The following is a 68,689-nucleotide window of genomic DNA, read 5'->3' on the forward strand; positions in this document are numbered from 1 at the left end:
CCAGTGCACTGTATAACCCATGAATTCTGTGTGTCCACCATCACATATTTCTTCCCTGCCCCCGAAGGAGTCCAATAGGGACAGACATCTTGTCTGTCTTTGGTGGGTCCCTAGCACTTGCAAACGCTTGAGAATTTAGTTGCTTATGAGTTGGCTGGCTGTAGTTGTGTACAAGTGAATAACTACCTCAAATGTTTGAAGGTGGATGAAAATGGTACCTGTGTGCAACCCCAGACCCCAAGTCCAGAGGACCACTCCAAGTTTGAGAACTGCAGGACTTGGAAGCTCCCACTCATGTGTCTTGGCCCAAGGTGGTGAGCATGAGATAGGATTCTTATAGAAATTTTTATTGAGTAATATAAGGCTCTAAATACAATTTGGGAGGAGGAAAAAAGAGTTTTGAAAGATGCTGAAGTTTCCAGTCATCAGCTTGGACGCTCCAGCAAGCTCGCTGAAGATGATGGCCAGCAGAGGGCAGCAAACACCATCAGTTGGTCTGCCAGAAGCTTGGGGCTGAGCAGAGAAAGCCTGAAGGTGTCTTGGGATGCCCAGGATGCCAGCCCTTTAGGAACTGGAAGCTGTGCACGGATGCCTGTGCCTACCTAGGATGAGATCGCAGCGGTGGATCTGCTGTCCCTAGCTGTCCCTCACTAACCATAATAATGCAGACACATTCACTATCAAAACAACTCAAGGGTTTCTTGTGCAGCACCTACGGTGTGCCAGACTGCAGGCTAGCTAAGAGCTTCAGGTAAACCGGGGCATAAATGTGAGCTCCACAGACATTTTGAGGCTGAAAAATAGGTGTCCATTTTACCCACGAGACAAGTGGTTCATTAAGGTTCAGGGACAGGCAAGCACATGTCCCTGTGTGGAGTTTAACCTCTTGGGCCTTGGGTTTGCCTCTGTCAACCGGAAGCACAGAGGAGAGTTTGCACCCCTGGCTCTGCAACTGGACCCTGTGTGTCCAACCAGTTATTGACGTGGGTCTGTTGAAGCCTATGGCTATTAGTTGTTTTCTCTTTGGTCTTTCTGATATTAGCTTCTATTAATATTCCATTAACTATTCCTCGAATATTTAAAAATAATCCCTTAGAGGGTGGTGAGATGGCCCAGTGGCTTGCTGTACAGGCCTGGTGACCTGAGTCTGATCTCCAGAACCCGAGTCCATGTAAAGGTAGAGGGAGAGAATAGACTCCACAAGACTGTCCTCTGACCTCCACAGGTCCAGCCCACCGTGCACACATACCATTAATAAATAAAAATTCAGAAATTATCCAAACTTATCTAGCACTGTAACATATATAATAAAATATTTCCCAACCAACTTAGAGCTAAACACACACACACACACACACACACACACACACACACACACACACACACACAGTCTTGTAGGTAGCCTAGGTTGGTCTGGAAGTGTCTATACAGCTTGGTCTAGCCTCAGACTTATTTCCTGGTGCAGCTCTGTGGCAGAGGCTTGCCTAGCTCCCAGCTCAGCACCCACTCCTCCAGAGAAACAGCCAAACGAAGGAGCACTTGACGCTCTTTTCCTACTCAGTCCTGAGCACTTGGAATGTGCTGCTCCACCGTCGTCTGCGCTTCTGATGAGAAAGCCAGTGGTTTGGATTATTATCCCCATGTGCAATGTGCCACCCTTTTCTGCTTAATATTTTCCAGTTCTTTTCTCTTTGTTCTCACTAGTAGATAATGACAATTACCCTGTTTCCAGAGCACTGGCTCCTTCCTCCAGCCTCTCTGTTTGCTGTGAAGTTCATCACCATTTTTTACTTTCTAAGCACCCTACTTTCAGTTGTAAATGCCACTGTTTTGTCTCTTATCATCTGTTCTCTGTTTCTGAGAACTCCCTGTTTTTCTCTGACTTTCTCTACCTCCCCCTCCCCTCTCCTCCCCTCCCCTCCCTTCCCCTTCTTACTTCAGTGAGGATTGAACCTAGCAAACATTTGAACATTCAGGGCAAACACTCTTCCCTGATCTCTAGCCCAGGCACTTCTAAACTTTCTATTGTGAGGTAAGTTGCTTGGGCTGTCCTTGAACTCACTCTAACCCAGGGAGGCCTTGTATTGAATTTGCAATTTCCTTGCCTCAGCCTTCTGAGTGCTGAGATTGCAGGCCTGAACGCCAAGACCTAATTTCCCCTTTTATTCATTTCAGACGTGCCTCTCTCTCCCTACCATACAGAGCGTGGTGACAGTAGGGCTCCATCGTCTCTGTGTGCTGGTGTGCTAATCCCTACAGCTGTATCAACAGTGACGGGGGTCTGTTGACTCTCCCTCCCCATGAGAATTACTCAAGTTTTCTTGACTTCTTTAACATCAAAATAACTTTAGTTTACACACACACACACACACACACACACACACACACACACACACACACACACGAGTTGGTGCTTTATCCACTCAGGGTCCTGAAACAATCCTTATGTTCAAATTTGGTTTTATTGTGGGGACCACCCCAGTCAGTTTCAGGCTGCCTGCTCCAGCTGACCCAGGAGAGGTGGTGGTGACAAAGCCTCTCCTTTTTTCATGTCTATGCTGGATGCTCTGAGGCTGTTCTAAAGAGCAGACAAAGACTATTGGCTGAGGGAGCGGAAGGCGCGCCCACCGCACCGTATCTTAAAGGCTATTGGCTGAGGGGGCAGAAGGAGCTCCCACAGCAGGCTATGTCACTCGGGGATTTGCTCGAAATGTGGGTGGAGTCGGTAGTCTAACCGCAAATCTTCAAGCTCTTGGAATGTTGCTTTGGGTTTTCCATACCAGTGACACTCAAGGCTGTGGGAGCCCACAAGTGACGCAGTTTCTATGTGGAGCCCATTCTGACTTAGAAGTCATTTAAGTTCAAGCTTGCTTGTTCCGTTCTCCTTAAGAGCTGGGAAAATGTTCTGGTGAAGCCCATGGGAAAGAACACATTATTTGCTAAGCCGCAGGCTGTTGAATGCCAGCCGAAGGCACGTCCAGATAGTAAATGGAACTGCTTGCTGCTTGCAGGAGGCACGTGGTAGGTCGCGAGCCTGCCTGCTCCTTGTCTCAAGGACAGTGCATGAAGTGGTTAACTCACTGCGCTCTCTGTTCTGGTTTTTGCTGTTAGTCTGTGTATAAGAAGGCTCTGAAGTAACTCGATGCTGCTTGGCATTGACCTGCAAAACTCCCGACTCTGTCCTGTCTCTTTTGTTTTCTCAGTCCTTGCATCTCCCTTTGGGTGTCCTAGCTGACTCTTGGCTCTGACACAAGGCAAGCCTAGGATGTGGTAGACACACACACAGGCATTTCCTTCTCCAGTTGTTCAACTTGACCCCACCAGCCCTTCTCTGGAACCTCTTTTCCTGGTTCCTCATGCCAGAGCCACCAAACCTCTCAGGCTTTAAAACCACAATCCTGCTACAAAGTCCTGCCAAGCCCGGCGGGGCCCAGCCCTCAAGCAAAGCCATAAAAGAGAACAGAGTGTGGACTTTGCTTCTGTATTTTCCAAAGCATAAGGCCCCCTTCTTTTCCCTTCATGTGGAAAGGTGGGATTTTCATGGGGATCTCAGCTGTCCAAGCTGATGCTTTCTTGCTCCACCCTCAGCTCAAGCAAGGCCTTGAGTGTGTGTGTGTGTGTGTGTGTGTGTGTGTGTGTGTGCGTGTGTAGGGGAATAAAATAAACATTTGGCCACTTTCTGAAGCCTTGCCTTCGGCCACAATCGGCCTCTTTTTGTTTACTTTTCAGAATACTCAAATGGATATTTTTTAATTCATCAAGAGTGCTATATTTTATTCTCTTTTAAAATTTCCTAAACATCGAGGATTGGACACCAGGCCTTTCTTGTTCAAAGAACACACTTTGCCCCAGTTCTGTCCTCAGCCCTGGGGCTTGCTTTCAGTAGGATTCCTCTGGCGGCTCTTGGCGCACAGACTGAAGGAAAGCAGAAGTAAGGACCAGTTAGAAGTTGACTGCAGTTGCCCGGGGAGGACAAAGCAGTTTGAGTGTCAGTACCATGCAGGGAAGTGGTGACGGCTGAGCACTAAGCTAAGATTTTCTGATGGAGTGACTATGGGACTGGGAGAGAGAGAAAGAAGCTAAAGATGTCTGTGAAGATTTGGGCACAGCCAGCCGAACAGTGCTGCCGGCCACTAGTGCCGCATTGCCTGGTGCTGCAGGCACCTGATGCTGTAGATCCTGTGTCTCCCCCGCAGGAACCGGGCCCTGGAGAAACTGGACAAGAGCCTTTGAGGGAGCAAAGGCAAGGGACGCGCCACATTCCTGCGGTCCAGTAGTGTTCATGACATGCCCATCACAAAGTAATGTCATGTCAGGCAGTGCAAATGAAAAGGGCCAACATGAAGTTTTGAAGAGAAGCTAGTTCGAGGTCAGTTTGGAGCTGAGGTAATGAATTGGTCACTGATGGTGGGTGGTTATTGGTCTGGCTGAGAGAGGCACCAGGGCCTTAAGGGGGCAGTGTCCATGCTGCTTCAACTGAGGACTGTGACTCAGTAGGGATGAGGTGGATATGCATGGGCCCTGGAGCAGAGGGCAGGGGACTGGTAAGATTGTCTGAGCAGGGTGACAGGCAGGTGTCCAGGCTGCTGGCTGGGTCAGGGAAGACGGGATGTGTGAAGAAACTAGGTGTATGCCTGCCTTAGAAGAAGACGGTGCTGAGTGTGGCCGTTGCCTGGGCCCTGGCCGCTGTGCCAGGTGCTGTCTTTGCCCTGGCCGCTGTGCCAGGTGCTGTCTTTGCCCTGACCGCTGTGCCAGGTGCTGTCTTTGCCCTGACCGCTGTGCCAGGTTCTGTCTTTGCCCTGACCGCTGTGCCAGGTGCTGCCTGGGCCCCTTCTCGTGGACTCCTGCCCTCCACTTGCTGCTGTATCTTGACTTCTAGTAACATTCTACCTGGCTCCGGGCAGGCCCCCCTACCTGCCACGCTATCCACAGTCTCTAGGCTTTTGCACATACTGTGGCCTAGATTGGCACCCGTTGCCCCATTTAGATGGTTCATTCACCATCCTTTGCATCTCTGCTGGGTACCACATCCTTTAGGAGACCTGCACTGCCCATGTCTGCGCTGGTCCTCTCCTCTATGTGCTGTGGCGTCTGTTTTGGTGTCAGCTCAGCTTCCAGCCTCCCAAGGCCCAGTTACGTGTCTACCCTTCTCTGAAGACTAGACCGGAAGCTCCTTGAGAGCAAGGTCAACATTCTATTATCAGGCGTCACAGCAGGCGCCACGGCAGGCGCCACGGCAGGCGTCACGGCAGGTCGGAAGTGGGTGCTGTTGAGGGAAGGGCTGGGAGTGGGGGTATGTGGATAGATTCTGTGGAACCAGAATGTCATGTTAAGGAGCTTCAGCTACTTCCAGAAGGCAGTGGAAGGCCACTGAAGGCTTGAAACAATGGGTTTATGACCAGTTTTCTGTGTGAGAAAGACTTCTCTGGTAGTCCTATGCTGAGTAAGTTGGATGGAGACACGAGTGAGGACAGAGAGACAAGGCTACCACTGCGGTGATCTCAGAGGGCTTGGTGATGGGCTGGGAGCTGCAGAAAAGGGGAGGAGTCAGCATGGTCAGGAAGAGGTCATGCTGACCCACAGAAGAGTGGATGGGCTGGCATTTGTTTTCAGAACCTCGAAACCTCGTCACCTCTGCCTTCCAGAACTGTGAGACCCTCCCTGGGAGGCTTAGACCCTTACTTTCCATGGGTCTAGGACACCAGCCCTTTCTGTGGTCACACTCTCCTTAGAGTGAACTAGCGGGTTCCCGTAGGCCACCTCCTCAGTGTGATCCGGATGAACAGGCAGAATCCTCATGAAGTTAGCTTGGCAAGTTTATTGAAAACCCAAGAACACAGAGAGTAGTACAAACAGGCACCCAGCCACCCCCGGCCACCCCTTCTGGGGTTTGCAGGGCAGAATTGGGCCTCATATCACCACAGGACAAGGCACCCACAGCTGAGAAGCCCCCTCTCCTTATGCATCCCACCTACTCGGCAGACTCACGTATCACAGATAAACCGGCAGCCGTGAGACGGCCGGTGCAGATGAGCCACTGGGAGGAGAACCACCGTGGAGACTTAGGGATCCCTGTGGTCTCCAAGGACTGTGTCCTTTGGGGCCAGGGAAGGGAAAGAGAAGCCTCTTCTGCCGAGGAAGAGGAAATGAGGGAACAAGAAGTGGCTTAGGACTCCTGTAGGCCCCAGGGCTTTGTGCTCATGCTTCTCTGGATGTTCCCTTTCTCCTGCATGTACCGCTTCCTGGAATAGTGCTGAAAATACATTTACTGTGACTGAAGCCTGAAAGTGATCCGAAGAAAAGACACTGGGAGTTAGGGAGAAGCTAGCGCCACTGGGGCTGTGGATGTGTGTCTACACAATAAAAAGTCCTTCAAGAGAACGTGGGTAGGGCTGTGTACTGGCAGGAAGAGCGGCTGGGGATTCCTCAGGACCAGAGTCTATGCACCTCAGGGGACAGAAGCAAGGACGCCTCGGCTGGTTCTTCTCCAGGCTGTGGTCATCTTAGTACCTGGTCCTGCGAGAGCTAGTGGTGGATGAGAAGCGGACACTAGAGCTGCGGTTGCCGTGGCCACCACTGCAGCTGCTGAAGCCACCTTCAGTGGGTAGTGGGCAGGGGATGCTGGGGGCACAGGCATCGCCCACCAGCACTGAGCCTCCTCTGATCCCAGAGCTCCGCAGGTCCCCACCAGCTCTCAGGCTTGAGGAAGTCAGAACCCCTCCAGTGGTACGGATGCTACTGCTGCTGGAGAAGGTGACCCCACTGTTGCGGGAGAAGCTGGATCCAGAGACCAAGGACTCGGGGCCACACAGCACACCTCCTCGAGAGCTGCTCACAGCTGTGGAGAAGGAAGGGAAGCGATGCAATACAGGACTCAGCAGCCGCTTGTCTAGTGGCTCAGAGACTAAGTCTACATGCAGATGGAAGGGAGAGGATGCTTCTCGAACCCTGGGCATTTGCCTCTGCCCACAAATAGACTGCCATTAATGTCTACAAACTACTACTTGTCTGTGTCCCATGTCAGGTGGATTTGAGAGGCCAAGTGAGATGTGTCACCCAGGGATCAGTGGCCTTCGTAGAACCACAGGGTGGCTTCTCTTTGGTTATATTGCAACTCTTGCTTGTTTCCATGTATCGAACAGACAAGAAATGCTGCCAGCGCACCTTGTCCTAGCCAGCCATCTCTGCCCCACTGATGACTCTGCTCTGCAGCCCCTCTGGGCTCCACTGGACACAGCCCATACCTCAGGACTGGAATCCAGCTAAGCCTTGCTTAAAGCAGCCCTGAGTGTAAGCTTGACATTCTCTTCTCTGCTTTTGCACCAGAGTCCTTGCCGTCCCTGTGACCTCTGGGTTTGACCTTCTGCAGAAGAGCATTGCTGCCCCTTTGCCTCCCAACAAATCAGGGCTCTTCTCTGAGAGTAAATCTGGTGTACTCTGCCTGCCCCACCCCCATGGGTGTCCTTCCAAGATTAGCGTGGCACTGGCTAGTACTACCCTTCTCAAGAAGACTGGAGTTCCACAGCACGGGGCCTCTCCCTATTCTGCAGTGCCAGCGCATAGCACGCTAGCTGTGGGACCAACCCGTGCTCTGTTTAGAAGCAGCAGGGGGCCGGGGGGGACCACTTCCATTTATCATTGCCCCATCCCTGCAATCCAAATGTGAGTTTCTTCTTTGACACAGCCTTCCCATCCCGTTTAGGTCTCTGTGATGGCTGCAAACACAGCCTCTGAAAGCCACAAGTCTCTTTCCAGGAACCTTCTCCCACTTTGAAGGCCCATAAACCACTCTTATTCTTTGTTCTAGAGCCTCTGCGGAGGACAGGGACCCCATGGTCTGCGCCCCTGACTGTCTTGGTCAGACAAGCTATCTCAGGAGCTCCCTTAAGAAATGGTCTGAGAAAAGGCTAGATACTTACATATGTTTACTGGTCCAACACCTTCACAGATCCTGGAGAGAGAAAGAAATGAATGAAATCCCATGTTTTCTGGCAGAGGGCTTCTTGTTTGGGTAGACAGGGACAGGTAAGTCTCACCAGCAACCCTTAGCGCAATTTTGGGACATACCATGTTTCTAGAGATTGCCTCTAAATTATTGAACTAAACTACTCGGCGACTTATTATTATATTTTAACCAATTAATCAGTCAGATAAAATGCCTATGGCCTGGTGCAGCTCGCTTGTAAACGTGCATTTGTAAGCACGGCCCCTTCGGATCCTGTGTCAGAGGCAACCGGCTAACATTTTTGGAAAATGTATTGTTCTATCTAGAGACTGCTCATTCCAGGTTTCTTCACCTGGCTCCCTCCCTTTATTTTGATAACCTTTCTGTACAGATGACTTCACTCCTTCCTGCTCTCACCGGATCTCCTCGCCCTCCAGCAGCTGCCTGTAGGTGGCGATCTCGATGTCCAGGCCCAGCTTGGCGTTCATGAGCTCCTGGTATTCCCGCAGCTGCCGCGCCATGTCCTGCTTTGCCTGCTGCAGGGCGCCCTCCAGATCTGCCAGCTTGCACTTGGCGTCATTGAGGGCCGCTTCGCCCTGCTGCTCTGCCTCGGCCACGGCGGCCTCCAGCTTGGTACACTGCAGGGAAGGGAGTCTGCATGTGGGCTTTGCTAGGGACGCAGGGTGCTCCCAGTGGGCTTGGCAATGCTGTCCTTACTGATAGGGGTGAAACCTACAGCCAGGCCTGGGTTGAAGCTCTAGGTGGCTGCTTTTCCAGAGATGGTGACTGTGGTCAGAAATGGGTGGAGTATTGCTTTTCTCCGCTCTCCATCCCCACTGGGTTTCTGCTGCCTTGAGACAGACCTGAGGATTCCAGTCTTCTGTTCTTTCTACCTCCCCTACCCAGGCCTTCCTTCTGGTCCATGTTTCTCTTTTCTTGGAAGTTTTTCTGGACAGCCCTCTAGTTTTGTGTCTAGGTCTTGATGGATCCTTTACCTACCAGACTTGAGGCTTCTCAAAGCCAAGGACCCCGACTTTTCTCTCTCTGTAGCTTTCTCTCCTCTCCTTTCTCACCTGAGCCTTGGAATGTTCAATCTCTGCTTTCAGCCTCTGGATCAGCCTGGTCAGCTCATTGATCTCATCCCGTGTGTTTCGTAGATTGTCACAGTGTTGGCCAGCTGTCGCCCGCATCTCCTCAAACTAGGAGCAGAATGCAGTGTTTAGACCACATGAAGTCTGGGTTGAAGACCTCAGACTAAAGTCATCACCCCAGGGCACCTGTCCCCCTTCCCCAGTCTCCTGTCGCCTTGGTCTGGTACCTTGGTCTGGTACCAGGCCTCAGCATCAGCGCGGCTGCGCCTTGCCACCTCCTCATACTGGGCCTTGACTTCCGCTATGATCCCGTCCAGGTTCAGGTCCCGACTGTTATCCATCTTCACGATGACAGATGTCTCTGAGATGTGTGACTGCAGCAGCTGGATTTCCTGTATTGGAGAAGCAGCAAGGCAGAGGGACTCAGTGATCCATTAGCAGATGGGACTCTGTCACAGTGTCCCCTGTGAATCGGAAACAGGAGCTTTGCTTCTTGCTTTCTGACATTGCAAGGCCTACCCCCATCCAGCCTGAGACTCAGAAAAAAAAAGGCATGCTTGAGAAGCAATTGAGTCTGATTTTAGAACCCTTGTCATATGCTTAGAGCATACCTCTGGGTACTTGCTCTGGCTTAGGTGACTATCAAAACCAGGGGTACCTCAGGTGACCAGTGACGGCTGCTTAAATTCACGTTATCTACCCACATGGTGGCTGGGCTGGTCAGGGTCCATTGAGAGGGAGCAACATTTTAAAACACAGTGGAACCTAGATTCTTAGATCCAGAATCTTTAGAGAACCAGAGTCTCCACCCTGCTGAGACCTTCCCCAGCAGCTCTGGCTGATTCCTCTTCAGCCTACACAGGCCGCGTGGAGACAAATGGCATTGGTTTGGCTAGTCAAATCAGATTCATGTTTCTCCTTCTGGCAACTCATTTTGCCAGACTTTCCAAAACCCATCCTTTAGCTTGGCCTATGAAGATCTAGATGACAGGTGACAGGAGGCCATAGGTCTAACATGGCCGTGGAGATGCCTTGTGAAGTCCCTGACCTCCTCATCCCCCAGACAAGGTGACAGAGAGCACACAGGTCTGCGTAGGAGTGGAGCTAGATGTAGAAAACCAGCACCCAGAGACCCAAAGGCCTGTCTTAGCCTCCAGGGCGTGCAGCCTGAGCAGTCTCATGCTTGAGTGCCTAGAGAAGACGACTCTCACCTCCAGGTACAGAGCCTTCAGGAATTCAAGTTCCTGGGCCAGGGCATCTGCATTGGCTTCCAGATTCGATTTATTCAGGAAAGCTGTGTCTACATCCTGCGTAAAAAGGAAGGATGAGATCATTGCCTCTGTTATTCACCCTTCCCACCTAGAGGTCCGGAGCTCGGCAGGAGGAGCCATCCGTTCCTACTGTGATGGTCCCTCTTCCCCTATAGCCATGTGGAAAGCCACTTAAAAGCAAAGAAAGGGGCCGTAGAGATGACTCAGGAGGTGACTGAGAGCTTGCCGTGGAGCCTGAAGACCTGAGTTCAATCCTTGGGTCCCACATGGTAGAAGGAGAGAATCAACCCTCCCAAGCTGTCCACACATGCACCATGGAGTACACTTGCCCTTCCTGTGCACACCAAATAAACACATTTTTTTAATTACCAAGAAAGCCTTGGTAATTCAAGAAACTTAAGAGTCCATCTTTTTCAAACTCACAGCACCTAAACTCAAATAATCTGTGGTCCAATCAAAACTTTGAAGGGAACTGGATTTGATCTTTGGGGTTCTGTTGTTAGATGAGCAGTTTCAGTCACTGTAGGGCTGTATGAGAAGTTGCTGGGGCTGGGGCTGGGATTCTGGAGAATACATGACTCCACACAGAACTTCCCTTGGACTCTTTGCTGGGCCTTACCTTCTTCAGAGCTACAAACTCGTTCTCAGCGTTGGCTCGGCATCCCACCTCCTCTTCATACCTGGGAGCATGGAGAAGAGGGTAAGCCCTCACTCTCATTACCCCTAAGCCCTCACTAATCCCTCAACATGATCCTGGTTTATTGAGGAACATGGTTCTCCATTGCTACTCACAGTGTAGTATCTGTCAGTCCTCTCTTTAGAACTTTCTCTAAGCTAGTGGTCCTCCAAATCCTTTACTTTCTTAACTTGGATTTAGGGTCTGAAAATCTGGACCTTCCTACACTTCTCTGTGAGAAACAACTCAGGCATTGCAGCTGAACACAAAGGAGGTAGGACCTGACACAGTGCTGAGTGTGGGGGCTTCTTTAAAAGCGAAAGACCTTCTTTCCAGAGTTGATTTAGTCACTCCTACAGACAGTGCTAAGAACGTCCCCCACCGCATGCCGTTCCAAATCTGTTTCTTCCGCACAGAGGACCTCCTTGTCTCATTTCTCACACCACCGTCCTCCTTGCATCCTGAAGCTTGGTTTTCTAGCCAATAACCATCATATCTCATCTGCACTGGGATTCTGCTTCTGGAAATACAGTGCCCAGGTGTGGGCAGCCCAGATATACTCACTTCTTCTTGAAACCATCAAGGATGTCCTGTATGTGGTTCCTCTCAGCCTGCAGCCGAGCCTGGTCACTGACTAGTACATCCAGCTGCCTCCTCAGGCTGGTGATATAGTTATCGAAGAGAGGTTCCAGGTTGCTGCGGGCACATTTCTGGTCTTGGAGGAAGCTCCATTTTGTCTCTAGGAGTTTATTCTGTTGCTCCAGGAACCTCACCTACATCCAAGAAGCAAAGGCAACACATTAAAGGGCTTGATAGTGCACCTGTGTAGGCCAGTTCTCCAGATGGCCAGTGAAGACTGTCCTGTATTATCAGTGTTCCTCCTTCTGCTGGCTTTCCTTGTGCCTCTAACTCATCAGAAGCCAGGAGGACAGGTCTATGACCCTCTCCTCACACACAGCTACAAAGACATTTCAGTACCACTTCTCCCCTCCCCTCCACACCAAAGCAAAGTGTCAGGCAGTCACGAGGAAGCTCGAAAAATGAGCTTCGGCTGGGCTTGCCTGTATCTGAGACCAGATGTCGGCCAACCCCAGCAGAGTACACGGAACAGCGACTACATTGGGGGTCATTGTGCTAGAGAAATTGGCTACCTGGGACCGTACACCTTGACCAGCATCTCCAATATTCTATCGCCGAGCTCTTTGGCTCCAAGGCAAAATGAGCTCACAGAGGTTCTTTCCTGCCTCTAGAGACCAAGCCTCGTCTCCATGCACACACGGTCAACTGGGTCTCTGCTTTTGTAAAATTCACATCATTATTTCTGTATATCAGCTATTGATGGCCATCTGTATTTTCCTCAATCTCAACCAGATTGTGGTAGCCTATGTTGGGTGCATGAATTCTTTGTCTTTTACATGAAGATCACTCCAGTCCATTCTCCACTCTCCCGAGGCTAAATGGATGAGACCATATGCCTTAGGAACTATAAAAACTCCCTTCAGAACACCGTGATCTTAAAGGATGAAATATTTCACACAGGAGCCAATCGAACACCTGACTGAAGCCTCCACCTTTGTAGGAGACATTTTCAAGTAACCAAGAAATAGGGCTTGGTTTGCCCATATCCCCGTGGGTTTGGCTGGACCATCTTCCTTTTCTCCAGAATCTGTGGCCAGTGTCTTAGTCTGTCTCATCATGCAGCAGTTCTTCTGGTTTGTCTATTCTCAGTGAAAAACAATCTAAAGCCACCAATCCCTCAATGCCTTTGGCAGATGCCTTAGGTACAAAGCAATGGCTCAGACCAGGGCCAGCTCTTTTGAAGGGGAAGAGCACCCTGGCACCCTTAACTCTCAGTGCCTATCCCAGGGGTCATCCAGCAAGGTACCTTGTCAATGAAGGAGGCAAACTTGTTGTTGAGGGTTTTGATCTGTTCCTTCTCATCTCTCTTCACCCTCTGGGCGTTGGGGTCGATCTCCAGATTGAGGGGAGTCAGCAGGCTCTGGTTAACAGTCACAGCTGTGATAGAGGGGGCCGATGGGCCTCCAATTCCTCCAATTCTGTAGCCAAAGCCAGGGCCTCCGAAACCATAGCCAAGGCTACTGCCAGCTCCAAACCCCAGGCCAACACCACTGCTGGCCCTGAAGCCCAGACCAACTCCACAGCGGATAGGACGAGAGCACCCAACTGCGATCCGAGGTGAGGACGATCCAAAGTGGATGGCACTCCGACTACCAAAGCCACCGAAACCACGGAAGCCGGACCCGCTCCTGCAGGAGACGGAGCTAGTCCGGAAGCAGTTCAGATTCGGAGGGGCCATTGCTGAGCAAGAACTGAAACTGCCCACCCGATGACCAGAGCTGACTCGGTAGGAGCGGCAAGACATGGCGGGCGGCTTAGTGGGTGAGAGCTGAGGAGCGATATGCAGTGGGGTGAGCTGGAGCTGAGAGTCTCTGTGAGGCTAGTGGATCCCTCTCACCCCTTTTATGTGTGTGTGGACATGAGGATTGGCCTCATAAAAACAAAAAAAGCCATTTAAAAGCATTTATGAGCTTGGGTAGTTAGCAGAAACTCTTGTCTATAACATCTTTCACAGTGAACTAATTCAGGCACACCTAGTCTCATCAGGATGCGGGCTGGAGCAGGTAACCTATAAATATTAAAAACATATAAACACATAAACATTATAGTCTTATTTTCCCTATAAGTCCACCACAATTGCCATTATGGGGATATTAATTTGCCTTGCTCGTAAATACAAAGGCCCCCCCACCCAAGTGTGGCTAACCACCAGAGAGTCAGAATGTCAACAGTTCCAGGCAGAGGTTCTGGAGGAATGTGGGTATCCAGTGCGAATTCTCCAAGGCAGGAGGGGTGTGCACAGGAGACATGGTATCAGTATGTACAGCTCAAGGAGGAGATCCTACAGAGAGAAGAGAGTTCCTGCACCTGTGCGGAGAGACGCAGTGCTCAGAAGGCCCTGTCAGGGTTCTCCCTTCACGGTCTGGCTGTTTTAGAACAGACCTCGCTGAGGCCGGTGTGGACACATTCCTGATTTAAGACTCTCAAAGGGCATTTCTTCTTCTTCTTCAGTATCTGCTCTGTCCCAGGCAGCATGTGTAGAGTTATCCACATGGCTTGGAGCCTCCACCTTTAAGCTCCAGGCATATTCTGGAGCTGAGTTACAGACCTATCCTCACAGGTTCCTTGAATCATTCATAATTTTTTTGGTTGGGTTACAGAAACAAAGCAGAAAGGACCTGGATAAGCCAGTGGAGTTGATCACAGCTGGCAATATTATAGATATTCAGGATAAGCCAGTGGAGTTGATCACAGCTAGCAATATTACAGATATTCAGGACTCCAAGCTCCAGCTCACTTTTTACATTGCAGTGCCTGGCCTTGCTTTATGCTTGGGGGAAACATGTGCTTGAATGATTGGGATAGCTATATATCTATCTACATATATGTATATATATAGTATATATATGTATGTATATGTGTTTGTGTTTCTGTGTGTGTTTGTGTGTGTGTGTATACACAAAGTTATATCAGTCTTTTTCTGTCAGCTGTTAGACTAAAGGAGGAGAAGGAAAATAAAGAACAGGAAAATATTTCTAGTAAGGCTCACCAGCAGCTTCTATTGCGGCCTCCATGGTCTCCCTCACTCCCCTTTATCTTCCAAACACGGCCTTCTCTCTATTCCAGACACTGTATTCTCCAACTCCTTTTGAGTCTTCTTAGCCAGTCACATGTCCAAGCTTTACATACCCAGTGTCCCCGGGTCAGCCTCTGACTGTTTCTCCTCTTCGCCCGTGATCACCCCTTGGTGACATCACACAGACTCAGGGCTTTAAATACTCTGCCTGTCAGTGAGCACCAATGCATGCCTGCACCTCACACTGCCCTACACGCTGTGTCCTCTTGAAGATTTATTTTATTTTTAGTATGTGCCTGTGTGTGTGTGTGCCTGTGTGTGTGTGTGCGTGCCTGTGTGTGTGTGTGTGTGTGTAAGGTATGTGCACGAGAGTTCAGGTGCCCATGAAGGCCAGAAGAGGATGTTGGATCGCTTGGAGCTGGAGTTAGAGTGGGTTGTGAGCTCAGTATAGGAGCTAGGAATGGAGCATGAGTCCTCTGGAAGAACCACTGGGCCATCCTCCCAGATCCACAAGCATATATATTAATCAATAGCTCCATTTAGATATCAAACAGACACCTCAAGCAATGCATCCCAAGCTTCCCCTAGTTCTTTCTACTTCATATTTCTTATTCTCCAGTCTCACTGTCTACAGAGCCCATGTGATAAGCTTGGGACCACATCCTGTTTCATCCTCCATCCACACCTACCGTCAGCAGACCTGTACCCCATGTGCTACAGCCCATGGGGCTGTGCCGGCCGGGGTCCATTGCTTGCTCCTCAGTGGGTCCCCTGACTCACATTCCTGGGATGTCTCTGGCTTTTGACCCTGTTCCTTCAGACCATTCTTAATACCATAGTGTAGGAGTCCTTCAAAGACCCTACTTAACATGCCATAGCTTTGCTGAGGGCCTTCAGAGCCAGTGCCTCTCTGGAGAAACTCTGAGGTCCCCTTGTCAACACTTTTGCCCCTGCCGCCTCATTGCTTTTTGCCCAGCCCCCTGCTTTCCCACCGCTCAGGAGAGACTTCCCTGCTGCAGACATTTATCCCTTCCTGTTTCTCTTTGTTCGTTTTCAAGACAGGGTTTCTCTATGTATCTCTGGCCATTCTGGAACTCACTTTGTAGACCAGGCTGGCCTTGAACTCAGAGATCTGCCTGCCTCGGCCTCCTCCAGAGTTTGGGGACTAAAAACGTGAGCTACCACATTTAAGCTCTCGTGCGCTCCTTTCCCCTGGGGCTGTTTGTCCTGGAAGAGCTCCGTGCACTCTTCCAGGTCTTTATCCATAGGCCACTTTCTCATCTGCTGTTGGAGTCCCCTCCCCTCCCCCCCTGCTTCCTCCTTCCTAAGAACTCCTTACCACCTGAAGTACTCTCTGCATCAGCTTGGCTGCCATCATCTGTCTGCTGTATGCCCTGTCAGGAGAGCTAGCTCTAGGAAGCAACACTACCATGTGTTTCCTGCACTGGATGCTGGGGGGAGGGGGGGATGGGTAGACATGCTGCTGGGTTTTGTTGAATCAATGAATGCATCTCAAGAGTTAAACGTAGAAAGACAAAGCAGACAGAGAAAGGATAGAGGGGCATTTGGGCATTTGGCTCTGTGGTTATTTTTAGGCAGAGGAGCCTCCCGGCATTAACATGGGAAGATACGGCCCTGGAGACGGTGGGGGTACAGAAATGTGGGGGTTCACAGATACGGTCCTGGAGATGGTGGGGGTACAGAAATGTGGGGGTTCACAGATACGGCCCTGGAGACGGTGGGGGTACAGAAGTGTGGGGGCTCACAGGATGGAGCCAGATCTTTCTCCAGCTTTCATTCTTGGAGTTTGTGTCCACCTGCTTGGAGGAAAGGGTGTCTCGAAGACTAGCAGTCACAGGAGAATGGGAAGAAGACAAGAGAACCCCACTGGAGCTGGACAGGTAGCAGGAAGGACAGAGGAAGGAAGGCTTGAGTCAGCTGGTGGAGTCTGGTGGACTGGCTCTCCAGACTCACAGCAATGTGGCTGTGCACAGGGTGCTCTGGACAGGTAGGTATGGTAACAGCAGTGCTATACACGGAGAGCTTAGGAACAAGGACATTACCGATTAGAAACCCCGGCCTCAACACTAACACACCCTAGCCATTCTAAATAGTGTAGCAGTCAAATATTACCCTGGTACGTGGTGTGCCTGTGACTTTCAGGGGCCTGGTTAGCCTGTCCGAGTCCAGTTTCCTCATACTTGTTCTTGGTGTCGGCCCTCTGACCCAATCCTCCCTCTACTTCTGATGAGCCCCCACCCCGGCTTCTGTACTGTACCCCACATTCCCATGGCAAGATGCTCATCACCCCATTAGGCATTCCTGGGGTTCCTGAGCGGGAAAGGTGGGAGTGAGTGACTGGGGCCAGTCAAGCACAACCCTGTCACCATCAGCACTTTAGAGTTCTGAGACATCATTTCGCCACATGATGCGTAACACAGTCCTGAGTGGTGTTCTCGGGAGAGGTGGGTGGAGGCAGGAGGAGAAGTCGCCCTGACAGCTCTCTCCAGGCTGGAGGTTTTGCTGCTGCGACAGTTTCCTTTGTCAGGAAGCCTGGGTGTAATCCCAGAGACCTGCCTCTGCTCAGCAGTGTGACCGAGCTTTGATTGCTGGGTCATCATGATACTATCTGTGGCATGGGAGGAGAGGGGAATCCCCTCCTAGCTAGCCAGGCAAGGTCCAGGAACCCTGGGTAGGCCTGCCTTGGTCTGCGGGTGTGTGTGGGAAGGGCAGGAGGGGAAAGCCCAGATGCTGAGGAGGCTTTGCTCAACTCCACCTTCTTCAAAGTGCTTCCTCTTTGCCTGGGCATGAGTTTGTGCTAGCATCAGGTTCTGGCCGAGAGATTCTCATGTTGAGACCTGCTCCAGCCCGGAAAGCCAGCTCCAGAGTCATGCCCCCTCCCCCAACCCCCGAAAGTGGCTGGGTGGGTGGAGGTGGAAGCCCATTGTCCAGCACCTTCTTGTCTATGCCCTCTCAGACTGAGGACCCAAAGTTTCCCTAGAGGAGGAAAAGTGACCCCTTTTAATTGGGTGACACCCCTACCCACCAGAGGGATATGTTTTTCAGGTTGGATTCAAATTTCTTGCCTACTCAATGTAAGCTCCCCAGAGTGGAAATGTTGCTCCTCTCAGGTGTGACACTCAGATGGTGTCCACATTTTCAGTGTGTGCGCTGACACCTGCTCGCTCCGTTCTGGTGACCCAGCTTCCCTTCCTCTGCTCAGTGTCTGTGCCTCTCCTCTCCTCTCCTCTCCTCTCCTCTCCTCTCCTCTCCTCTCCTCTCCTCTCCTCTCCTCTCCTCTCCCCTCCTCTCCCCTCCCCTCCCCTCCCCTCCCTTCCCCTCCCTTCCCTTCCCCTCTCTTCCACTCTTTTTTCTCCTCTCCCCTACTCTCCTTTCCAACCTCCCCTTCTCTCCCCTCTCTTCCCCTTTCCTCTCTTCTCTTCTCCTCTTCCCTTCCCATTCTCTTCCCTCCCTTTCTTTCCCTTCCTCATCCTTTCACTTTACTTCCCCTCCCCTATTTTTCTCCCCCTCTCTTTGCCTCCCCTCTCCGCCCTTCTCTTCTATCCCTCTCCCTCCCCCATTCTTTACTGGGGATTGAACACAGGGCCTTGCCTACGTTAGGCAAGTACTCTATCACTGCGCTCTGTTCCCACTCCCCATTCCATTCTGGTACCCAGGCTGGCCTAGAACGACCTGTACTCCATGTGAACCCTGACTCTGCGATCCTCCTGACACAGTCTCCAGGGTCATATTGCCATTCCTGAAGCCATTGTCTCAACCCAAGCTCCTGGGATTCCTTCTGTATTCTCGGTAACCCCAAGCTGAAGAGAGGCAGCAGCAAGAGAGCCTGGGGCCACAGAGGTGATGGCATGAGGAAGAGCCATTGGGTTAGGAGCAGAGTATTCTGGGAACAAGCTCATGGAGCAGGACAGGGAGAGGAACACAGTCTTATGAGACACTCAGGAAGACAGACACAAGGGTATCTCCCATCCTCCTCACGGGTCTGCCTTTACTGGGACCTTCAATGAGGAACTAGGATTCCTGCCACCCAGCAGGACTGGCGATCCCTCTTGTTTCCCAGCACCCAGGGGTGCTGCACAGATGGGAGGTGTCCCCAGTAGTGTGGAATGAGAACTACCAGGTCACCACCAGGGGGCACTTTATGCCTGCTCTGAGTCACCTCCCACCGTGGAAGGGAGAATGGGTTCCTGTAAGACAACAGGAAGTGCCTGATTGCTGAAATCAGGAGATGTGCTGAGTCTCTGAGATGGGACCAGGTCTGAGTCAGGTGCGCACAGCGGGTTGTGCTTGCTGGGGAGCTCCTTCCCCAGCAGGCAGGTCTGAGTGAGGTGTCCACAGCGGGCTGTGCTTGCTGGGGAGCCCTTTCTCCAGCAAGCAGGTCTGATTCAGGTGTCCACAGAGGGTTGTGCTTGCTGGGGAGCCCCTAGGAACCCCATTGACCTAGAACTGGAGTCTCAAAGGGGCTGGTTGCTGACCCTAGGCCAGCCCTTTTCCCAGAGTCCTGCCTTAGTAGACAGCAGGGAGCTCGGCAGGCACAGGGACAGGGGCACAGATGGAGGTTCCGCCTCAGTATGTGAAGGGCGAGCCCCAGACCCACCTTCTGAGTCTCCCACCAGGGTTGTCTCCCATCACAATCCTGCAGGGCTCTGAGGCTCGGGGTTGCCTGCCACCTGCTCCTCTCCCCGGAGAGCTTTGAGTCCTGTTGACTAAAGTCAGACCCTCAGTTCCGTGCCCCCCACCATCCTCGCTCAGCCACCCCAGCTGTATTCAGTGCTCCAAGTCTGTGAGCTCATGAAACTGCCCAAATTGCACCAGCGGTCAACACGCAGCACAACGCACACAGCGCCATGCTTGTTTAAGGGGATTTGATAGAGTTTCTGTCTAGTCACAGGCGTTTGCAGTTGTCCTCACTGATACGGAACACTTTCATCACACCAGAAACAACCTTTTAGCTACTTCTCTGGTTCCTAGCGTCCTCTCTGGCCGGCTGTGTTTAGCAACTGCCCTCCGCCTTTTATCTCCGTGGATTTCTCTATTCCATTGCATGCTTCAAGATTTGCCCATGTTGTAGCATGCATTAGCACCATATTCCTTTTCAAGGATAAAGTTGTATTACACCGGCTGGCTGGGTCACTGCATTTTGCTTATTTGTTGATGGATGTTTGAGTTGTTTCCAAATGTTGGTTATTCTGAACATTGCAACAATTGTGTGTGCGTGTTTTGTGTAGATATAGGCATTCATTTTTCTTGGTATGTACCTAGAAGTGGACTGACTTTCAGCACAGCCGCTAGCTCGTCTTGAGCCTTATTTAGGGCTCTATAGTTTGGCCCAGAGTTCTTGGAGACTAACAGGGCCTCTTCATCACCCCAGTAACATGATCCTCTAGCTTACAGCTCTGCACAGGACAGGTGTGGCTGTGGGAAGGAGGCAAGAGTGACACAGGAACAGAAAGCTCCTGAGGAGGGGGTGAACTCGGATCAACATGGCCAGCAGGGAAGAGTACTAGGGACTCATGGAGCATGGAACTGCTAGCATCCAGTCATCCAGTCTGCTTTCCAGGTCCTGAGCCTCTCTAAAGGAGGAGAAGTGAGGAAGAGCCCTGATCCTCTTCCAGTGCAGCCGTCACTCATTGCCAAAGCTTTTCCCCGGTGGGAGCTGCCAAGATAGTGGAAAGGTGCAGAGGGAGAAGAACCAAGGGCTTGGGAGATGCTAAGCTTGACTGATGGGCCCCTGAGGGTCTCCCCTAGATTCTGTTGTGGATCCATGAAATGGGGGGGGTCTGTGTGCATTGTGTGTATGCTCGTAACATGGAGAGGGTCTTGCAAGTGTGTGATGTACAGGTTTTAGGTATGAATTGCATGGTGTCTTATTTATTCTGCAGGGCACCTGCATATCTTGTATATGGGGTATTCCTATGAGTGCAATACATTTGTTTCTGTTCCTAAACTGAAATTCTTGAAGGCTGCTCATGAGTCCCCTCAGCCGTATCATAACCCGTACCAAGCAGGAGACATTTTGATTCCTAGAGTGTGAACAGAGTCAGTTTATTGGGAACAGTCAGCTCAGAGAGTCCTCAAAGATTGAACTCCAGGTGGGCAGGCTTTGTAGGTCAGCCTGGCACCTCCTCTCTCTCAGACCCTGAACAAGTCACCAAATGACTGGGGCAGCTACATGGCACCGTATGGGTGAACCAGATTCCTATTTGACTCAAGGCTCAATGCTAGAGGTACTAAATGAGAAGGAGCAGGAAGCAGTGGCTATGTACAGAGGTGGACAGGGCTGGGGCTTGGGTCCTTAGCCAAGGCTAGGTCTTCACTGTCTGAGAAGCATCTATGCACACACTGTCAGCCTTGTTCTGAGGACGTCTTGCCATCAACTGCCAATGAGAGCTACATAGATTTTTCAGTTTAAGTCTAACATACTACCCAAAGTTCATTCTTGAGCCTCAGGACTGGGAAGACACCAGCAGCGTCCAGTGGTCCAGGAACTCTAATTCTGGACCTTGGTTTTGGAATTCAGAATAGGATTTGGGGAAATCTCCTTTTGAATTTCTTTTACAATAGTGCATGCTTCAGGTAGGTGCTGTAAGTTAAATTTCCTTAGGTCTTTGAGAGCCAGAGAGAAGGGAGATAGGAAGGCTTGGGTAGGGGTGGGCACGGTAGGGCTGCCCGTGTGAGGAAAGTAGCCGGGAGCCTTCTTCTACAGAATAAGCTGTAATGTGCCCAACTAGCCATCTCACCTGGGAAGAAGTGGTTAGACTATTGTCGTTCTCTTGACCATTGCAACTTCAGGTGACGGGGAGGGGGGATGCAGCCTCTCACTGCTCCCCACCTGTGCTGGGTCCAGCTTGGGGTCTGCACCCAGATATCTGAAATGTAGCTTTGATGATTAGAGTGGAGGTGAGCATGGCTCAGCTCCCAGGACTATTCCAGGGCAATGTGAAGTTGGTGTGGGAGGGGAGGATTTGGGAGATTCTAGTCTTCAGCCCTGTGGAGGTGTGATGTCCAGGGTTTACAGACTGAGGCAGTGCTAACACTAACGACCGCATGAGTTGCTACCTGCCCCCATCTTCGTGCTGGAGTTCCGCCCACTTCCGCAGCCCATGATCCCTTGGGGTTCACAGGGGATGTAGAGTTCGCCGGTGCCCACCACGCTGCAGCCGCCACTGCTCCTGAGGACACCCATGGTCCCTGTGCTGTACTCAGTCCTCAGCATGGGTGTGCCCACCACACATGGTTCATAGAGAACGGCACCCTTGGAGCTGCTGACCGCTGTGGGGACAGGAAGGTGTGCTCAGGGCCTACCCTGGACTATCCAGTCAGAACTACGACCCTCCCAGCTTTGCTACTGCCTCCAAGGACAGCCATTTCAAAAGCTGACTTCCCTGCCTTCAGACCCAATCACATCCAGTGCTTGAAGCCCCCCATCCATTCACCCTTCTTTCCCTGGAGCCTGTTGCAGCCAGGCCTAAAGCCTGATTCCCCTCTCAGACTCTCCTTGCTCCTTGTGCCTCTCTTGCTGACTCTGAGGCTAACCCTCCAGCAAAGCGTCCTCTCATGGAGGTGGTGACCTGGGCTGGGATGGCCTACTGGGTTTTCCTCCACTTGCCCAGGATACATGGCAGGCAAGCTCTTCCCGTGGGGGTGTGAGAGGCTCCAGAGGGCAGGGTGGAAGTGATGGGCTTCTACCTCACTTAATCAAAAATCGAGACCCAGAATCCAGGTTGTATGACTCAGCTACTTACATATGTTCACAGGCCCGACACCTTCACACAGCCTAGAGAACAAAGGGAAGAAGTCAGGCACTGCCTCAAAGAGAATGATCCGCTCTGTTTGTCCCCCACTGTGTTGAGGAGGTGCGCTGGCGGTTTCTGCTTTGTTTTCCTAGATTGTGCGTTGGCAACAGCAGCAGCCACCCTGGGGAGGCAGGATAACAACCACCCTGATGCCCATCCTCCCCTCAGCTCACCTGTGCTCCTCGCCCTCCAGCAGGCGCCTGTAGGTGGCGATCTCAATGTCCAGGCCCAGCTTGGAGTTCATCACCTCCTGGTACTCCTTGAGCAGGCAGGCCATGTCCTGCTTGGCCTTCTGTAGGGCCTCCTCCAGCCCTGCTAGCTTGCACTTGGCATCACTGAGGGCTGCCTCTCCCTGCTGCTCTGCCTGGGCAATGGCTCCCTCAAGTTTGCAGCGCTGGGGAGAGGGCACAGGAAGGTGTCACTGGCCTTAGATGGGCAGAGGAACACGTGGCTATAACTGCAGTCCCTAGGATTGTACACCTGGCCCGTCCTGGGAAAAATGCTCTCCCTCTGGGGATATTTGGGATTTACTGCAGCTAGGGGTGGGTAGGGATGGGGTTGTGGCTAGAGATTTTAGTGCCTGGCTGTTTTTCACTAGCCTAGGAGAACCGAGTAGGTCTAATTTTATGAACACCTTAGTCATGTTGGAGGTTAGGATCCCAGGGCTAGAGCCTGGGTTTGAAATCTATTTCCACGCTGCTGCTGACAGCAGGCCAGCCGACTCTGTGGTCTGCCCGTGCTGTGGGTAGGCAGTTGTAGAGAAGGGCTCGCCTACTGTGAAACAAGGTGACTTGGGCTTGTCTCTCTTCAGCCCTACCCACCAGCAATGTCTGTCCCGCCCTGCAGGGCCCAGCAGGCGAGGGGGCCTCTAGAGGCTTCCCCCAGCCTCAGAGTTTGGGTCACCTGGCCTTTGACTGTTTCAATGTCCTGCTGCAGCCGCTGGATCAGCTTGTTCATCTCTAGGATCTCGTTCTTGCGGTTGCGTAGGTTGTCACAGTGGTTCCCAGCTGTCAGTCTCAGCTCCTCATACTGCCGGGACAGAGAGGTGAGACCCCAGGCCCTCGCTGTGGCGTCTTTTGGTCCCTTCCTCACTGTCCCCAGCTTCTACTCCATGCTCACACGTATCCCATACCCATCTTGCTTTCCATTCCTTTTCTGGTTCTCTCACTAGTGTTGGGGCCACTTCTTATTCCAAAGTCACGCAGCCCCGAGTCTCTATCCCTTAAGCTCCCAGATCCATTCTTTTGTATCTGGTCTTTTTTCCTCTGCCCCAGAGCCTGAGCTTTCCTGAGAGCTATTTCCATTTTCTCTGCCCCAAACCCTGAGCTTTCCTGAGGGCTCTTTCCATTTTCCATGTCCCTCTGGACATTGAAAGGATTGTATGTTCAGCCTAGAGTTGAACAGTCAAAATAGAACGTGGTGTCTTGCTTTGGCTAACAACAAACAAACAAGCAAGCAAGCAAATGAACCCCAATAACAACAACAACAAAAACCAGAAATCAAATTCAAGGTGAAACAAATTCTTTTAAGTTAGCTGCCTTCCCCTGCTTTCTGCTTCTGGGCATCACGTGTCCTCTGAGAACAGATCAGGTGTCCACGCTCCTGCTTTTCCAGATGCCATCTCCTGCCCCTCTCGACAGCTGTTTGTCCTTGGAAACTACTGAGTGTTCCCATGGGGCTGTCTGTCGCTGGTCCTGTCACAGCCTGGTGTCACCTTTTCCCCCACTACCCTATTTAAAGCTACATTCCACAGCAACCCTGTGTGTCATCCTCCCTACCCACTCATGGCTATGTTGTGTGTCACCACCTGACAGACACTCTGGTCCTCTGTTCTGTTTATTGCTGGCCCTTGACCCTGCCTCTAAGAAGGAAAATGACAGGAAGGCAGGCCTGAGGACCACCACCCTGGTCCCTGTTGCTGTATCAGGCAGGCCTGAGGGCCACCACCCCAGTCCCTGTTGCTGTATCAGGCAGGCCTGAGGGCCACCACCCCAGTCCCTGTTGTATCAGGCAGGCCTAAAGACCACCCCAGTCCCTGCTGTATCTGCAGCTCTGTGCTCGGCCCATGAGAAGCGCTCTGTGCAGTTGCTGAGACAGGCTGTATTACAGACGAGCATTGAGGACGAGATGACAGGACTGTAAATCCAGCTGCCCAGGAGCCCCTAATTACTGAGTCTGGGACACTCTTAATCACCATTTCTGTACCACCAGTAACACCCAGGCCAGCAGCCTCCGCCTACACTGTGAAGCTCAGGACCTTCTCTGCCATCAACACCAATTATACTGATTGCATGCTGCTTAGAGGGCTACTCTAGAGTCTACATACATACAGAGCTGAGGACTTGGCACCCTAGTGACAGGGCAGGCCTGTCTGTGGGGTCCCTCTGCTCTGCAAACACCTGACCTGGCAGAAACAGAGCTTGTGTCTATGGGGTTCCTTGGTGCTGTGCAGTGGTCCAGACTTGTTAAATCTTTAGCTATTCTTGGGGCGCAGAGCCCTGGGACCCTCTCTTCTGCTTCTCCCCTTCCCCGCTTTGGCCTCCTCCTCTGCCCTGATGCCTCTCCCCAGCCCTGCCCCCTCTGCACCCAGCCTCACCCGGCATTGGTACCAGGCCTCTGCCTCTGCTTTGCTGCGACTGGCGATGTCATCGTACTGGGCCTTGATCTCAGCTATGATGCCGTCCACGTCCAGGTCTCGGCTGTTGTCCATCTTCACGATGACTGAGGTCTCAGAGATCTGGGACTGTAGCAAGCTGATCTCCTGAGGAGGCCAGTTTGGAATGAGCACTGAGGTCCAGCCATGACAGGAGCCTGCTCAGGCTTCCTGAGACTTGTAACTTTTCTTCCTGGCCCACAGTTCCCTGTCTGCTCTTTGTTCTTTGTCCCTGTGGCAATCCAGAGTTTCTCCAGGGGCAAACTGACAACCACCGATATAGATAATATGACTTTGGGGAGTCTCAGTCCCTGAGTTCGTGAGATGTCCCTTTAGAACTTGCCTTGGCATTCATGCCCACCTGGTCCCTCTGGAACTGGCCTGATAGGTCACCCAGAAGACCGAGTGACAGACAGTACCTCCTCAAACAGGGCTTTCAGGAACTCAATCTCGTGTTCGAGAGCCTCCAAGTTGGTTTCCAGATCAGCCTTCACCAGGAAGGCCGTGTCCACATCCTGTAACATAGTCAAAGAGCCATAACCTGGGTCAGTGTGTGCCCAGTCATGCCCAACACCAAGCGGCCCCTAGGCCAGCTGATGGTAGGGGGAGCCTTGGGCCCAGGGCTCTTCTCCGACCCGGGTAGAGGCAAAGGAAGATGGCGCCAAGGGTAGGAGGAAAGGCCTGGGCCTGACCCCCAGGGAGGATGTGTGGAAACCAGATCAATCCCTGTCGCTCTGTGGGGCAGGGCTGCATGGGGGTGGGTGTGGCAGGAGCAGGGCCCGGGGCTCCCCAGAGCTCCACTGCAGAGGCGTCTGGAGGCTGAGTTCTCAGCGGAGGAGCTGGGCAGTTGGCTCTCTGCCTGGGTTTGAATCAGTGTTTGTCTTCTTACTTGGCATTAGCCGCGTGGGCAGACGGTTGCTTGTGCAGGTGGATGCCCTGACGTTCCCCAGCTCTGACCCGTGTGAACTGGGGGAGGACATGTGGTGACCAGGTCAGTCCCTGTTTCTATGCAGGTGGAGCTGATTGGGGTGTCAGGCTCTCTCCCTTACCGCGGTCAGCAGGGTCAACATGAGAGACCAGGGAGAGGAACTTATTTTTGGTGGAGGGCTTGGGACATGGTTGACACCGTCTAGGGCTGGTCTCCAGGACCTTTGCTCCCCTAAGCACCACCTCACCTTCTTCAAGGTGACAAACTCATTCTCAGCACAGGGGCGCAGCGACAGTTCCTCTTCATACCTATAAGAGGGGGGCATTGCTTTGGTAAGGCCTCTGAGGGGGTGAGGGCTCTGACTGTGCCTGTGTCTCTCTGGAGACAGACACTTGTCACCGGAGCATCTCATAGTTAGCTGCCAGCCTTCCCTTTCCCACTGCCGCCTGCACCTGTGATGGCTGACCCCCTGGGGTCCTCAAGGCTATTTCACTCTCTTGCTGTGGAGGAAGTTCCCTTATCTAACCATTTCCTTTGGAATGGGAGAAAGGTCACGCCACTGGCACGTCATCTCCCTCAAGCTGATCCGAGGTAGCTGTTATTCCAGGGAGATTCCCAGCTGACCCTGTGCCTCTTCCTTGCCTGCAGGGTAAGTCTGGCCCCCACCTGAAGCCCAATGGTAGAGGTAGCAATTACCTATTTACCAGAGCACAGAAACAGCTTAGGTGCACCCCTCATTCCCTGGGGGCTCCTCGGCCCACACACTGTACCCAAGGCAGAGGGAAAGGAAGCTGGGGTTCAGTGGCTAGTGCCTGATGAACAGTGTCAGTCCGTGGAAATGTCCCTGTGTTCCTGACGCCCATCTCTCTTTGTTCCAGTGGAGCTCTGCCCAGCTTCGACAAGGAGCTCTGGAGCTACTGCCCAAAGTTCGAATCCTTACTCTGTCTCACTAGACATAGTCAAACTGGGTGGATGATGGCCTGACTATTCATGGGGGTATCCCTAGTAGAACAGGGTAACCCAGGCCTGCCTCAAAGGGCCCTTGTGAATTGGTGACACTTTGTCTCATGACAAAGCACTGGCTAGGACAAGTGTTGTATAAGTTTGCCGTTGAGGTTGGGGTGCCAGAAGGACCTCATATTTAAAACCCAAAAATCTTATTTTGAGCTGCAAACCAGCCTAAGCTTGCCTGGCCATGTACTTCTCAAGAAGGCTTTGCCCCTCTATTCCCGGTTTCCGCCCACTCCCACAACCACCTGTCCGTCACCTGCTCCTCTTTCTCTTCAGTTTTTAAAGTCACTCTGGCTTCTATTTTAATTAATTAAAAGATTTTTTTTTGAGACAGTGTTACTCTGTGACCCTTGAACTTAGGCTGGCCTAGAACTCACGATCCTTCTGCCTCAGTCTCCTGGGTGCTGGTACCAGGCTTTAGGTCTCTTTTAGAAGAAGGAGCCTACTGGAAGAAAACTTATCCGTGAAGGTCATGGTCTAATGACCTCCTCCAGATGCTTCCTACGCCCCTGCCCCCATCCCTTCTCTCTTCCGATAGTCTTCATGGTACCCATGCAAAGCTGAGTGTGAAGGTTGCCAGTGCTGTGAGGTAGGGGTTGACATCACTTCCCAGCAGAGTTCCTGTCACCAAGAAGACCCATGGTTCACACTTAACAGTCATGGCTCCACCCCATTGGCACATCCCTTGTCTAGATTTTTTGTACCATTTCTCCTCAGGGGAACACTTTCTCCTATCCCAAGCCTCATGTATTCCCATGAGGCTCTGGGCAGACCCACCCAAAACCTTTCAGGGGACAAGTTCTCTGGTCCTCCTACCAGCTGGTGTTTTCCTTGCCTGCCAGCCTATTCCTTAACATCAGCAACATACTACACACCGAGAGGGAGGCTCAGAGTCTGTCATGTGGAGAATGGATGGGATGGGGCAGCCAACAGAAACCCACAGTCCTCTAGGAGAGGACAGGGAAGTCAAAAGTCAGGAGAGAGAAAACATGAGCTTTGATAACTGAATGGGAGTCGGGGAAATCCCGAGAAGAGGCTCGTCAAATGGAGGGAAGAGAAGCCACAAAATCGTGGAGGAAAGGGCCCCAGGCTAGTTCTCAGTCTGCAGGGGATTGGCGAACAGAATATTGATAGAAATGTAGCTGCAGAGACTTAAGTTCCATAAGTGGCAGGTGACCCCTGTTCAAGCTGGGCGGAGGGAAGGAAGATGGAGCAAAGACACACACCAGGGCTTCGCTGTGGGTAATAATTAGGATGCTCTGGGCTACTTAATTGTTCTGCTGCCGTGTTCCCTGTTTTGCAGATGGGGAAACTGAAGTGTGAGCTGTTTCTGCAGCTTACTCTAGTCCCTTTCTAGGGGGAGGCAGGGTCCACTTACTTTTTCTTGTAACCCTCCAGCGCATCCTGGAGGCTGCAGAGCTCAGTCTCCAGTCTCCCATGGTCCCCGGACACACAGTCCAGCTGTCGTCTCAGGGCACAGATGTAGCCCTCAAACAGTGGTTCCATGTTGCTTTGGCAGCTCCTCTGCTGCTGCATAAAGTTCCACTTGGTCTCCAGCAGCTTGTTCTTCTGCTCCAGGAAGCGCACCTGCCCCAAGAATGGGTGTCACCATGAAGAAAAGACCTGGAGACCATGCTTTGTAATCACCAGGACTCTGCAGAGACTGACTCCCAAGGGAGCTAGCTTTCTGTCTCCTTTACCTTAGGGACCTTAGCAGACTCTCACCTTCCCCTCGGTGGTCCATGATGGTGTGGAAAGAGTGCTGTCTCACAGGCCTGCGCAGCCCACATGCAGCTCTCTGGCTGGCCATTTAGTAGCTGCCTGACCTGCACCATGCCTCCTCCTCTGTGAGCCTCTCCTTGCCGTAAACACACCCACATGAATGCCTGAGTCCAAGGTCCCTCAGCACAGGTCAAGGGTTGTGACCTAGCACTGCTGACTTTTTCTGTCTCTGCGGCTTCACTTTATGTGGCTGCATCTGAAGGAAGCCTGAGTTGCAGTTATGCGGGCAGCTGTGGGCCACCTCTTCCAGCTTTGTGGGTTGGAATCAAGATTGGAAGCCCTGAGTGAGTTGCTCTGGTCCCTGGGCAGTCCTGGGCACACAGAGCATGGTCTGCAGCTCTGGTATGGGGTTTCCCATATCAGGCCTCTTAGGGTAGCTGCAGAAGGGTTGCTGCTGTACCCTGGACCAGTGGTCACCTCAGCAGGAGACTCCCAGGTGGGGCTTCCCTCCATGACATGTTTATAACCAGAACTTAACAGGCTTTAAGAGAAAAACAGGGGGTCAGGCAGTGGTGTCACACGCCTTTAATTCCAGCACTTGGGAGTTAGAGACAAGCAGATCTCTGTGCATTTTGAGGCCGGCCTGATCAACAGAGCGAGTTCCAGAACAGGCTCCAAAGGTACAGAGAAACCCTGTCTCCAAAACCAAATCGAAACAAAAAAGAGTAAAACAGGGTTAGTGGACCAGTGCCTTTGATGCTTTTACTCATTTTGTGTGTCTGGAACTCGCGCACCCTCGCATACATGCATATAGATACTCGAGAGCATATACATGTCACGGCATACACGCGGAAGTAATTGGCCAATTTGTGGCAGTCAGTTCTCTCCTTCCAACACATTGCTGCTGGGAATCTAGCTCAGGGTGTCAGGCTTGGCAGCAACTGACTTCACCTTTGGTCCATCCCTGGCCTATGTTTTCTTGGGGGTGGGGTAGACCTAGGTCTTCTGACTTTGACTCAGGCTTGTTTGCTCTAATCCTTGAGGTCTCCAGAAACAACAGCCTAGCCCTTGGCGTGGATCCTGACTCCCTAGGGTGTGGGGACAAACCCAGGTGGCCTAGGGAAAGACAGGCCAGCTCAGTACTCCTCGAGGTGACATTCTTCTTAGCATGTCACTGTGCCTTGTAGCTTTTCAAAACTTTGGTTTGGGGGCTGTCAAGTGCAGGACTTGGGTACCAGTCGCCTCGTGGCCTGAGCTTTGCTTCACTTTTGCTTCACCCCAGCGGTGGGGTGGGGCAGCTTGGATTGGAGGTGGTTATGTATGCAGATAATCCCACGTACTTGGGAGCTAGAGGTGGGAGGAACGCTGCAAGTGTGAATCTAGTCTGGACTGAGAAGCAGGAATTTCCAATGACAAGCAGTCTTGGAATGCCTAAAGACCATGGGCAAACGGCCTGTCTCCAGGATGCGCTCAGCAGCAGCTTGCCTCACCCCAACCTGCTGCCCCTACCTTGTTGATGAAGGATGCGAATCGGTTATTGAGGCATTTGATCTGCTCCTTCTCATCCCTCTTCACCCTCTGCACCGTGGGGTCGATCTCCAGCTCCAGGGGGACCAGCAGGCTCTCGTTGATGGTGACAGGGGTGATGCACATGGGAGGTCCGCAGGCAGCTCCCGCTCGGTACCCAAAGCCCTGCATGCCACATCTGGAGGCCACACGTGGCCTCCCAAGGCCCACATTGCACAGGCTCCGAGATCCAAGGCAGCCCAGGGCTCGGAGGCCCCCAGCACCCCCAGGCCGGCAGGGCCCCTTGCTCACTTCATAGTGAGTGACCATCCGGGGCACGATGGCTGAGCATGAACTGAAACTTCGGCTGCCACATCTGGAGCTCAGCTGGAAATTTCGGCATGACATGGCTTGAGAGGCAGAGATGGATCACTGGAGAGGAGCACGGGGCAGGACTGGCCAAATGGTGGCTCAGCTTTTCCCCTTTTATCTGGTGGGGGCTGTGAGACTGGACTGGTTCAAACCCCTAATCACTACTAAATCAGGTTTATGAGCTTGGGATATTGGCAGCTATTAGATACACATTACATAATTATGGTAGCAACGAGCAAGAAGGAGCCCCAGTGGTCAAAGCTGGGGGGCGGTAGTCCCATAAAAATTCTATTTGTCCTTCTTCCTTGTTTATGGAGTTGATGAAAGGGACCAACCAGGCATTTAAGGATGTCGTATGCAGTGGCTCAGCCTCTGGGAAAGGAGAGAGAAGGGGACTTCCCTGAGGTGGGGGCAGGCCAGATGCTCTGAAGACTGTCAGAGGGTGTGTCAGTGCCGTCCTCTAGATCCCGCACTCTGTCTGGGATGGGACCCCATTCTCTCTACCCTTCCCGTGGTCTTGGCTCCAGAGGAAGAAGCCTGGGTTCAGAGCCCTGACCCAGCATGCTGAGTGTTCTTGCCTCCTGTAGATCAGCAGACTGAAATGTAAAACTGCCTTGGAAATTCATATCTAATTGGGTTGCTTCAAGCTGCCCTCTTAGCTTTGGGTCTGAGAGTGAGGGGTGTAACTAGAGGTCAGGTGACAGTCAGGAGGCAAGCGGTAGAGTGGGATGGGGTGTTCGGACATGGGTGGGGACTTTTCCTGCTGGAAGGCCCAGGAAAGTGGTGTGAGGGATGATGGTACCGAGAGACCAAACTGATCTGGGCATGGGTAGCGGGCTGAGCCATGAGGACAGGTCTTGCTGGAGCCGCGTGGATGCCACCAAACCCACAGGCCTCCCGCTGTGTCCAACAGATGATGGTCTCAGTAACCAGGCTCAGCTCCTGGAACCCCGGGGCTCAGGAGCAGAGGGTGGGATGGTGCATAGTTGTGTGGGAATCACCAGTTCCCACAGTTGCCGCTTGGTGTAAGATGCAGTACACTGAGGACGTAGGGTGCTCAAAGGCATTTTATTGAAGCAGGAAAAAGGCACACAGAAGAGCAGTGAGTTGCGGCTACTCTTCCAGAGCTGTTAGCTTCCTTTACATACAGCGCAGCAGCAGATAGCCTAATTGCCTTTGGGAAATATTTTGGTCTTGAACTCATAACAGATATTTGAGGGCCGCAATTCTTCAGATGACGCCACTGTGAAGACCAGCTCCCAAACCTTCCACGCAGCTCCTTTTCTATGTCCCCCATTTCTCCTCTGCTACCTGTGTCCCTGTGCCCCGGAGCAAGAGAAAGCTGCAAAGATCCGCCTTTCTCCAGCTTCCTGTCTGGCTCTGCCCTGAGTGCTTAGAAAGCCAGGATGAGGGGTGGACGATCCTTCCACCTCAGAGTCACCTCAGAGGCTGGGAAGCACACAATGAAAGGTGACTCTGAGCCACCAAGGTCAAATTCTCATGGAGGACTGAGTAAGAAAAACCCCTTGGGACTGTAGAGCTCAAGCAGGTTGAGGAGGACTTCTGCAACCCCTACTGCTTAGGGGCAAAGGCCTGGCCTAGAGCAGCTGGGTCGGTGTGGGTAAGGGAGAACTTTGAGATGAACAATGGGTGGGGTATCCCTGGAAGGCCTGCTTGGAGGCAGAAGATGGACAAGGTGACCTAAAACTCACAGGCCACTTGGTGTCAGTGTCTCTCGCTGGGGATGTTGAGCATAACTAAGCATCAGGCCTTAGCTGGGAGCTGGGGGCTGGGGACAGTGGCAAGGCAGGTAGCACGTTAGCTCCTGTAACTCGTCTTGCTGGATGATGTCTTGGAGACGATCCGCATGCTTGAGCTGCTGCCACTCACACTGCGACCACTGGTGGAGCTAAAACCGCCACTCCCACCGCCACCGTAGCAGTGGCCGCTGCTACTGTAGCCACCTCTACTGTAACTGCCGCCACTCATGCAGAGGCCGCCGCCTCCACTGTAGCCTGTGCCCCCGGAGGAAGAGACCACAGCTGGAAAAAAAGAAGCCACAGGATACATTGTCAGATTGTCAGCTGTCAGTTGTCCCTCCCACGCTCATCTCCAGGCTGCCTCTCTCGCCAAGAAAGCTCAGATGACAGACAGCTATCTCCGGAGGCTGCAGGAGGCAGGGTGAGCTCCACCAGGGATTCTGTGACTTTTGGAGCTCCCACAGTTGTGATGGTACTGGTCCCTCAAAGAGATGCCGCCTTGGCCGTGACCTCCAGGGCAGAGATGAGCAGATGGAGGTGCAAAGCACCAAACAGCACTCTCAAGGTCACTCCTGCCTGAGGACAGGTCGCAGGCTCCTAGGATGCCTTGTCCCTTTCTTTGTTAGGGCTCTCACATTAGGTGGGACACAAGGCCTCAAATTTGGGAAGGGGATTTTGGACTTTATCAGGACAGCTCCAAAGGCCACCTAGATGAGTCTCCCTGCCAAGTATTGGAATCTCCTCAGCTTCATTTCTGGAGCTGCTAGAGTCATCTCCAATACCTTGGCAACAGTGAACTCAGGCCCATGAGGGGGCAGTGTTCCCAGCCTGTCAGACACTTGAAGCTGTGGCCGGCCCTCCCTCTGGGAGTCTGCTCTTCCTGTGCGACTTTTCCTAATGTTTTCTCTAATGACCACAGGATCTGCCTTTTCTGACCTGGCTGAGGCCCAGGAGCTCTCATCCCCATGACCGTGACACAGGACTGTCACATCTGCCGAAGACAAGAGAAGACCTTCTGGTCTGCTGGATGTCCAGGCAAAGCTGAGATGTTTGCTTTACTTTCTCAGACAATTTGCTTCAATCCTATGTATAGGACTTTAAGCTGCTCCATGCTTTTGCCAGAGTAGCTGAGGACTGGGGACCCTGGCTGCACGGGTAGTTCTGTCCTATTCAGGATCCTCTAGGGCTAGGCTAGACATGTGACATTACAACCACCAAGGGGTAAAGGGTCCCCTGCAGCATTTGAGGACATTTCCTCAGAATGAGAAATAGTGCACAGACACCTTTCCCAGGGACAAAGAATGTTAGACACTCTTAACACCAATAGGGAAAGAAACCAAACAGAAGAGGGGCGAATGGCATGTTTGCCTCAGTTGTTCATTTCCAAATCTCAGCGATGTTAGGGCCCCAATGCCGCCTCTCCTCCCCAGCCACTCTTCTTTCTTTCCAAGACATTTACTCACAGATGTTCACTGCACCAACACCTTCTCCAGTGAGCCTGTGGCAGGTGAGAAGAGAGGGTGTGTCATTGCTGAGGACTTAGAGAACTCCCAGTCCCTTGCATGTGAAGCCATCAATGCTGAGCACAAGCTGTGAGCCCGCCCTGTGTTTAACAAGGCTGGCATCCACCTCATGAGCTTTAGAATCTAGCAAAAATACAGGAGGGGAACCCCGGAGGGAAATAGAGATAGAAACCGGAAGTGAGACCCCGTGCCGATGAGGTAGAACGGAGCAAAGTGTGGGACATCCCTGAAGCTGGTGCCAAGGGCACTGCGTGTGTTATGAGGCTCAAGTCACAATGCCCCTTAGGAGTTTGTGGTCATTTTTGCCTCACAGCCATGCCCCTAGCCCAGGCCCAGAAGCAGCTGTAGGAGGGAACCTGTGAAGGAACAGTGAATGACACCTGCATCTGACCTTGACCCTTCTATGCAGGGGCAGGGCGGTCAGTGGTTCACGTGGCCTCTGTAGCATACTATCCTGTTCTCATAGCATCTGTTTGGGCCATGGTTGGAACTCACCTGCACTCCTCGCCCTCCAGTAGCTTGCGGTAGGTGGCGATCTCGATGTCCAGGGCCAGCTTGACGTTCATGAGCTCCTGGTACTCACGCAACTGCCGCGCCATGTCCTGCTTGGCCTTCTGCAGGGCCTCCTCCAGCTCCGCCAGCTTGTGCTTAGCATCTTTGAGAGCCAGCTCCCCACGCTGCTCCGCATCAGCGATGGAAGCCTGCAGTGTGGCACACTGCCCACAGGAGAAAGAGCAGCTTGTGACACCGCTCACGGAGGTTAACTTCCCTGAGGTGTGTCAGTGCTGTGGAAGTCAGAGCACTGAGTCTGGGTGTAAGATTGTTATCAGTCCCCATGGATGGTGTAGAGCTTTCTGGGTGAGAAAATGGCTTTCTGCGGTCTTCCTCTGGGTTGAAGGTAAAGATATAAAGCAAGACCAGCTTGGCCTTGTTGTGCTCCAGGGGAAAGGGCCTGTCTCAGGCCAGTGCTTCTCCATTCCTTCTCTGACAGACTTCTCTTTGCACAAACTGAGGTAAGCCCCAGCGCTGTATAGTTTTATGTCAACGTAACCCAAGCTAGAATTATCTGAATGGGGGAACCTCAGTTGAGAGAATGTCTTCGTAAGATCTGGCTGTAGAACATTTTCTTAGTTAGTGATTGACAGGGGGGAGGGCTCAGCCCATTGTGGGTGGTGGTCCTGGGTTCTACAAAAAAGCAGGCTGAGAAAGCCATATGGAGCAAGCCTGTAAGCAGCTCCCCTGTGGCCCTTCCATCAGCTCTGCCTCCAGGTTCCTGCCCTGAGTTCCTGTCTTGACTTCCTTTCATGATGGGCTATGATGTGGAAGCAGAAGCTAAATAAACCCTATCTTCCCTAAGGTGCTTTGGTCATAGTGTTTCATCACAGCAATAGAAATCCTGACTAGGACAGCACAGATCCAAGTCTTCCTGGATGCAGGGATTTGGATGGGATTGTCTTTGAGATATGAGTCCTACCTGCTTCTTCAGGTTGTCAATCTCAGAACGCAGCCTCTGCATGGCCCTATTCAGCTCAGAGATCTCCATCTTAGTAGTACGGAGGTCATCCCCATGCTGGCCAGCAGACCGCTGCAGCTCTTCATACTGGAGGAGAAGAGTTTCCAGGTGAGGGACAGTCAGGCCCAAGGAGAGAGGGCTGGAGCTCTCCGGGGTCTCCAGACCTTCAGTGAGCTGCTCAGAGGGTCAGGGCTGGAGCTCCCCAGAGCCTCCAGACCTTCAGGGTGCTGCTCAGAAGTTCCTGTGTTGTCTTACTGTGACCACTGAGTCCGCTCAGTGGCATCAGTCTTTGCTCCGGACTTGCTCTCCTTATCCACACACACACACACACACACACACACACACACACACACACACACACACACACTTTCTGATAGAGATCCTCCTTCCATACATTTGTCATGCTACCAGAACGTACTGTCTCCCTGACTCCCAGAACAGAGTATTTATTCCAACTTGGGAAGTGTCATTCTGTTGTCCATACCAAGTCTCTGTCCTCAGAGCCTTGGCCCCAACCAGCTCCAGCTCTCTCTTTTGCATCCTCTGGCCTCATCTAGAAGGCACTAGACCTTCATCTTGACACTGCCCCCTCTGGTTGGCATGGTGACTACAACTTGACCACTTACAACCATTTCTCTGGTACAGAGCCTTGGAAATTCTGCCTGACTATTCCCGTTGCTCTGATGGTGTTGACCCTGGGTAATGTTCAGAAGACATGAAGCTCTCAGTGGAACTCAGACACTTTGGACCCCACTAGGCAGGGACACTGGAGAGGATAGACTCCTATCTTATTTGCGAATAAAGCTTTCAATCTCTGTGCCTGTTTAATTGGTTGGATCTTGGCACCTCACCTTGGTCTGGTACCAGGACTCAGCCTCTGCCCGACTGCGGTTGGCAATGTCCTCGTACTGGGCCTTGACCTCGGCAATGATGCTGTTTAGGTCCAGGCTGCGGTTGTTGTCCATGGAGAGAACCACAGAGGTCTCAGAGATCTGAGCCTGAAGCTGAGCCAGCTCCTGTGAAGAGAGATAAGACAGGGCATTCATGTATGCGCATGCGTGTGTGCACATGTGTGCAGATGTGTATATGAGTGCATACATGTGCTTTGGGGTTGGCAACCCCTTGGGACAGGTTCTGGCGTGGAGGGTCTTGCACTGTGGAGTGCAGCGCCTCTCTCAGCTCTGAATATTTAGGAGACCACCGAGTCTACAGCTGCTCTTCAGCATCGGCACACGTGTACCCGAGTGCAGTGCAGGTAACTCCAGCTAGAATTCTCTAGAAGCCGCTCCCGTTGTTAAGGGAGTGTCAGAGTGTGATCGCTCACTCTTTGAAGAGGCCCAGCCCTTCACACCCAATAGACTGTTGTTGCCTTGGGCAAGAAGCTTGAGTCAGAAAGGACCAGGCACTGCGGAGTCCATCCTGTTCCCCACTGTCCTGGCTATGCTCATAGGATGGGCCATGAAGATTAGCTAGAAGCAGCAGAAAGGGCTCCTAAAAAGGCCCAAACCTGAGGGTCTTGATTAAGTCTGTGGTGGTGCCCCTACAACCCACAGAAGAGTACCCTGGAGCTCCACAAAACACATCTTCCGGAAAGACAGGCAGTCGCCACTCCTGAAGAGGAAGCACCTGCAGGCTCCATGTATCAGTTTCGGGGCTCCAGGAAGAAGAACAGTGAAACTGGGTTGGGCTAGGGAGTGAGCCATAGGGCTCAGACAGTTCTGCAGGAATCCCTGAATTTGGTGACAGACAGATATGCTGTCTGCCCAACAGAACACGTTATTCTAATAAGTTCTAATTATTTTAATTAGCCGAGGTTGAGTTTTTCGCCTTTGGAAACTTTTGCTACTTCCAAGAACCTCATTTCCACCCTCAAAGAGTAGGATCTGCCCCGTGAATCACAATCCACAGGTGGGATGAGGAGGGGAGAGGAAGGAGGTCAGTAAGAGACGGTAGTTGTGTGCCGGGGTGGGGTGGGGCCGGGGTGGGGTGGGGTAGTGGGGTGAAGATGGGTCCGAGCCTCCAGCCCTCCAGACAGGACACCAGCGTCTCTCACCGCCTCATAGAAAGCTCTCAGGAAGTTGATCTCGTCCATCAGGGCATCCACCTTGGCCTCTAGCTCCACCTTGTTCATGTAGGCGGCATCCACATCCTGGACACGGAACATGAGGTCATTCCGAGTCCTGCCCTCCCTGGGTCAACTCGCAGCCTCTGGAGATTATCTCTGGAGCTAGGGGGGCAGCTTCAGCTCCCCCGGAAATCCATATTATTGCTGCATGCTGTTAAGTGGATCCAGAGGGATGGAGAAGCCCACATAGTATGACCTTTAGGAGCGCCTGTCTGCTGCTCCTCAGGTAGTGCCATGTGCAAGGGTGAGCATGCCCTGTTCTGGGTCATGGGGCTCCCACTTCCTATGAGCTCTTCAGCACTCTCCCCAAAGACTGCATGGGCCCCCATCCTCCTGCCTCTGCCCATTCTGCCCCTTTTCCTTCTTCTCCTTGCTGCTACTCCATTTTCCCCTCAGTTTAATCCTTGGTGTTTTTCCTTCCCTCTGCCAGTCTCAAAGCCAGACAGTCAGACCTCTAGACTTCCATTGCCTGATCCTCCTACAGCCCTGCCCAAAGATGGGCTCTGAATTCTGGATTCTGAGCTTAGGACCAGGCCCAGTTGGCTTCTCCTTACCCTACACTGCACCGTGCACAGAGAGAGGCTGGTGCCGTGACTTATACAGCTTGGAGTTGGGAGTTCTGGATCCTGACCTGCTTCTAATCACCTCTGTACAACAAACTGAACACCCCAGGACCTCAGCGGCCTCGTGTTTAAGGTCAAATATGTCTCCAAGAAGACCGAGGATTCAGTGGAAGCACTGCGTCCCCCAGGAACCTGCAGTCAGCGAAAAAGCCTTTGCCGCTTACTTTTTTGAGTACTACAAACTCATTCTCTGCCGTTGTGCGTTTGTGGATTTCCTCTTCATATCTGAGGAAAGGAGGAGAAGAGTGGGTGTTGGGAGAAGGGCTTGGGAGTGAGGTGGGAGAAGGCCTCCAGCACACCCTGCGTTTCCTTCTGCTCAAGGTTATGGCGGGAGGGCACACGTGGAAAGCATCCTGCCGTGGTGTGGCTCCCTCATACATATGTGCCTCCGAACCCCAAGTCTAATAGCCCCGCTTGTGCCGAAAGAAAACTCCAGCTGGAAGTGCCAGAGTAGAACCATGCCCGGTCCTGTGATGTGCCCTTCCCCCACCCCTCCTCCTCTTTAGCCTGACTCCTGCTATCCTAGGCTGTTTCCTATCAGCAGAAGTTAAAGGCTGTTACATTTGAACAAGTCTTTGGACTCATATGGTCATTACCTCGGTAACCCCAGTCCTTTCTTCCTCAGACCCTAACATTCTGGACCAAAACCTCTGCTCATTTTTTTTTAAACTTTTGTATCAATTTGATTCCATCTCATGCCCCAAATGTGTGTCCCATTCCCGTCAGAAGGGCAGTTTTGGAAAACAGCGCACCCTCCTCCTTTTGCTTGACCCCCCCCCCGGAACCCCAGAGCAGGGCACTGGAGCCGCTGGACAGAGCACCCACTCACTTGTTCTTGAAGTCCTCCACCACATCCTGCATGCTCTTCAGCTCCGTCTCCAGCCTGCCCCGCTCTCCTCCCAGACACTCCAGCTGGCGCCTCAGGTTAGCGATGTAGGATTCAAACATGGGCTCCAAGTTGGTCCTGGTGGTTTTGTGGTCCTGCAGCAGGCTCCATTTGGTCTCTAGGACTTTGTTTTGCTGTTCCAGGAACCGCACCTGTCCCGCAAAGATCAGAGATTGTGAGGGCTTCCTTGCTTCCGCCTCTCACATGGTCTGCGATGTGGGATAACCCTGCTAGTGTAAGGTGGTGGCTTCCATTGCTCCCCCTGAGCTGCAAGGGGCCTGGATGCAGAGACCCACCTCAGTATTGGAACGGTGGGCTTGGGGGGCAAGTACTAGGTCCAGGGGAGCTGGAGGCCATCTGATACACCAACCTTGTTGACAGGAACATCTGATACACTAACCGTGTCGACAGGAACTTAGGAAAAGAACTTTATGACTGCCTGAGCCCAAACTGATTCCTGTTACATTTGTGGGAGGCTGTGGCAGGCAAGTCTATCATTCCTTTTCCCTTCTGGGAAGATTTCTCAGGATCTGGAACTTGGACTCCACTGCCTGTGCCCTTTACAAATGTTAGTGTGGGCCACCCTGGAGCTACTCTAAAGGAACCTAGGCACAGTCCTAGCCATGCCTCTCACCAGCTCTTGAGCAATCCCCTCCCTTGAGCTGTTGTTTGGGTTTCTGGACTCAGCTCCATCTGATCCTGATTTCCTTCAACCTGAAGTCCTTCCCCTGGGAGGAACTGGAATGCTACTTAGTCTCCAAAAATAGAAGAACAATACCTCCTTGACTTTAGAGGCGGTAATGTCCCCACAGAGGTCTTTAAGTGTATCTTTCTTTCCCTGTCTCCCACTGTGGGAGAGAGCATGCCCTGGTCCCCAGTCCTTCCCAGGTCCACCCACTATTCCCACACCCCCTCTAGACAAACCAGAACAAAGAAAAGCCCAGGACCTATCTCCTCTTCTCAGCAGGCTCCCGGAAGTCACACCCCTGCTGAGATAACCCAGGCCAGGTGGGATGACAAATGACAAAGCTTTAGGGCTGGTGCCTGAGCACCAGCTGGGTCTCTCCACCCAAACATCTACTCCCCACTAAGAGGCATTCACAATACAACAAGGCCACAAATGGATCTGAGAGTCCATCTGCTCCACCCCACGGGGGCTGGAGAGGAGAGGAAACTCTCCCCTCAGTGGAGTCCAAAGCGTGGCCTGAGCTAGACTCCTCTGTCCTTCACATTCTCCTTCCTCCCTGCCATACAGCCTGAGTGGACCAGGGCTGTGACTATGCTCTTTCCCAGCTGAGGCATGAGGTGGTGCGTCGGGTCCCTAGAGGCTCTCCCAGAGTTGGGGACCTCTAGGACTGTTGGGACTCAGGCTGAAGGGACACACGTCATCTCAGTGCCCTTCACTGTCTACTTCTCTTCCTAGACATTCGCTATCACCACGGTGTGTCACCAGGGAAACACCTCTGTCTTGGGAGGACACTAGAGTTAGTTACCTGGGAGAAGGAAAGGGACCCAACACGCTTCCACGCACCCTTAGCCTTTGTTCTTTTACCACCTTCCTTCCAAACCGTCTAGCTGAGCCCATGAGGACTGACTGTCAAAGTGGCAATGCCCTTGTTGTGGGTCTGAGAGCTCTCGGGCTGATGGAGAGGGTACTTTCTGCTCCTTCCCTATCAGCAGACTGCCTAGGCCCTGGGTGCATGGGTCCTGGGAAGCCCCAGGTGACCTCAGGAAAACCCAGACAGTGAGGAGTTCAGATGACAGTCACTTCTGTGGTGGAGCCCCCGCTTGCCCCTCACCTTGTCTATGAAGGAGGCGAACTTGTTGTTGAGGGTCTTGATCTGCTCCTTCTCCTCCTTTCGAACCCGTTGGAGAGATGGGTCGATTTCCAGGTGCAGGGGGGTAAGGAGACTCTGGTTGACAGTCACTTCATGGATGCCTCCAGCTCCAGGGGCCATCCCACCTCCAAATCCATACCCACCATAGGCTCCCCCAACTCTGTACCCTATGCCGCCGACACCTAACCCACAGGCAGCACCTCCAAAGCTGGCCTGGCTGGAGCGGTAGCCCCCACTGATGGAGATTCTCTTGTTACCCCCCAAACTGTGTAGGCTTCTTGTTCCAAAACCACCCCCAAAGCTGCCTCCAAAACTCTTCCCGCTCTGGGACATGGAGACAGAGCTGAAACCGGGCCGACAGCCAGGCAGCATGCTGGCTGAGGAGGCACTGAAGTTCCGTGTGCCCCCAGATTTGATGGTCACAGAGGAACGCTGGGTCATGGTGGAAGTTGGTGTCAAAGGGCAGCAAAGGCAGGAGCAAAGAGTCTTTAGATTCTGGCTCGCCTGGACTCACCTTGAGTTTTATCCCTTTCAAGAGCTGGGCTTGGCCAGAGCAGATCAAAGACCCCTCTGTTGTGTTCACCACAATGGCATGTCTGGCCACAGTCCATCTTCCTGCCCGCTAATCATCATGAGGAACTCCCTTCCCTGGGCAGGAGCGGGCCTGGGGAGTCCAGCCTGAGGCAAGCCTGGCCTCAGAGCTCCCCGCCTGCCAGACACCCCTCATCCCCCCACTTCTTCCACCTGCAGCTTTCTCCTTCATGCCCAGCTCCCAGACTCTAGACCCCAAACTGCTCACCCCACCACTGTTGAGTCGGCACCGCTTTGAGGCAGACCTGCCACAAACGTTATTACATTGTATTTTTGTAACTTTGAGAAAGTGGAAGGTAAGTCGCTGCCAACAGTCCTGGGCAGTGTCATGAGCTGAAACCCACCTTCCCCTTTTCACCATGGCTGTTCTCGCCCTTGGTTTCTACCTGCAGCCTTTGGCACACAAGCCACACAGCTAGGGAATGCTGCAACAAGACTAGAACCCATGCTGGCTGGGCTACGTGTCCAGAATCTCTGAACTTCTCAAAGCTAGGGAAAATGGGGTGTCTTGTTCTTCCTAAAGAGCAGTCAGAGGTCACCCAAATCCCTGCCCTGAGCTGTTGTCTTCCTTGGTCTTAGAGAATTTAACAATTGTCTCAGAGTCTTTTCTCTCGATCTGAAACCTTTACCCTCTTAACCATTCTAGATGGTGGCCCCTCATTTTGTATTCCTCTCTCCTGACTCCTGTGTCACTGAACTCCTTTCCTAGCACAAATGGTTTCCACAGCTCTGGTTGACAGCTTCTATCAGCTCTGCAGTGAATCCTAAGGGTCCAGCCCACCATGTCTAAACAAACTTGAGCCCCACTCAGGATTAGTCCCATCATTCCCCCATAGTCTTGAGAGGAGGGGACCACGAGACTGTAACCTCAGGAATGTGCAGCTGCTTCCTGGGCGTCTTCCCGCTGTCTGTGATTACAGGCTCATTGGCCTGGCCTCGGGGCTGACTTCTAACTCCTCTCCTGCCCTGTCATTTCGCTGCTCAGGGCTGCGAGTTTGAAGCTGTCGGGGAACAATCGGCTCCTTTGCTGGCCACTGCCTTGACTACCCATCCTACGTCAGTGCTGTCCCGAAGAACACAGGCTGATGTGGGGAGGGGCTGGCCTCGCCCCGATGACATACTGAGGAGGAGAAGGCTGGGCAAGGCTTCTGCCCAGGGGTTGGGACTTCCCAAACAAGCCTCCCAAAGAAAAGTGAGAGGAAGGCTGTTGGCTGCTGTCATCCCCATACTCCCCCCTCAGCTCTTTAGGAAGCTGTCGTGTCCTGAGTACCGCTTGTGTGGAACCCTGGCTGAGAACTGCCCTGGGCTCATCACCACTGAACACAGAGGGCTAGGAGCCAAACACGTGACACATGCATTTAATAGGCATTCCAGGAGGAGACAGAGGAGCGCTGGCTCTGGCTGGCAGTTACAAGCAGCAGAGAAGGACAAGACAGCCTGGTGTTGAGGTGGCCAACACAGACCCCCATCGCTCGGCTGGAGGAAAGGGACAGGTGACGCTGAAGGGGCACTTGCAGACCTACTGATTATGAACTTGGGAAGAGAGTGGGCTTTCGTTTTGTGTGTCTGGCACAAAGAAGTACCAGGAGCAGCCTAGGGACTGTAGGGAGGTTGCCATAGTCCAGGGAATGGGTTTAGCCAGGAGGCCAGAATCCCTGGCAGCACAGGGGGCCTCTGTGAAGAGGATATGGGAGAAGGGTCCAGGCATCCAGTTAGGAGTGCGAGGAGGCCTCGCGGCTGCAAAGGAGACCACAGGCTGGCCGCCTTAGTGCTTGTAACTTTTCCTGCTGCATGATGTGGTGGAAATGAACTTGACGCTGGAGCCACTGCCCACCGGGCCCCGGCAGCTACTGGTGGTGAAACCAGAGCCTCCCAGACCTGTGCCCGTGCCCAGGCTGTGCCCACCGCTGGTGGTGAAGGAGTAGCCACTGTTCCCACCAAGACCCAGGCTTCCACTTCCAAAATTGCTGCCAGCACCGTAGCCACTGGAAACTGTTGAAGTGACCACAGCTGTGGAGAAGAGGGGACAGAATCAGAATTGCAGGCAGGAGAGAAGGCACCCGATGTCAGAGCCTGTGCTGCCTTAGACCTCCACCTCTGCTGGTCTGAGCTGTCTTCTTTCTCCAGGCTCTCTCTACTGCACAGTGCTTCTCTTTGGGCATCTCCAGGAAGGTGCTCCCCTCTTTCCTCTGCTCTACCACCACTGTTGCTGTCTTTGGATTTGACTCTGGCATCTTCTTCCTTCTGGAAGCTCATAGGAATATACATGCCCCTCCCCAGGAGTCCCCCTGATGTGGCACTCTAAACACAGATGGTGGCTGTCCTGTAAAGCCCAGGGCTTTCCTGCAGTAACACTCTGTAGAGCCAAGACCAGCAGCCGGCTCTCTGGACTTCTTAGAGGAGGCAGGACTGCCTCACTGTCCTGGTTTGGCACTAGAGTAAAGGGTTCTCTCCAAAGGACCCAGGCAAAACTGTCCACGTCAGGTGCTCATCTCTGAGCTCTTGTAGCCCCATGGAATTCTGGGAGGTGGGAGATGTGGCTGGGATTTTGAGCTTCCTGTAGGACAATTTCAGGAACCACCTGGGCAGTGGTTTGCACTCTCACTCCAAAGGGAAGAACCGTGAGCCCAAAGACTCTCATCTACCTTGGGGGCTAGAGGCAGAAGGATCAGGAATTTGAGGCAGTTTGGGTTCCATGAAATCTGTCTCAGAAAACAAAAAATTCCTCTAGTGCTGTCCCAGGCTCACACAGGTGACTCAGGTTAAACTCAGCGGGAGACTCAAGCTAAACACACAGATGTGCCGGGTGGGGAGTTGGCAGGTGTGAGGTGGGGTTCGTATCCAGGCCCCGAAGACAGGGTGGGGATATGTGGACATGGTCAGAATACACCAAGGCCCCAGGTCCAACTCCAATACTCCAGTAAATAAGTAGATAGCACAAGCTCCCCTAACCCACGATGGTTTTGTCCTCAACTTGAGCCCCCCAACTGTCTCAAAGTGAACGCTGCCTGAAGGCTCTCACAGCTGACTCATATCAGCCCCGTCTCCTGACCACAGGCGCGCTAAGCCACAGGTGTGTACTCACAGATGTTCACTGGGGAAACTCCCTCTCCGCTCAGCCTGGTCGGGAGGAGAGGAGGAAAGGTTAAAGGTTACATATGTACTGTCCAGGTATTTTCAATACAAATTTTGTGATTGTTTTAAGTGCACAGAAAACCCCTTTATTATTATTATTGCAGAAGTCATGCCAGTTAAAACTCTAAAAACACACAAAGTACTAAAAATAGTAAAGGAGCCCCAGATGTGGTGGTGTGGAGCCCAGAACCTCAGAGGCGCAGCTCAGTGTTAAACTATGCCCACCCATCCCTCCTTCCCCACCACCCCGAGGAAGTGAAAACCAATCAGATTAGAGTCCATCACAAAGGCAGGATGGCCCCTCTCAGTGAGGGAGTCTTGTCAGGCTATTACAGGTGCGGAGAGGCACCCACAGTCGTCACAATCAGGCTATTACTGTCTCAGCAACCGGCATTCATTCCTAAACTCTTGCTCAGGGCCTACAATAGCACTTCCTGAGAGTCTATCATGCTCACGGTGCCATTTGCGTCTCTGAACAGCCCCATTAGGTAGGTGTTATTACATCCGTTTTACAGTGAGAAATTGAAGATCAGAGAGGCTGCTTGCTCATGGTCACAAGGTTTGAAACAGGGTACTTCTGCCTCCAAAGCCCATCCCTTTGACTACTAAATTGAAGGAGAGCAAGGTTTTTATTTTTTAATTAAAGTAAAACTTTTTTAGGGGTGTAGCGAGACGACCTGTGGTTAAGAGCTCTTGTTGTTACAGAGGGCCCAGGTTACCATGACCCACATGGTAGCTCACAATCATCTGTAACTCCAGCTCCAGGGAGATCTGGTACCAGCCGTGCTCTCAGCACACAAGCAGGCAACCGCACAATAAAATAAATAAATAGATAGATAGATCTTTAAATGACTATTTTTTAAATTATATGTCTTTTCCTTTAACAGAAAGTGATTGCTTAGACCTGCTCAGGCCTTGCATTTCTATGGGTGCAGGGCACCTGGGGTGGCTTAGCAGCCTGAAAAGAGATTGGACTCTCACTGCCATAGCTCAGGCTGCCTGGGAAGCTCTGTTTGCTCTGAGAACAGACCTGCACTCCTCGCCCTCCAGCAGCTTCCTGTAGGTGGCGATCTCCACGTCCAGGGACAGCTTGACATTCATGAGCTCCTGGTACTCGCGCAGCAGCCGGGCCATGTCCTGCTTGGCCTTCTGCAGGGCATCTTCAAGGTCCACCAGCTTGACCCGAGCATCCTTGAGGGCCAGCTCTCCACGCTGCTCAGCGTCAGAGATAGCAGTTTGCAGACTAGTGCACTGAAAAGAAAGGAGGTGTCGTGAGTCCGTGGACAGAGCCCGGAGGTGCCGTGATCCAGAAGAGGAGTCTTTGGAGGTGGTGGGATAACACAGAAGAAATGGGAACTCTTGCACTGACTGAAATGTACCTGCTTCTTGACGCCATCGATCTCAGATCTCAGCCTCTGGATCATCCGGTTCATCTCTGCAATCTCTTGCTTGGTGTTTCGCAGGTCGTCGCCATGCCGGCCAGCTGTCATCTGCAGTTCCTCATACTGGTAAGAGCAGACATGGGCAGTCTAGTCAAACTCCTGTGAGGTGAGGGAAAGCCACTCACCCCTTTCCCTCATTCATCTCCAGATGGTTTTTCTTGAGCCCTCTGCTCTCTGGGGAGGCAGCAGACTCTGAGAGTGGTATACAAACACAAGCTGACTTCTGTTTCCAGGCACTTATACTATTGCTCAATTTGTATCCAAAAGATAAGTAGCCAGTAGTGAATGAGCAGGGTCCTTCAGAGTGCCCCAAAGAAGTCCGACTTAAGTTTGAAGGTGTGTGTAGTGGGGTGGGAGGGCAGAAGGGAAGCGTCTGAAGGGGAGACGCTGTCATCTGCAGGATGAGAAGAGGGGCCTTTGCAGACAGCTTAGAGAGAGAACATTCTAGACTGGAAAAGGGACTTAGGAGATTACCCTGTGGCAGGGTGAATGATGGCAAGTTTGCTGGCTGTCGCTGTGGGATGGGGGTTCTTGGTCTGGCTTGTATCAGGATCGGCTATGCCCATGAACTTAGGTAACCTTGCAGATAGCAGTGTGGGGACCAGGGAGGAAAGGCAGGAAACTACACGGTGCAGAGGCTACAGAAGGCCCAGTGCTGACCCAGCAGAAACCCTGGTCTTGGTGCTCGTGTTAGATGTGTCTGGGACGTGCTAGTTTAGAAGAGATCACTTTACCCTGCCTCCTCCTGCTCATTCCAGACCAGTGCCTGTCTGAGTCAAGATCCATTCTGTCTGGAAAGTGCTGAACAGCCCAGCTTCCCCTGTGGCCAGATACTCAGGACTGGAAGGAACAACAGCCAACAGGGAGAAGTCTCTAATTTCACTTCCAGCTGGGGTTAAATCTCCCTACCTTCTGCTCACTGCCAAGGAGCTGCACCGTGGACCCTGGCATCAGACAACTTGCCTGCTTCACTACCTACCAGAAGGGCCTAGTGCAGAGCTCAGGGCAGGACGGGGCAGGAGGGGTGTCACAGAGTGGCAAGCAGATGCCCCTGTGAGGGACCTGGGATTGGCAAGGGGATGCCCCTGTGAGGGACCTGGGTTTGGCAAGGGGATGCCTCGGGGTCTGCTACACTGTTTATGACAAAGCTGTCCACCCAGGCTTTCAGCTGGGGCTCTCTAAGGTCATTCCAGCCTCCCTCTTGCAAATATGAGTCTCCCGCTCATATTCCTGTCCTTGCCTTCTAGCTTCTCACTCAGCCTTAAAATCCCTCTTGTTCTTTCACCATTGCTTATCCTTCCTGCTTGGCTTCTAAAGAGCCAGACCTTGCTGGAAGTGCTCTGGTGATGCTCTTTCCCTTCCGTGGTGCCCACCCACTTTCTGGCCTTCTCAATTTTGGGCTCTCTGATTGCACCTTCTATATTTACATCTAAAGCCCCATTGGCAGAGTGGAGGACCTCGGAGCTTATAGGAAGAATTCATGGGCCCATTAGGACTGTTATACATAATTCTTGGTCATTTTGGAATCTCATCCAGGCCACTCTATTGAGAGAAATGTGGGGACCATGCACGTCCTTCTGAGCACCCAACACCAACTGGGTACACACACTTAGGATGCTGTTAGACGTCTGTAAGGATTTTAAGCTAGGTTTTCCTAGTACCAGGGCTGTACTTGCGCAGTGAAGAAGTGAGAGAGGCGATGAGGTACAGCCTCAGAACACTCACCCGAGCGTTATCACCTCACCTTGGTCTGGTACCAGGACTCAGCCTCTGCCCGGCTGCGGTTGGCAATGTCCTCGTACTGGGCCTTCACTTCGGCGATGATGCTGTCCAGGTCCAGGCTGCGGTTATTGTCCATGGAGAGAACCACAGAGGTATCGCTCACCTGGTTCTGCATCTGAGACAGCTCCTACAGGGCACCAACTCAGTGTCGCCATGGGCAAGAGAAAGGGATCTTGAGGTGACTAACTACTTAGGCTAGAAATCCCTTCTCTGGTGTCCAGTCCTGGCCCTGGAAGTTTCTAGACAACTGATCAGTGTGGTAGAACCATTCTCTCTGCATTGCCTCTCAAGACTAACAATAATGCTTTCCACTTATGCATTCAGTGGACCCCCAGCTTCACAGAGACGTTCTGCAGCATCAGGTAATCCTGCCACCACACCTCTGCAGGGTGATTTGATCACTTCCTTCCCGTCTCTCCATAGACCCAGGTATCTGCCTTCCGCATGGCAGAGATCCAAATGAGGCATCTTCAGAGCCCTAGAAGCCTTCTGGCCAGTGAGTTGAGCTACAGCAGAGGAGAGGGGAGCAACTGCAGAGCCTGGAACCTGAGAACCAGCATCCCTCCTAGCTAGGGCTGCCCTGCTGTTTGTAGGGAGAGAGACCTCAGAGTTGAAACTGTTTCAGGTGCCAGAGTTCCCAGCATTCCTCTCTGGCACCATGCTGACTGGACTCAAGAAGGGAATGACACCTGCAGCTTCATTTCCTCTCTAGGCTCTGGTACCAGGAGCAACAGAAGCACTTGCAGACACTTACTGCCTCATAGATCATCCGGTAGAAGTTGATCTGGTCGGTCAGAGAGTCAACCTTAGCCTCCAGCTCCACCTTGTTCATGTAGGCTCCATCCACATCCTGAAATGACCCCAGATCCAAACAGCAAGTCAAAAGAAGCTGAGCAGAATCTAGCCTGGATTTCAGGGGTTGGGATAGAAGTTCACTGAGACTGGGGCTTAAGCTTCCTGGGCTAACAGAGACCTGAGCAGAAGTAGTGGGGGCCTTCAATACAGGGGTGTATTCTGGGAGGTTTGCGCTCATCACATAATCTCACTGATGTGATATTTCTTTGGTGAACCCAGGACTAGACTCTCTCATACCCCAAGATTTAATTCTAAATCTCAATCTCTCTTTGTATACTCTACCCTCCTCCTCCTTTTAGAAGTTCCTTCTCTCCACCGCTCAGTGCTGGATCTTGACCAAAGGGAATGCTGGGTAAGCCCTGACCCTGCTCTGGATGCCCAGTCCTTCTTTCTTTGAGGCATGGTATCGCCATGTAGCCTAGGCTGGCTTCAGACACAGCCCTCCTGTTTCTGTCTTCTGAGTGTTGGGAAGACAGGCTCAGACCTCAGTCTCATTTAAGAGATGTCCCTACTCACCTTCTTCAGGCCCACAAACTCATTCTCGGCAGCGGCGCGCTTGTTAATTTCATCTTCATACCTGCAAGAACAAGGTGAGGGCAAGGGGGTGTGAGATTGAGCAAGGTTTAACTTCTGCTGCTGCCTTGACAAGACTTAAAGACCTTCCTTCCTCTCCAGCTCTTCGGTGTCCTGCACATGACTGTGGATGATTCATTAACCCCTACTTCTTCCTCTATAAAAGGTAGACCAGTAAAAGAAACCTTTATAAGATTAGAAGGTGAGCATAGACTTATGAGAATAGATTCATGAGCTTAGGCAATTCCATTTCTTTGTGGACACATAGTCCTAATCACCAAAAATATTTGCTGCCTCAGTAGTGCCTACCGGACCTGCAAAGAAAACTCTATTTGTTCAGGACAGTCTTTCAGGAACATTCTGAAATATTTTCACAGGGTGTTGTGATCAAGCTAGCTAACAGACTTGCTAGGACCATGCTTTTGCACTGTAGCCCAGACAGTAAACTGTGTTCACCTCCACTAGGAAGATCAGAACCCCTCCTTCTGCCTTGCTACCTTCCTTCACTTGCACTCCTGCCGTTTTGGAAATTCGAGCCATCTCAGCCCCTAGGCTCACATCCAATAGAGATAAGCAGCAGGCTGCAGGTGCAGCAACATTGTTGCCCAGAATGAGCGCTGTGTTTGTTTTGTCAGATGATGCTGGTGCTCACTTCGGGCATGTAGATAGATAAGACCGGGCCCTTCCTGTTTGTTAGCAGCGAGGCAGAGACAGAGGTCCCTTACTACCCTGCGTGTTTCATCTTTGCCATCTACACTCTGGGTTGCACACCCAAGCCTCCTAGCTCATGTGGCATTCACTCCTTTGCACTTCTCTGGACCTCAGAGAAGCAGCCCTGGGAATGGTTGTGTGGAGTTGGGAGCCCATCTCCCATTCACCTGACTTTGAAGTCTTCTACGACCTCCTGCATGCTCCTAAGCTCAGCATCCAGCCTGCCTCTTTCAGCAGTGACACCATCCAGCTGCCGGCGGAGGTCATTGAGGTAGGCGTCGAAGAAGGGCTCCAGGTTCTGCCTGACAGTCCTGGAGCCCTGCTCCTGCAGGAGGTTCCACTTGGTCTCCAGGACCTTGTTCTGCTGTTCCAGGAAGCGCACCTACAGAGGAGCAGAGAGAATGAGCCTCATGTGAGAAGTGTTCTTGCTAACAGTGGAGGCAAGCCCCCTTTACCCCATGCTCAGCCAGCAGTTACACAATTGACAATTCCATTCCCAAATGAGAAAGTCCATGGGGGCAGCCCAAGGACTCTAAGATTTCAATGGACTGCCATGGGGGAGAACATAACCTCTATGGTGGGAGTCATGGAGTCTGGGTTGAGTTTCTCAATGCCGCTTCTCTGGGTCAGGGTAGCTGGCACAGTGAAAACCCTCTTTCTGGAAGAGAACTCCCAGAGAGGACCAGGTGGGGTGGGGCATCTCTACAAGGTCCTGTGGGCCAGCTGGCCTGGCATGAAAATGTCTCTGTCCATAGCCCACTGCTGGTACTGGTTGGTGAATGTTCTCCCGGGAACCTGCACTGCTGCTGTCTCCAGAGCTGAGCTTTCCCCTCTAGCCACTCCTGCACTGGGAATGTGAGGGTGGCCACAGGCCCTACCTTGTCGATGAAGGAGGCAAACTTGTTGTTGAGGGTCTTGATCTGTTCCCGCTCCTCTTTCCGCACCCGCTGGATAGTGGGGTCGATTTGCAGGTTGAGGGGAGTCAGGAGGCTCTGGTTGACGGTGACTTCTTGAATGCCTCCAGAGGGACAGACAGAGAAGCCAGGGCCACCGAAGCCCCCTCCAATGCCACCACCATGACCAAAGCCACTGCTGACCCCAAACCCACCGCTAGGCCTGCCACCAAAGCCACTCCGGAAGCCACTACCAGCACACCCACCAATGGAGACCCTCTTGGTGCCCCCAAGGTTGTAGAGGCTACGGCTTCCAAAGCCAGCACCAGCACCACTGATCCTGCCAAGTCCCCCACTGTTTCCTGAGGAGCGGGCCACAGAGACAGAGCTGAAGCGGGAGCGGCCAGCAGTTGGGGTGGTGGCAGAGGCTGTGCTGAAGCCCCTGCGGCTGCCGCTGGAGTGGAAGGTGATGGTGGACAGCCGAGACATGGCGGGTGAAGCAGGTGGCAGGAGTTCTCGAGGTAGATTCTTGAAGAGGATGGAGAAGCCAGGCAGCTAAGGAAGTGCAAGCTCTTGGGTTTTTATAGGCCCCCACAAAGGGCGGGGCTTGATTAATGAAGGGGGCCATGCTGATGGCATTGCCTAGGCATCTGCCAACCCTGAGCTCACCCTGAGTACCCCTGCAGGAAATGGCATTAAAAAAAAAAAAGCACCAGTTGGTTTGCTGCCTCCCCTCCCCCACGTGGAAACTTCTTTCTAGTTGTAACTTGATCAGCAGACCGGTGAGAAGCGACTTAATTGCTTCAGTCATGTCCTAATCATGCATCTCCTAATGGACGCAAAAACACTGCCTCATTTCTGAACCGCTTTCTTAGGCCTGGGACCAACTCCCTTCAGTCCAAACATCTTGTGTCAACACAGCCACTGCAACAGTGTTTCCTATTCTAGGTATGTGTCTCTGCCGGAGCATTTCCTCAGCAGCTGCGGGCTGCTTTCCCCAAGCCCATCAGGCTGCTCCTTTAGGTCCGCATTCATCTTCCACAGCCTTCCACACAGCATTGACTACCCTTTAATTTTGCTCAAATCATCTGTTTGCTGGACATCATATGTAATTCCCGGATCATGTATGTTGGTATGCACTTGTGTGTATGTCCTGTTTATGCCAATATTTGACTTTCAAGGTCATTTACAATTCTGTCTTCTGTGGACGGACTGGGAGCATGAAGACTTGGGTTTGAATCCTAGCCCCTCCAGTGCCCAGCCATGGCACCTTGGGCTCATCATAAAACTTTCTGAACTTCAGGGCATGTCTGCAAAATGGAGTATATGGAGAGTCTTCACGTACGAAAACCCGTTCACAATGCCTCTAGTGTGAGTGCAGACTGTACCGGCAATCATGAACGCTGGCCACATGCCTGCCCTAGAACGGCTCCTGTGAGGATCCAGAAATAACACAGCACACTTTCTTAATCCTTAGCAATAAGTTCACAGTCCTGCTGGGGAGACAAAACTGAAGCATGCTAGGTAACTGAACAAGACGATACACAATCAAGCTATATTTGAGGCTGTCTTCTTCCAGAAGTCTCCCAGGGTATGTCTTTCTGAAGACCTGTATTCCCAAAGCTACACACACTGGAGAAACCCCACTCTTGTTCATCTTGTCTTACAAATTGAAAATTATTATCATTATTGTTGCTATTATTAGTTTAGGTGTGTGTGTGTGTGTGTGTGTGTGTGAGAGAGAGAGAGAGAGAGAGAGAGAGAGAGAGAGAGAGAGGAGGGAGGGAGGGAGGGAGGGAGGGAGGGAGGGAGGGAGAGAGACTGTTGGCACCCACACATGACACAGCATTTGTGTGGAGGTGAGAAGACGATTTTTACGAGTTGATTCTCTCCTGCTACAGATCCGGGTGGACCTCGGGTCAGGTCATCAGGCTTGCTCAGACAGAACTCTGTCACAGAGCCATGCTCTTGGCTCCTCATTCTCTTCTTCACTGTGTCTTACATTCTGCTTTAGAGCGTGGACTGATGGTTTCCAGTGTGCCTTGACCTCTTCCTCCCTGCCCCCACCCGCCCCTCTCCCTCTCCCTGTGTCTAGAGACAGGCTGATACCACTTGGTAGGTGGGAAATGGAGCCAGGTGCCATGCTACAGGCACCTTTGGGAGGCCCACAGTGCCTGGCTGATGTTCTCACCTGTCTGGAATGGCAGCGTGACACTCAGAGGGCCGGTCTCCCTCCTGGGAGCCATCTTTTACCTGGGGCTTTGAGGAGGGGCTGGGCCTCTCTTGTTGGGGTTGAGACTCCTTGTTTCCACGGGAGCCTGTGAATCACAGCTTTTGTTGACACGGGCCGAGCAGAGCTCAGTTCTTTACTTGGTTGCCAGTGTACCTAGGTCCTAGTTAGGTTGGTGCATGCTTGCCTTTGCCCATAGAAGCAATAAACATCTTTGTGTTCTTTGCTCCTCTTTGTGCGATAATCTGTCTCCCAGAGGAAGGGACCTGTTTCCTGAGCACTTAGAGTGAAGTCAGAGCCTGCTGCGGAACAAAGGCTGACGGGGGCAGGGCTCAGGAGCACAGCATGGCGCTGGTCCATGGGAGGGAATGCGGGCAGATGCTCTGGCGCTTTTCCTTGAGCAGCCTATGGCAATTGGACATTGGCACCTTCCTGGCCACTCCTTCCTTTCTCATGGCACCCCATTTTCTCTCACTATTGCCTTCTTGTTTCCCACCCATAACCACCTCTTCACTTAAATAGATGGCAAGTGCCTAGGAGAGCCGGCCTTGCCAACAACAGGCCATTAGCCTCTTTCTTTGTATTCATTTTGTGTGTGTGTGAATTGGAGATCTTGTGTGTGCTAAGCGTGCCCTCTTTAAAATCTCAGAACATACTGACTCTTCGTTAGAATAGTGTTTTTATGACTCTTTGAAAACTTCATTCCTACATACAATGTCCACACTCCTCTCCTACCTACTCTTTTCTTTGAATGGAGAACACATTTTATTCTGAAAATAGATCTTAGTAACAATGGAATACCAAAAATTGGCCATTGTAATAGAAGAAAAGGGCAACAGCAGTTTGCTTTAACGTTTTTCCCGAAGCACCTACCTACTCTTAAAACTTTCCTTCTTTGCTTTCTACTGAGGAGGTTTCTTTCGGTAATTAATTAGTTGATTTATTTATTGGTGTGTGTATGTGTGGGTAACATATACACTCACAAGTGTGTGCACGAGTGCCTATGTGTGTGCATATGTGCATGTATGTTGCATATACGCATATATGTATGTACAAGTGCATGCTTGTGTGCGTATGTGCATGTGGAGCTCATAGGCCAACCTTGGATGCTGTTCCTCAGGAGTCAGCCACCTTATTTTTCCAGACAAGGTCTCTCAGTAGGGCCTGGAGCTCACCAATTAGGTGATTAGGCAATTAGGTGAGGCTTGCTGCTAGCAAACTCCAGGGCCACCTTTCCTGACATCCTGCGATGGAATTATGAGGGTGAGCCTCCTTATTGGTCTCTTTTATATGGTCTCTGGGGATGAAGTCCAGGTCTTCATGCTTATATGACAGATACTCTACAGTCGGCACTGTCTCCCAGGCCCTCAACTGTCTAAGAAGCCTTCTGGTAAGCCAGGCCCAGCTCTGACTCTCCCGCTGTCCCGTGGACTGCGTGCTCTTCCTTATGTTGAGCTTTAGTGGTCTAGGTGGCCGTGTGTCTCTGGAGGGTGGGTGCTTCCTCCCCAGATCCTCAGAGAGAAAGGCATCAAGAGTTCACCTGACAGGAGACCTAGAGGCTCCTTTCTGCTCCCTGACCACCTGGGCTTCTCTGGGACCTTTCTTGTGGTCTGGAGGAGTGGTGGGCCTAAGGACACTCTGTGTTCTGGGATCCAGAGCTTTGACAGCTGGACCCTGCGATTTCTCTCATGCCTGCCCCTTGAGCTTAGGCTGATTGCTCGGTGGAACTTGAGGTCCTTTGCAGAGTGTCGTTCCCATCGACAGGCAGTGGACTGGCAACTAGGAATGAACTTGGGAGGAGGCTAGCAAGGCAAGGAGACAGGCCTGTCAGGGGTGAGAAGCTGGGGGTTGTACCTGAAAGTTTTGGCTTTCAATCAGGACACGACCAAGGAGGAATGTGGGTAGAATGCCATTGAACAGAGGAGACTTCCTCCCCAGAGCAGGCCATTCCTGGGGCATCAGAGGACCCAGGCCATAGCCATCTACCCCATTGCCTTGAGTCTCTTCAGCTCAGCAACACCTGTCCTGGGCTAACTGCTCAGCAGCACCTATCCTGTGCTAACTGCTCACTGTTATAGTCGTGGTAGGCAGAATTTGAAGTAAAGCAGACAGAATCCCTCCATCCCTGGAGCTCTTTCTCGAAGAGGAGGGGAGCAGAGGCAGTTCCACTGAGCTTCCCAGCTGGCATGCTCTGTGGGGCTGAATTGGGAGAATGTGATTTCACCGAGACAGTACATCCAGACTTGAACATTTTTCTTGCTTGACTATGCATGAGGGTGGCCACACTTCCTCCATAGTTGGTGTACTACTAGGCAGCACCAGCCTGCCCCTAAATGGCAGCCATGATCATTGTTCTCTCACGAGTTCTGCCGTCATCAATGTTCTGATGACGCCCAATACGCGAGACACGCCTGTGTGTAGCTCCTCCACTGACTGTCCGCTCTTTCCCACAGACTTATGTGATGGGCAGTGCAGAGTCCTCACAATTCTCCCAGGAAGTTTGAACAGCAAAATGGTACACTCTTTCCATCTAAGAAGCAAGATGTTCCTTCCTCCGTGAACAAGTGTATCAGACACACCCAGAGATGTTACCTGTGTGAAGTTCTATAGACACACACATCTTAACTCTTACTGAACAACGGTCTACACGGGGATTTGCTGGTGACAGGGCACAGCTGCGGAGAGGAATGAAACAAAGGAGCGGAAGATTTGAGCCTGGAGAAGCTGTGCAGATGAGGAATCTGGGGGGGAGAAGCTGTGCAGATGAGGAATCTGGGGGCCCCAGAGGAGACAAACCTGTAACAAACCATCCAGTGACAACCCAGCCTCTCAGCAGTTATTTTTTTCTGTCTGCTATCCCACATATGCCTAAGTCTCCTTACCCTGTAGATCACAGAGGGACAAAGTCTGTTGTCTGTGACACACAGTTAGATCCCTTCCTGGGGGTAGGGTGCGGATGAGATGCCAGCATTTCACCAGGGGATTTTGACAAGTCAGGATGTAAAATGTATCTTGGTCATTCACCTCCAACCACTTCAGTGGATGTTTGTTGTTCCCAGGATGGGGCTGTTTTGTCCACTTAGTCTTTTGGTTCCCGTTGAGAGTCTGTGGGAAGGACGTGGTAAGGGAGGAAGGTGAAAGAAATGCCACTCTGGCTCTTCCCTGGAGGTGGAAACCCGGAAGTCCTCTGAATAAGCAAAGAGTGCATTCCCTAGAAATGTGCACTGGCATGGAGACACAGCCTGTGGGCACAGTCTGGGTGGGCTGGGCGATACTGATGTAGTAAGGGACGCTGTTGACACAACTTCATTGGCTTGCAGCTGGTGTGGAGGTGGCTGCTGAGCCTGGTGTGTGTGTCACAGCTGGGGAGGGAGCTCTGAAGCAGTCACCTCATCCCCATGACCTTGCAGCTTCCGTCTTAGTATTCAGGAACTTGGAGGTCCTGGGAACTGATTTCCCCTTGCTTTCTAGTCCTCTCTGATCCCAGTTACCATGGAGACACTCCAGATCTTGACTCTTCCAATAAACTGCATTCTTATTTATTTATTCTTATAAAAAATAATGGAGGCCTTTGGGTACTGGGTACTGGGAAGCAACACGGAGGCACGGACACCTCAGGGACCATAGTGGTAGGGTGTCATTTAGGGGCAGGCGAGGATGTGCAGGGGAGCTCGGAGATTCCTCGGAGAGCACCCTCTCCTTGGAAGCTCCATGATTTCTGAGTGAAGAGAGTCCCAGGACGGTTGTCTTCTGTATCTCAGCACAGCGCCCTCTTCTGTGTTGTTAGCCTATGTGCCTGGATCGAAGGTGCTTGTTTTCTGTAATTCCTGTTCTCTTGTGGCTTTCTGGGCTATGAGGAAGACGAAAGGGACATATAGAAAACAATAGTCTCATGCTATGGTATTAGCATAAATACAAAATGTAATATTTAGACAGTGAGTAGACTGGTCTGTTTATGAGCAAACCTTGAGGACTCCAAATGAGCCTTGCTCTTCCTGGTGGCTCCGTATGTCACATTTTGGGCACACACAAGAGAAAGGCAGGAAGCAGTGTCTGAGAATAGGAGAAAGGTTTTGGCAGGTGTAGTTCAGCTCTCTGGGATTAAATAAGACAGAACCACAGAGATAACCCACCCAAGACGCTGAGGATGGGACTGTGTTCATTTGTTGAATGTTTACCCACCCTCCCTTCTGCGTCATACCTTTGTGGGTATTGCCCACCTGAGCACCTCTGGGTATGGGGCTGTGCTTTGTTCTCCAGAAAGGTTTGTCTCATGAAACTCTCAGAATTGTGCTAGGAATTGCTCTCCCCTCCAGATGGCATGATACCCAGGTGAGCTGCTGCCACCAAATCAGCAGCACTGATCATGAAGACAATGATAGCAATGGTGTTGGAACACCGAGAGCCGATAAGCTGGGAATGATCAACTGAAGTCACCTGGAGAAGGGGAACCCCTCTCTGATCTGCCTTTAGAAGGTGCCAACTCAAAAGCCCTGATGCAGAGGGATAGGTTAGGCTGTGACTCAGCACGACAGCAGAATTAGTGTCTTTGAAGAGGAGCTTGATTGAAGGCCCTTTCAGTTAGTCAGCTTTCTTGATGTGCAATCAGGGTAAGTGACTGACATGCAGCTCCGGGGTGTGAAGCAGACATGCGCTGGACTCGGGTAGGAAACGTCCCTGAGCAGAGCAGTCGACATCTGAGCCTCTTGGACACTGGGCTCTTTCCTTCATGGAAAAAGGAGAAATGGTGGGTGGCCTGAGGGCAAGGCTCCCATGGTATTCCTGCCCGTGCCTACTCTGGCTGTGCTCCCACCAGACTAAGAGACAGATGTCCCTTAAAGGACACAGCGAGAGTGCCGCTCACTCACCCCGAGCACCACCTTATTAAGCAAGAGTTGAGCAACCTCGAGTAAGCTCAGAGACTCATGAAAAATGACGAATGGGTTGGGAAATAGCAGGTGTGAAGAAGGGGGAAGGTAGTTGTGACAGGGCCCGGATGTGTTGCTTTGCTGTTGCTATGGCAACCAATCAGGGACTCCTTTAAGGAAGGATTCACTGAACTTTCCATGGGCTTCTGTGTTCTAGCTCTACCTGAGGAGAGACTCTTCGAGAGGTTGCAGAGATTTCTGGAACGACTAAGGAAATGCGACTCTGCAGTGGATGGGAGTGGGCTTTCGTTGTTCGTTTTAGTTTTTGTTTGTTCCACTTCTCATCTCTACAAGATAAACACCTATGTTCTCTGTCCTGATGACATTGCAAAAGTGCGGTATTTTCTGTATGTCCCCTTGAAGACGCAAGTACTCATTTTACCACTCTGAAGTTGAGCCTGCCAACTGCACACAATTACACATTTTTTCCTGCCTCTTTGCCTCTTGCTTTTGGTCTCTGCAGTGTGGTGGCAGCAGTGGCGACGGTGTGTGTGTGTGTGTGTGTGTGTGTGTGTGTGTGTGTGTGTGAGAGAGAGAGAGAGAGAGAGAGAGAGAGAGAGAGAGAGAGAGAGCGTGTGTGCTGCATGCCTGTGTGTGTATGTTCATCATTCTGGATTTCATAGGTTAGAATTTTTCAAAGATAGGTAAAAATGTCAGCTAAAGTCAACATTCAATGTGCCAATCTTAGTTTAGGTTGTTCTTCAATGTCCAGAATTTTGCTGTGCCACAGACAGCCGTAACTATATCTATAAGTGACCTCTGGACCACTAAACATCCAAAGGTACAGAAAAGCAAATAATGAGGTTTTAAAGATTTTTAGAAGCAAAATAATACGGCAGCAGGAGCCGATGACAGACATGTTCTACTCCTCGTCTCCAAAGAATAAAGGAACATCAGAGCAGGGGAACATGGTTTCAGAGGCACGAAAGGACTCTTGGAAAATGATGGATGGAAAAATAAAGCTTGGCTAGAGCCCAGAGCAGAGGAGGGAGAGGGCGGTAGTAGAGCTAACCTGAGAAAAGCTCCCATTCATCTTCCCCCAGCGCAGGCTGGAATTACCAAGCTATAGAATAAGCATTGCTTAGCCTTTGCCCTCCTTGTAGGTGTGTCTGCCACCAGCTGACGTCATCACCCAGCATGGCGTCTCAGGTGAGGAACCTGATCGCTAATTCCTCTCTTAGTGTTCTGGGATAGCGCCAGAGGGCAAGCAAGGTATAGAAGGCTGGAGGGGAAGGGCACTGCCCAGGTCCTGCCCATGGTCAGAGCGGGAGGTAACAGAGTGGTGAGATCAAGCCTCCCTGTGGGGTGAATTCCAGCATAGAGTCGGCAGCAGCCAACCCCAACATCCTGCGCTTCCTATGTGTTATTTTTTAAGCTTGGTTTTTCACTCTCATTTAACGGAACTGAACACAAGACCAAGGCACGAAATCAGTACTTTTTCCCATGGACTGCCTTGGATGTGAAAACAGCTGTATCTGACAACACAGAAGCGACGCTAAACCTAGGGATGAACAACAGCATCCGCGGCAAACAGCCTGAACGCACTGTAAGTGAACACGGAGGCTGGCGATGCACATACAGCTCTGGCGCTACTGACGGTGCAATCAGAGAGCTCAACGGAACCGAGGAGAAACAGCAGTGATTTTGGCAGACCACAGAAGTGGTATTCCATCGAGACAGGGAGGAGGCTCTTCTCCTCCCGGAGAGGCAGAGCACAAGAAACAAAGTAGCAAGCGCCTGGTCTTCCACTCCTGAGAACTCACCACCATTCTCATTGTAACCTATTTGCCTTTGGCCTGTTTTCCCTTCGAACAACCTACCTATAAGCAGAGTAAATACAACATATTTTAAAACCCACGGTTACCAGAATGGGCCACCAGCTGGTGCTGCCATTTTCTTCCTGCAAGGTCAGGACACATAGAAAGGGGTGTGTCTCTCTGTGTGTGTGCAAGCATACATGCTTGTGTGCTCATGCGTGTGTGCAAGTGTGTGCACGCACACGTGTGTGTGTGTAATGTGTGTAAAAGCCCAGAAGAATCGAGTGCTGGTGTCTCACCAGCGCTGGGTTACCAGTTAGGGAAGTTGCAGTGTGATTGTTGGTCTTTGTTGACAGCTCGGCTGGATTGGTAAGATACCCTATCCCGTGCCTGTGTGTGCATTTTTCTTGAAAGGGGCATGAGACACAGTGACACGGGGAGAAAGGTGAGACCTGGGGAGCCATGGCCTCAGTCCCCGTGAACCCTCGGTGTGAGGACAGGTCACAGAGAATCCCTGGTAGAGTGGTCCCTGAAGGGAGGCATTGTGTCCCCAGCAAGTGCTCCCTCATGCTGTGCTCATGCCTGGCATCCTGGAGGAGGGGGAGCACTCACCTGCACTCCTCTCCTTCCAGCAGCTTCCTGTAGGTGGCGATCTCCACATCAGGGGCCAACTTGACATTCATGAGCTCCTGGTACTCCTTCAGCAGCCTGGCCATGTCCTGCTTGGCCTTCTGCAGGGCATCCTCCAGCCCTTCCAGTTCATTCTTTCCTAGAACTCGCGGGAAGCTGGGCACAGTAGCACTGAGATTACAAATGTGTGCCATTGTGCCCAGCTTCCAATGAATTCTGGGGTTCAAATTCAAGTCCTCACTCTTATGCGACACATTCGCTGTCCACTGTGCTGTCTCTAGTCCCCAAGGACTGTTTCTGATAATCACATGCGCATTCTGCACTTTCTTATACCATAGCATGCCCATATTGAGAGAGCGGTGGGCACTCAGAAGATTGCCAGGCCCGTGACTTCCTCTCCTCCAAACACCCTCACAACTTTGTGTTCTTTATTTCTCTACTCCTGCTCTGCTCTCATTTCCCTTGGACTCGCCATCAGTTCTGGCTTAGTTCTTCTTTTCCAGTCTGTTACCGTGTGAAACTGCAGTCCCTGGTTCTCCCGTCACGAAGTTCAGCCTTACGATCAAACAGCTCTGAGCAGCTGGGGTTGGCTCTGTTGGGTGATGGGTCCACTGATTCTGTTGGATCTCTCTTTCCTAAGTGTGGGGATCATCGCAGGGCCTCTTCTCCCCAGTGCTTCCCCCACCCGCAAGTATTTCCCAGTCAGTTGTAGATACATGCTTAGGACAAGTGGTATTTCCGTCCATATTGCCCCAACATGTTGCTTCTTGACCTGTTTGATCTCAGATCTCATCTCCTGTGTCATGTGTGTTCTCAGAACTACCTTTCCTGATGGCGAACAGGTCATCCCTATGTCTGTGTTCTGTAACGGCAGAGGTTCTTGCTGTGGTCCACAAAAGAGACAACATGTGGATTCTACCTGTGGATGTTTTCACCTCTGAATCTAGTGTACGCTAACCTATGGTTCCTCCTCAAGACTTAGGCAATTTGGTGTTTTTGGATTCTTAACATTCTTAATTAGGAGATAACAGATTGGGTAACTCTCTTAGAACATGTCTGTACTGTATCCGGAGAGTCAGTGTTGAGAGATGATTAAAGTCGGCCCTGGTCCTTTGTGTGTTTATTATAGCTTCCAGTTTAGCGTTCCTCTGTGTTTTCTGTGTGTGTGAACGAGTGGGTTTCTGATTTTGGCCTTCACTTGGGCTCTTTTTCTTCTGTTATGTGTCTTGTACAAGTCTTATGTGATAGTTTCTCTTTTATCTTGTTATATTTTATTATAATATCATAGAACCCTGTTGGTTTTCCAATCAGACAGAAAGGGAAGACAGGAGAGTGGAGGAAAGAGTACTTGAAGTTGAGGGAGAGGAAACTGTAATCAGAAATATTATGTGAGAAAAAAGAATCTATTTTCAGTAAATGAAAAAATATGCTGGAGAAAGAGAGAGAGAAAGACAGAGAGAGAGGGAGAGGGAGAGAGGGGGGAGAGAGAGAAAGAGAGAGAGAGAGAGAGAGAGAGAGAGAGAGAGAGAGAGAGAGAGAGAGAGTTAAGCAAGTGTGTCCACATTCTTATCTGTTGCACTTTTCTTCCTGCCTGTGGGTTCTTGGCTGCTTAGGGCAGGGTCTCGTTCCCAAGTACAGGACAATTTGCTGCGAGAGGACCCGAGCTTTGTTTTAGAGATTTCTAACTCCCAATGACGTCAGAAGTCAGAAGTCTTCTGCAGTTCAGGGGACGGGTCTGGGATTCCTCAGTAGCTCTTGGCTCACTGCGCACCCTGGTCTGATATCAGGACTCAGCTCAGCTTGGTTCTCCTCTGAGTGACATCATCGTTCCATCCTCATATTTACAAAAAGAAGGGCACAGCAGACTGGTCCAACAAGTGGATGACACTTTCCATAAATTATATATGTATATATACACAAACATATATACTATATATATATATTTATATATATATTTATATATATATTTATATATATATAGTCCTTGTCACTTCTTTCACAAAAGTGTGAAACACAATGTTCATCATTACTGAATAGTTCATTTAAAAACAATCCAAAACTCTCTTAAAACCCCCATAACTTTCCGGTCTTCTGCTTTTTGTTTGTTTGTTTTGCCTTTTGGTAACAATTTGTGATTTATTTGCCAAGGATTATTGCCCATTTCTCAACCCGGGCCCCAGTCATTCTGAGGTGAGGTTTGGGATGCGGCCCTTCTGTGGCTCACTCCGTTCTGTAGTCTCCCACCACATCCTGCAAGGTCCTCAGATGCAAGTCAAGCTGTCCTTTGTGTCTTTTGGGGAGTGTGACTGCACCCTTGACAGCTTGCTGTCCTGCTCCTGCAGCAGGGGAGTGCTGATGCAGCCTTGACAGCTTGCTGTTCTGCTCCTGCAGCAGGGGAGTGCTGATGCAGCCTTGACAGCTTGCTGTTCTGCTCCTGCAGAGGGTCCATCTGATGCCTGGATCCTTGTTCTGTTGGAGGAGAGACAGTGGTCCTGTATAAAGCAGAGGCAGGGACACATCTGCGTTTCAGGTTCTCAGTGGGTCTGGCTTCCATACTGCACAGCTGGCACGAACTGAGGCTGAGGGAGCTGCCATTCAAACTCTTCTCTGTGCCATTCTAATCCTCTAGAAGAATTCCACCCTCTAGATTGCAACTCTCCAAACCATGATCCTAGCCCTATATGTGGTCATGTAACTGCATTTGGGGATTATGAGATATTTGGCAACAGTGAAAGGGTCTGTATGTATTGACTGAAAATTAACTCAAAATTCAAAGGCATTGAGAATCCTGGGCATTTCTGGCAGTACTCAGTGTTGAATTGTGTGGCTTCAATGCAGCCTTGGTCTGGACACACACACACGTGTGCACATGTGCAGGTGCACACACACATGCACAGCTCATGCATTTTCATCGGGAATGCCACCACACAGCACCAATAGGCCTGCCTGAAGCAACCTCAGATTCCAGACTACTGGTTGTTATGGATGTCAGTGTTTCACCATGACTACAAAGTTTTCTGCTCTTACGAAAATGGTTTAATTATGGACAACAGAGACTTGAGCCCTTTCCGACCACCGTCCTTCAGCATTGGAGTATCAAATTAGTATATCTTTGGATTATATTGTGAGAATATATAAAATTGTGATTTTAAAAGTTGGTGTTTGAGTCACTGGCTTAAATTCTATTAAGAAAATTCAATTATATTCGGTTTGAGATTAGAACAGAATCTCTAACAATTTCATGAAGTTCCTAAACACGCTTCTGCCATTTTATATATAAATAAACAGTCATGATTTCATTCCTGTCAAAGTAAACACATGCATTTGTCTCAGTATGCCAATTTGGTTTGTCTTTAATAAATGATAAAACAATGTGTATGCCACAGAATTGTTTTGGCCTTCCCCTGTAACCAGACCGGTGAACATCCCAACTGTCAGCATAGAGCCCTCGCCCTGTACCTGCTGGAAGCAGATGCAGCGATCCACAATCAAGCGCCAGGCCAAGCTCCGGGACTCCCATTGAAGAGAGTGAGAGGGGAACACGTGAGTAAATAGATTTCTATATGACTTGGTATCAAATGTTTGACTTGTGTTATGTGTTTAATATTTGTTTATATTCAGGGTCATGTAAAACTTTCTTGGGCAAAACATGATCACCATCAGGAACAATTTAAGTCCTGGTTTTCTTAGCCTGGCTTTCTGATGCCAGCAGAGCCCCGTCCAGGTTTGGGGTCTCAGCTGCTCGACAGCTTTCCCTGAGAAGAGTTGAAACCTCCATCAGCTTCACAGTGAGTCTGACTGGAAGCACCCACAATGTGCACAGAGGCGCAGGGGCAGGGCTGCTTCCTGGCACCCGCCAATGCCCTCCTCCAGGAACAATGCCCTCCTCCAGGAACAATGCCCTCCTCCAGGAACAATGCCCTCCTCCAGGAACAATGCCTTCCTCCAGGAACAATGCCCTCCTCCAGGAACAAGCCCTGTGCTTTCCGAGGATGACCAATGAGCAAACTGCTAGAGAAGCACCCGCAGGCGTGGCTTAGCCTTAAGCTGAACCCTGTTGCCAAAGAGGCTGCAGATGTGGAGGTGAGAAGTTGAGAGCTATGAGGAGCCTGCCTCTGCAGGGGGCCACATCTGGAACGCTACAGCCTTTGTCCCACTTCCTGACTCCAACTCTCTCCTTGCTTCCTTCTTCCTCCTCTTCTTTCTTCTAAAAAGTGTGTGCATGTGTGTGCCTGTGTGTGCATGTGTGTGTTTGTGCGTATGTGTGTGCATGCATGTGTGCATGTGTGTGTATGCATGTGTGTGCATGCATGTGTGCATATGTGTGCCTGTGTGTGTGTGCATGCATGTGTGTGTGTGTGTGTGTGTGTGTGTGTGTGTGTGTGTGTGTGTGTGTGTGTGTATGTGTGTGCCCTAGAAGGCCAGAGGTTTCAGATTCCCTGGAGCTGGAGCTACAGACAGTTGTAAGCTGCCCAATATATTAAGGACTTAGGATTCAAACTTGGATCCTCTGAAGGAGCAGTAAGTATTCCTACCATCTCTCCAGCCCCATGCCAGCTCTTCTCAAGACCAGCTGCAAGGTTGAGTTATATCCCAAGGAATCTCCAGAGTAGCCTCCTGGGCCCAGAAACAGCCTGCTCTGAGCAACAATTCCCTTCTCTGACCCTGCTGCTCTACCTCTGGTCTGGGCCCCCATGCAGTGAAACCCTTGTGTTTAGACTCTGTGCTGGGACTCAGGAGACTAAGGTTGAGGGGACTGCAGTAAGGCCTTTAGCACAAAGTCCTTAGGTTTCAGCGTGTCACTGAAACTCCTTCAGTGTCGTTTCTGGTCTGAAAGCTAGAGAAGAGGATTGGCTAGCCTCCTTTGGAATATCCAGCCAGCCTCGCCATCTATCAGACCTCACATGTGTCTGTGCCATTGGCAAAGGACTCTTTCTTCTCTTGCGGTCCTCAGTGGGTGGAGGGATGGGGTACAATGTTTCCTCTCAATGGGCCTTAAAGTCAGAGCCTGATCCCTGAGTCCTTTCTCCTGGGCAGCAGAAAGGGTAACCAGGTTTCATCTCAGATGGTCTACAATTAAAGCCTGTCCTGGAACCCATTTCTAACAGCCTTCTGTACTTAAAAACATAAAAAAAAAAAGTCAGGTCCCCTTTTTGTAGCTGAAACTGACCTTGAACTTGTGGCAATTTCCCTGCCTTAGCCTCTCAAGTGCTGGGATTATACACATGAATCACCAACCCTGGCCTCTTACACCTTTCTAATATATGTTCAACATTAAAAATTTAAAAAGAGCCAGTCAAGGTGGCACATACCTTTAATACCAGCCAGCGCTCAGGAAGTAGAAGCTCTGTGAATTAGAGGCAAACCTGGTCTACAGAGTGAGTTCTAAGCTTCACATTGACATCTAACTCATTACAGTTATGAGCAAATGCGCTCTCAAGGAGTCTCCACTTCGTGTCCTTAGTGTTTGGCCTTTGCTGGATGCAGGGTACTCTAGCACGGCTCCACCATCTGTCCCTTGTCTCTTCTTTCCAGAGACAGCTTGTCAGGGTTTTGGTGCTTTGGTGGTTTTAATAGTTTTGGGGAGCAGTGGCCCTGTGTTCTATAGAATATTTGAATTGTTCTTTGAAATGGTGGTTTCAGCAGGGGTTCTGAGATTCTTGGAGGAGGCCCAGAGCTGAGGCTTCCTCTGATTATGTGATGGTGTCAATAGGTCCCGTCCCTGTGGATGGAGCGCTGAGTCACCTGGGTAAAGCAGCTCCCCAATGTCTCGCTGTAAAATGCCCCTTCACCTCCTTCCCACACTGCACCTTTGGCAAGAAGTTCTTCTTGCCAGCCTACACCTGGGAGGAGTTGCACTCTGCCTAGCTGAGCGAGGAATACTTGGCACAAACTGTCTGCAATGCCTTTATGTGAAAGTTCCCGATCTTGTGTCCGGTTTCTTTCTTTAGCTGCTTTGTGTGTTATTATGTAGGCTCACGAGCACTTCCTTTGTACTTTGGGTCATAATCTGAGATAGTTATTTATCTGACAAATGGCTTAAATCATTCTAAATCAGTCACTGGGAGCTCTGGTCACCGTGAGCGGGTTTTAGGGCTGACCGACGTTATTTCTTCCTTACTTCCTGTCATGGCCAGATGCACTCAGAGCCTCCCCTAAACCAGCCATTTCTCTGAGGGGCTTTTTCTCCTGGTTGTATCAGTCAGGGTTCTTCAGAAACACAGGACCAGTAGAAGAGTCATGCATGAAGACTTTCACTTTATCTTGCCTAATTATGTAGCTAAGAAATTCTGGAAGTCAGCTGCATCTGCTTAGCCAGGAAGACCCAGAATCCCAGTTTAAAGGCCTTGGTTAGGAAAGCTCCCTCTTACTCAGAGCAGGGTCAGCCCCTCTACTCACTCTACTCCAGCCTTCTGCTGATGGAATGAATGAAGGCCACCCACAGTATGGGAGCAATGGGCTTTACTCAGCCTCTTCTCCAAATGTAAACCTCATTGTAAACATCCTCATAGAAATACCCAGAATATTCGATCAAGTATCTGGGCACTCTGTGGTCCCTTCACATTGACATGTGAGGCTCATAATGATATTAGGCCATAGCACTAAGAATAAAGATCTAGACACTAGCTACGTTCAATGATGCCAAAGTGTCACAGTCTCTAGACCCTGTCAGGTAATAGAAAGGTAACTATATAAAAAAAGAATACACACATACATATACATATAATTCATTTATATATGGCATTCATTTATAAATATGCCATCCATTCATTTATATATATGCTGCTCATTTGTCCATATGGTAATTAATTTCTACATACGGTGTTCATTTGTACATATGGTAGTCGTCATTTGTACATATGATATTCATTTGTACATATAATGTTCATTTGTACATATGATATTCATTTGTACATATAATGTTCATTTGTACATATGGTAGTCATTTGTACATACAGTGTTCATTTGTACATATGGTACTCATTTGTCTTTGTAGTGCTGGAGATTTAGGGCAGGGCCTTGCAGGTGCTGGGCAACTCCACATCATTAGCGTTGTGGTCCTTCCGGCCTTCCCTGTGCTCACCTACAGAGAGTCAGGAGAAATGTAGCGCAGAGTGCTGTCACCCACTTGCTTAAATGTCCTGTTTCACAATGCACGTTCTAATGATTAATTCTCTGTGCCAACTCAGGTACCCAGATATCTGGGCGTGACCATGAATGTATTTCTTTGAGATTAACTCTGCAATGGTAGAGTGAAGCAAGCTGCCCTCAATACTGAGAACAGGTCTGATCAAATTAATTGAAGGAATCACCAGAACAAAGAGGCTGAGTCAGAGGGCATTCCCATTGATGGGGCTTTGTTTTATCTGATCAAAGTAAATACTGGCTGTCCTGGCTCTCCAGCTTGCTAGGTGTAGATATTGTTACTTGTCAGCCTCCAAAATTACTCCAACCAAATATTTAATAAAGTATTGAGCCCTCTCTCCTCCTAGCACTCCTCCCCCCCGATGGGATAGATAAACGGTTTCTCTGTTAGTTACTCACTCATGCACGTGTACAGCGTGCTCAGAATTCCCAAGCTGTGTCCCCATAGGGTCAGTAGTATCAAGTAGAATGCTGTGCTCACACAGAGCCTTTCCTGTAGTCTCACTCATTTCCAGGGTCCGTCATGCTCTCCTTCCCACTTCAGTGAGACGGGCGATACAGTTGGATTATTTTATCTCATGGTGCATTCTCTTGTACGTTGTCTCAAACTTACAAATCATTGTAGGGAGAAGGTTCTGGGGGTGATGGTTCAATTGTTAAAGAGCTTGTTACCGTCTTGAGGGCTTGAGTTTGACGTCCAGCGTTTGCATACAAGCCTCGCGCTGCAGAACGTGCGTTAGACACCCAGCTTAGCTGAATTGGTGAGCTCCAGGTTGAGAAAGAGACTCTGAAAAATCATGTTTAACTGAATTCATCGGGGATTTCATACATGTCTATAACGTGTTTTGATCACATTTACCCTTGACTCCTCCTCCCCCCACTGCACCTTGTCTCTTTATCTCTCTCCCCTTCTCGCACCCATGAAGTGTGATTTGTGCTTCATATGTGTGTATATGTATATATATATGTACTGGCCCTCCACTGGAACATGGTTGACCTATCAGGGCACATCCTTAAAGAAAACCAACCCTCCCCACCTCAGACTTTTAAATCACTGAAAGGAGGGACTTCTGGGAAATGACTCAGTCAGTGTAGTACTTT

General features: G+C 51.2%; 4 protein-coding genes across 4 annotated transcripts; all 4 read right to left on the reverse strand.

Annotated features, from left to right (window-relative positions):
• Positions 1–6,503: 6,503 nt before the first annotated feature.
• Positions 6,504–13,366, reverse strand: Krt84 (keratin 84). Its single transcript, XM_075960726.1, has 9 exons — positions 12,869–13,366; positions 11,548–11,756; positions 10,927–10,987; positions 10,248–10,343; positions 9,264–9,428; positions 9,019–9,144; positions 8,363–8,583; positions 7,920–7,951; positions 6,504–6,838 (listed from the first exon to the last, which is right to left on the reverse strand). Exons 1-9 carry the CDS (start codon positions 13,364–13,366, stop codon positions 6,504–6,506), a joined length of 1,743 nt encoding a protein of 580 aa, XP_075816841.1.
• Positions 13,367–21,597: 8,231 nt separating this feature from the next.
• On the reverse strand, positions 21,598–30,683 carry Krt82 (keratin 82). The gene is made up of 9 exons (XM_075963574.1): positions 30,279–30,683; positions 28,426–28,634; positions 26,284–26,344; positions 25,528–25,623; positions 25,052–25,216; positions 23,359–23,484; positions 22,629–22,849; positions 22,405–22,436; positions 21,598–21,931 (listed from the first exon to the last, which is right to left on the reverse strand). Exons 1-9 carry the CDS (start codon positions 30,681–30,683, stop codon positions 21,696–21,698), a joined length of 1,551 nt encoding a protein of 516 aa, XP_075819689.1. The 3' UTR covers positions 21,598–21,695.
• A 1,014-nt stretch (positions 30,684–31,697) lies between these two features.
• On the reverse strand, positions 31,698–41,406 carry LOC142843417 (keratin, type II cytoskeletal cochleal-like). Its single transcript, XM_075960723.1, has 9 exons — positions 40,877–41,406; positions 39,021–39,229; positions 38,356–38,416; positions 37,497–37,592; positions 36,295–36,459; positions 35,405–35,530; positions 34,426–34,646; positions 33,871–33,905; positions 31,698–32,689 (listed from the first exon to the last, which is right to left on the reverse strand). Exons 1-9 carry the CDS (start codon positions 41,354–41,356, stop codon positions 32,466–32,468), a joined length of 1,617 nt encoding a protein of 538 aa, XP_075816838.1. The 5' UTR covers positions 41,357–41,406; the 3' UTR covers positions 31,698–32,465.
• Positions 41,407–42,886: 1,480 nt separating this feature from the next.
• Positions 42,887–51,426, reverse strand: LOC142843416 (keratin, type II cytoskeletal 75). Its single transcript, XM_075960722.1, has 9 exons — positions 50,883–51,426; positions 50,172–50,386; positions 49,237–49,297; positions 48,620–48,715; positions 47,828–47,992; positions 46,021–46,146; positions 45,672–45,892; positions 44,592–44,626; positions 42,887–43,516 (listed from the first exon to the last, which is right to left on the reverse strand). Exons 1-9 carry the CDS (start codon positions 51,384–51,386, stop codon positions 43,272–43,274), a joined length of 1,668 nt encoding a protein of 555 aa, XP_075816837.1. The 5' UTR covers positions 51,387–51,426; the 3' UTR covers positions 42,887–43,271.
• Positions 51,427–68,689: the final 17,263 nt, after the last annotated feature.

Source organism: Microtus pennsylvanicus, chromosome 2, assembly GCF_037038515.1.
Source record: "Microtus pennsylvanicus isolate mMicPen1 chromosome 2, mMicPen1.hap1, whole genome shotgun sequence".
Taxonomy (NCBI): Eukaryota; Metazoa; Chordata; class Mammalia; order Rodentia; family Cricetidae; genus Microtus; species Microtus pennsylvanicus.

Excerpts from the sequence above, each read along its gene's own strand:
- Krt82 (XM_075963574.1), bottom strand. The coding sequence starts at position 30,683 with ATGTCATGCCGAAATTTCCAGCTGAGCTCCAGATGTGGCAGCCGAAGT. Across the intron at positions 25,624-26,283 it reads AGTTTGTCACCTTGAAGAAG|GATGTGGACACGGCCTTCCT; the intron begins GTGAGGTGGTGC and ends ACTATGTTACAG. Across the intron at positions 21,932-22,404 it reads TGTCGGGCCTGTGAACATAT|CGGTCAGCAGCTCCAAGGGT; the intron begins GTAAGTAGCTGA and ends CTGTCCCCACAG.
- Krt84 (XM_075960726.1), bottom strand. The coding sequence starts at position 13,366 with ATGTCTTGCCGCTCCTACCGAGTCAGCTCTGGTCATCGGGTGGGCAGT. Across the intron at positions 7,952-8,362 it reads CTGGAGGGCGAGGAGATCCG|GATCTGTGAAGGTGTTGGAC; the intron begins GTGAGAGCAGGA and ends TTCTCTCTCCAG. Across the intron at positions 6,839-7,919 it reads TGTTGGACCAGTAAACATAT|CTGTGAGCAGCTCTCGAGGA; the intron begins GTAAGTATCTAG and ends CCTTCTCCACAG.
- LOC142843417 (XM_075960723.1), bottom strand. The coding sequence starts at position 41,356 with ATGACCCAGCGTTCCTCTGTGACCATCAAATCTGGGGGCACACGGAAC. Across the intron at positions 37,593-38,355 it reads AGTTTGTAGTACTCAAAAAA|GATGTGGATGCCGCCTACAT; the intron begins GTAAGCGGCAAA and ends TTCCGTGTCCAG. Across the intron at positions 34,647-35,404 it reads TTGACAACCTGAAGAAGCAG|TGTGCCACACTGCAGGCTTC; the intron begins GTAGGACTCATA and ends TCCTGTGGGCAG.
- LOC142843416 (XM_075960722.1), bottom strand. The coding sequence starts at position 51,386 with ATGTCTCGGCTGTCCACCATCACCTTCCACTCCAGCGGCAGCCGCAGG. Across the intron at positions 44,627-45,671 it reads CTGGAGGGCGAGGAGTGCAG|GCTGAGCGGAGAGGGAGTTT; the intron begins GTCTGTTCTCAG and ends CCTCCCGACCAG. Across the intron at positions 43,517-44,591 it reads AGTTTCCCCAGTGAACATCT|CTGTGGTCACTTCAACAGTT; the intron begins GTGAGTACACAC and ends TCTTCTCCACAG.